Genomic DNA, 72089 nt, shown 5'->3' on the forward strand with positions numbered 1-72089 from the left:
CTTCTTACCTTTGCAGTGCCGGTTTTACAGTAATAACCGGAAGTAATCATTGAGCTCGGAATAAAGACAGAAGAAAGTAGTGCTCGATAAATGGAGGCCTTCTAGATTTCATAAGATGCATTGCCTATAGCTTGTGAACAATAATTGGGGTGAACGCTGACTGTGTCTATTTAATATTGGAGATTAGAAAGCTTGAGCACTGAAAACTGATATGGCTCAAAAATGAAAAATAAGTAATGTTCACATTAAATGGTTTTGAGGTGTTCCTGGTACAAATGATATCCATGTAGTAGTCCTACTGTCAGAGTAATAATATATGAGGTTATTGATCCTACAGTACTTCATGATGGTAGCAATGCACCCGGATCAAGCATGTCACAGGGGAAAAAGAAAAGAACCGGCGGTTGGTGACAATGGGAAGACCAACAGGAAGTGCCACCATGGAGGCATGGAGATAGTCAGATAGCTCGCTGCTTGGTTAAATCTTCAAGCGTACAGAAGGTTTCAAAGTTGAATTCTACCACATGTAGTTATTTTCACAAAGTTACAACTGGATAAAGAACGCTAAACGGCTTTATCACAATGTATTTAAGTTGTCTGGAGCTACTAAACGGTAATTAGTGACCTATGAACCTAGCTTGGGCCCGTAATTAAATAATTATATTCCATTTTAACACTTAAGCAGCCGGCCTTCATTTTACGTGGTGGTCAATCCATGAACGTACATCTACTCCACATGATATTATACCATCACGTAATCAATGAGATCATCATTACTAAACGTATGGTTCACTCTAACCAAAAATTGCCATCGAATAAAATATAAGTATAAAATAAAAAATAACACAGACAAATTTAGACAGCCTTATCTTTTGGGTTCGCCTCTACACATTGGTTGGTCCACATAAACAAGAGTAAGCTCTACTAGCTTCTTGCTAGCTGCAACTATGACTCTTTTGTCTTCTCAAATTGCTATAACTTTTAATTAATCCAACACCTGGCATGTTAGGTTAGAGCAACTCTAGTTGATTTTGCATATCTTCATCCATCTATAATAATTGCCAATATGGAGGCTAGAGGGACAAAACCTATACCAACAGAACATCGTAAGCTCATTTGCCTCCATAATTTTTGGAGGACGCTCCTCCAAAAGATGGGGTGTAGACTCCGTACTTGAAGAATATGGGGGCCTATTTTGCAGCACGCCCAATCCAATCAACGCGTGGGAGTGTAGTTTTAGCCACATCTTTCTCCAATATCCTCTTCAATTTCTCCTCAGTCCTCTGTGAGGTTTCTGTTGTGTTCGTGTTTTCCCCAGTTTATGGTATAAAGCCCCACACACCATTTCCCACCGGTAAGAAGCTACCACATTAATGGCATGTCGATCACGGCCCCACCATTTTCATCTCACCCTTCACGTTTCCCAACATGCACCACCCTCTGCCCATGCTAGAAATGCCCATTAGTGACATAGGTAAGGGCACACCAGCCAATCCCTTTCCCCCTCTCACCAGATCCGGTTCCAACACTCCTTTCCATCCGTCGCATCCCTTGTTCCTCCCTTTCCTGCAATGTTGTTGAGTTACAATGCCTTGTACTAGCTCAACCTCCTTGTAGGGGGAGAACAAGCTCCCGCAGGTGGCGCAGGGCGATAAGGCATCCTTGCCATGCGCATGTGGACTCTGTATCATTGCTGGCCACTCATACGAATGTGACACCAAGGACGATGATGTATCTCCGGAAGGTGGCCCCGTCCTTGACGGCATCCCTGTCCCCATTGATGAGACAAACGAGCTGCACCAATAATCATTGCGGCTCTCTCTGTCCACGATGAGGATGCCTGCTGCGGTAATTATATACAATAAGAAAAATGAAATGATGACAATGGTGCATGTGAGAGCAGACATACTCCCGCTATTCAAATATATAGGGCCTAATACGTTTTTCAAGGTTATCTTTGACCACTGGTTAGAGCAAAAATATAAAATGCATGTTACACAAAGCATACCGTCAAATTTATATGTGAAAGTAGGTTCTAATGATATAAACTTTATAGCATACATCTCGTATATTGATAATTTTATCAATATCAAAGGCAATCTAAAAAAGAACATATTTTTCGCTATATATTTGGATGGAGGGAGTATGTGTTCTTTTTTTTTTAAACACGTGAGTATGTATTCTGATGGGTGACAGCCGTGCGAGTCAATAATAGCCCAGGCTCCAAGTAAATAAGAAACAACTTGTTATTATTATGCCGCTAGTGACTCATCATTTTAGTAAATGATTTTCCTTTGCACACAGCATAACTAAAGCGCACGCTCTTCGGCATGCCGTGGTGAGGTTAGTGAGTACTCGCACGTGTTGTTGAATGGTCTCATATGTTCTAAGGAGTTGTTAGAGATAATCCCTTATGTCTTGGTCAGATGTCTCAATTCCCTTACAATCTTCTTGTGGGACTAGATTTTACACCTGAAGTGCCACCGTAAATAGGCCTTTGAAAATGTCGAGTAATTTATTTTTCTAAGTATATTCTTTTTTTGCGGGTGAAGTGGTCTATATATATTCTACATCTGTCCAAGCAACAAGCAGCCAACATATTGGTTATCTTATCACTGCACTTCCAAGCTGTTGGCCATGGAGATGGACGGCTGATTAACCTTGTATTTCATAGGCATATCCACGGTACTAGCCCTTTTGTTTCTCATATTCTCATATTCTTTTGTTTCTCATATCAACGGTCACTCCCGAATATTGGAAGCCTCCACCACCTCGTCGGTGACCTCCCACACCGCAGGATGATGAAGATGTCTGGCCAGCATGGGCCGCTGATGCACCTCCGACTAGGTGAGGTCCCAACGGTTATCGTCTCCAGCGCCGAGGCAGCAGCACTGGTGATGAAGACCAATGACCTCGATTTCGCAAGCCTGCCCTGCAGTCCGTTGCAGGATATCATCAGCTGTGGCAGTATGGGCATCATCTTCGGCCCCTATGGGGATCGCTGGCGCCAGATGCGCAAGATCTGCATTGTGGAGCTCCTCAGTTCCAAGCATGTGAGGCGTATGGAGGGCATCAAGGCCAACGAGGTAGGTAACCTCCTCTATTCCATGGCCACCGCCGGTACTACCATAAATGTAAGCGCGAAGACGGCAACACTCAGCAGCGATGTCGTGACGCGGGCAGTTTTTGGCGGCAAGTTCACACGGCGGGATGATTACCTTCACGAGCTAAGCAGCGTGAACGAGCTTATGGCTTCTGCCTCGTGGACCTTTTCCCGTCCTAGCGGCTGGTACGGTTGCTCAGCAATGGTGAGCGGCTTATGAGGAGGAGCTATGGCCATATCCAGCACATCATCACGGAGATCGTCGAGGGGTGCAAGGCTGCGCGAGCTGCCGGTGGCCATGCCCGCAGCACCAATGATGAGGACCTACTGCACGTACTACTCAGGCTGCAGGAAGAGGACTCTTTTGATAGCATTAGTCTTGACGGGTGCGCTCGTGGTTGGACTCGCGGAGCTGGCCGTTCGTGGCTGGATGGTTCGTGCGAAGACTCGGCCGGGTCGTTCATGCCGTGCCGCCGTAAGTGGAGCAGCTGGGTCAGCCAAGCCGTTGGGCGTGCATGTAGTGCGGAGTGCATGGGCGTGCATGTAGTCAATGGTTAGCTAATGCGTGTGGGCATGGCTTAGTGGCCAGTGTGGCGCATGAGCTGTGTATGTGCACTGTCTACTACTTAAGGTGCTGGCAGGTGGTAGAGCCAAAGGAGTCAGAGAGAGATGTAGCCTCTCGGAGTGTATATGTGCTCGCCCTGAGGTGGTGTGTGTGGCGGAGTTCGGGCTCGCCGGAAATACAAGGGGTTGTTCGTGCGGCCGGATGCGTTTGTGCGCCGGGAAACCTCGTGCCGTCTCTCTCTCTCTCTTGTTTCTTCCTTGTCTCCGGTGATCGCCGTGGTTCAGTGAGTAGGCTAGGGACCAACAATTGGTATCATGAGCTGGTTTATCTTGGGCGTCGTTCTCCTTACCGGAGGTGTGCCTGCGGTGGCGGAGTTCGCCGGCGGCTGTGCGATGCTACGGGCCGTGTGTTGGTCTATGGAGGTGCGCGGCGCGGCGAGAAGGCCGTGGTGGTCGTGGCAGCACAGTGAGGAGGCCGTGGAGGACCTGCGTGGTCGCGGCTTCAACGACACACAGTGGCATGGCGGCATGGAGGTACTGCGCTGCGGTTGAGGCCACAGCGGTGCAGGGCAATAAGCCGTGGCGGCGTGGCGGGTGCGACCGGTGCGTGTTATGGGTGCATACTGGACGCGTCGGGCATGTCGGGACCGCGTACGAGCGTGCGGTTGACGTTGGGAGGAGGCGTATGTCGCCATTATGCTCGAGTCTGTGCTCGAGTTCGGCTACATCCTTCCGGTGTTTGTCACTGGCGGCTGCCATGGCGGACGCGGAGGCGGCGCGCGGTGAGCGTCTGGTGCGGTTGGGCTCGTCGGGCGCGTCGGATGCGCGCGGGACGTGCAGGACGCACTGGTGCGGTCGGGCTCATGGGGCGCGTCGGGTGCGCGTGGAAAGTGCGGGGCGCAGAGGGACGCCAGGCGTGCGTCGCCAGCGGAGAAGGAGCTCGGCGTATTCCGCCGGAGGCGTGACGGAGCACGGTGCGGCTGGCGTTGGTGCGCCAGGTCGGGTCCACGGGCTGGCTCATGGCTGTGACGATGACAGCGACGGAAGCTGCATCAACTCTGACGACGGCAGGCACACGGCACGTCGCAGCAGGCGCGGAGGCGCATGATGATGTCGAGCGAAGGCGTTCAAGACACGGTCAACAGCAAGGCATGTCAAGATTAGGAAGGAAATTGATAGCATTAATCTTGACGGGTGCGCTCGTGGTTGGACTCGCGGAGCTGGCCGTTCGTGGCTGGATGGTTCGTGCGAAGACTCGGCCGGGTCGTTAATGCCGTGCCACCGTAAGTGGAGCAGCTGGGTCAGCCAAGCCGTTGGGCGTGCATGTAGTGCGGAGTGCGTGGGCGTGCATGTAGTCAGTGGTTAGCTATTGCGTGTGGGCATGGCTTAGTGGCCGGTGTGGCGCATGAGCTGTGTATGTGCACTATCTACTACTTAAGGTGCTGGCAGGTGGTAGAGCCAAAGGAGTCAGAGAGAGATGTAGCCTCTCGGAGTGTATATGTGCTCACCCTGGGGTGGTGTGTGTGGCGGAGTTCGGGCTCGCCGGAAATACAAGGGGTTGTTCGTGCGGCCGGAGGCGTTTGTGCGCCGGGAAACCTCGTGCCCTCTCTCTCTTGTTTGTTCCTTGTCTCCGGTGATCGCCGTGTTCAGTGAGTAGGCTAGGGACCAACAATTGGTATCATGAGCTGGTTTATCTTGGGCGTCGTTCTCCTTACCGGAGGTGTGCCTGCGGTGGCGGAGTTCGCCGGCGGCTGCGCGTTGCTACGGGCCGTGTGTCGGTCTATGGAGGTGCGCGGCGCGGCGAGGAGGCCGTGGTGGTCGTGGCAGCACAGTGAGGAGGCCGTGGAGGACCTGCGTGGTCGCGGCTTCAACGACACACAGTGGCATGGCGGCATGGAGGTACTGCGCTGCGGTTGAGGCCGCAGCGGTGCAGCGCAATAAGCCGTGGCGGCGAGGCGGGCGCGACCGGTGCGTGTTATGGGTGCATACTGGACGCGTCGGGCACGTCGAGACCGCGTACTAGCGTGCGGTTGACGTTGGGAGGAGGAGTATGTCGGCATTATGCTCGAGTCTATGCTCGAGTTCGACTACATCCTTCCGGCGTTTGTCACTGGCGGCTGCCATGGCGGACGCGGAGGCGACGGGCGGTCAGCGTCTAGTGCGGTTGGGCTCGTCGGGCGCGTCGGATCCGCGCGGGACATGCAGGACGCACTCGTGCGGTCGGGCTCGTCGGGCGCGTCGGGTGCGCGTGGAAAGTGCGGGGCGCAGAGGGACGCCAGGCGTGTGTCGCCAGCGGAGAAGGAGCTCGGCGTATGCCACCGGAGGCGTGACGGAGCACGGTGCGGCTGGCGTCGGTGCGCCAGGTCGGGTCCACGGGCTGGCTCATGGCTGTGACGACGACAACGACGCAAGATGCATCAACTCTGACGACGGCAGGCACACGACACGTTGCAGCGGGCGCGGAGGCACGTGATGATGTCGAGCGAAGGCGTTCAAGACACGATCAACAGCAAGGCACGTCAAGATTAGGAAGGAAATTGATAGCATTAATCTTGACGGGTGCGCTCGTGGTTGGACTCTCGGAGCTGGCCGTTCGTGGCTGGATGGTTCGTGCGAAGACTCGGCCGGGTCGTTCGTGCCGTGCCGCCGTAAGTGGAGCAGCTGGGTCAGCCAAGCCGTTGGACGTGCATATAGTGTGGAGTGCGTGGGCGTGCATGTAGTCAGTGGTTAGCTAATGCGTGTGGGCATGGCTTAGTGGCCGGTGTGGCGCATGAGCTGTGTATGTGCACTGTCTACTACTTAAGGTGCTGGCAGGTGGTAGAGCCAAAGGACTCAGAGAGAGATGTAGCCTCTCAGAGTGTATACGCCCTGGGGTGGCCTGTGTGGCGGAGTTCGAGCTCGCCAGAAATACAAGGGGTTGTTCGTGCGGTCGGAGGCGTTTGTGCGCCGGGAAACCTCGTGCCCTCTCTTTCTCTCTTGTTTGTTCCTTGTCTCCGGTGATCGCCGTGGTTCAGTGAGTAGGCTAGGGACAAACAATTGGTATCATGAGCTGGTTTATCTTGGGCGTCGTTCTCCTTACCGGAGGTGTGCCGGCGGTGGCGGAATTCGCTGGCGGCTGCGCGATGCTCCGGGCCGTGTGTCGGTCTATGGAGGTGCGCGGCGCGGCGAGGAGGCCGTGGTGGTTGTGGCAGCACAGTGAGGAGGCAGTGGAGGACCTGCGTGGTGGCAGCTTCAACGACACACAGTGGCATGGCGGCATGGAGGTATTGCGCTGCGGCTGAGGCCGCAGCGGTGCAGGGCAATAAGCCATGGCGGCGAGGCGGGCGCAACTGGTTCGTGTTATGGGTGCATACTGGACGCGTCGGGCACACCGGGACAGCGTACGAGCGTGCGGTTGACGTTGGGAGGAGGCGTATGTCGCCATTGTGCTCGAGTCTGTGCTCGAGTTCGGCTACATCCTTCCGGCGTTTGTCACTAGCGGCTGCCATGGCGGACGCGGAGGCGGCGCGCGGTGAGCGTCTGGTGCGGTTGGGCTCGTCGGGCGCGTCGGATGCGCGCAGGACATGCAGGACGCACTGGTGCGGTCGGGCTCGTCGGGCGCGTCCGGTGCATATGGGACGTGCGGGGCGCAGAGGGACGCCAGGCGTGTGTCGCCAGCGGAGAAGGAGCTCGGCGTATGCCGCCGGAGGCGTGACAGAGCATGGTGCAGCTGGCGTCGGTGTGCCAGGTCGGGTCCACGGGTGACTCATGGCTGTGACGACGACAACGACGCAAGCTGCATCAACTCTGACGATGGCAGGCACACGACACGTCGCAGCGGGCGCGGAAGCGCGTGATGATGTCGAGTGAAGGCGTTCAAGACACGGTCAACAGCAAGGCATGTCAAGATTGGGAAGGAAATTGATAGCATTAATCTTGACGGGTGCGCTCGTGGTTGGACTCGTGGAGCTGGCCGTTCGTGGCTGGATGGTTCGTGCGAAGACTCGGCCGGGTCGTTAATGCCGTGCCACCGTAAGTGGAGCAGCTGGGTCAGCCAAGCCGTTGGGCGTGCATGTAGTGCGGAGTGCGTGGGCGTGCATGTAGTCAGTGGTTAGCTATTGCGTGTGGGCATGGCTTAGTGGCCGGTGTGGCGCATGAGCTGTGTATGTGCACTATCTACTACTTAAGGTGCTGGCAGGTGGTAGAGCCAAAGGAGTCAGAGAGATGTAGCCTCTCGGAGTGTATATGTGCTCACCCTGAGGTGGTGTGTGTGGCGGAGTTCGGGCTCGCCGGAAATACAAGGGGTTGTTCGTGCGGCCGGAGGCGTTTGTGCGCCGGGAAACCTCGTGCCCTCTCTCTCTCTTGTTTGTTCCTTGTCTCCAGTGATCGCCGTGGTTCAGTGAGTAGGCTAGGGACCAACAATTGGTATCATGAGCTGGTTTATCTTGGGCGTCGTTCTCCTTACCGGAGGTGTGCCTGCGGTGGCGGAGTTCGCCGGCGGCTGCGCGATGCTACGGGCCGTGTGTCGGTCTATGGAATTGCGCGGCGCGGCGAGGAGGCCGTGGTGGTCGTGGCAGCACAGTGAGGAGGCCGTGGAGGACCTTCGTGGTCGCGGCTTCAACGACACACAGTGGCATGGCGGCATGGAGGTACTGCGCTGCGGTTGAGGCCACAGCGGTGCAGGGCAATAAGCCGTGGCGGCGAGGCGGGCGCGACCGGTGCGTGTTATGGGTGCATACTGGACGCGTCGGGCACATCGAGACCGCGTACGAGCGTGCGGTTGACGTTGGGAGGAGGCGTATGTCGCCATTATGCTCGAGTCTGTGCTCGAGTTCGGCTACATCCTTCCGGTGTTTGTCACTGGCGGCTGCCATGGCGGACGCTGAGGCGGCGCGCCGTGAGCGTCTGGTGCGGTTGGGCTTATCGGGCGCGTCGGATGCGCGCGGGACGTGCAGGACGCACTGGTGCGGTCGGGCTCATGGGGCGCGTCGGGTGCGCGTGGAAAGTGCGGGGCGCAGAGGGACGCCAGGTGTGCGTCGCCAGCGGAGAAGGAGCTCGGCGTATGCCGCCGGAGGCGTGACGGAGCACGGTGCGGCTGGCGTCGGTGCGGCTGGTCGGGTCCACGGGCTGGCTCATGGCTGTGACGACGACAACGACGCAAAATGCATCAACTCTGACGACGGGAGGCACACGGCACGTCGCAGCGGGCGCGGAGGCGCGTGATGATGTCGAGCGAAGGCGTTCAAGACACGGTCAACAGCAAGGCATGTCAAGATTAGGAAGGAAATTGATAGCATTAATCTTGACTGGTGCGCTCGTGGTTGGACTCGCGTAGCTGGCCATTCGTGGCTGAATGGTTCATGCGAAGACTCGGCCGGGTCGTTTGTGCCGTGCCGCCGTAAGTGGAGCAGCTGGGTCAGCCAAGCCGTTGGACGTGCATGTAGTGCGGAGTGCGTGGGCGTGCATGTAGTCAGTGGTTAGCTAATGCGTGTGGGCATGGCTTAGTGGCCGGTGTGGCGCATGAGCTGTGTATGTGCACTATCTACTACTTAAGGTGCTGGCAGGTGGTAGAGCCAAAGGAGTCAGAGAGAGATGTAGCCTCTCGGAGTGTATATGTGCTCACCCTGGGGTGGTGTGTGTGGCGGAGTTCGAGCTCGCCGGAAATACAAGGGGTTGTTCGTGCGGCCAGAGCTGTTTGTGCGCCGGGAAACCTCGTGCCCTCTCTCTCTCTCTTGTTTCTTCCTTGTCTCCGGTGATCGCCGTGGTTCATTGAGTAGGCTAGGCACCAACATCTTTGACCTTTCCTCTAACCAGAGAGATTATTGGAGTTGTCATTTTCGTGAGTATTTTTTTCTCAAGAATCTACAATAATTTTATTTGTTGGGGACTTTGTGAAATTTTGATGTTGACTTGAAATTTTTTTCAACACATGGGCGCAACTAATATAACGACATAAAAGATATAGAGTAGATGGACCATGTCAGCCCATGGAGCAATATACAATTTACGTACTATACATCATATGCACGATCAGATTCTAGGCACAGAGAATCCAAATATACCCCGAATAGATTTGTACTACTGGTAGTTATGTGAAATGATTTATGTTTGCATTTACAGATACACAATGTTTCATCTCCTAGGACATATTTTGTTTCAACTTAATATTTGTGTCTTTGCAATATAAATCATACATACCAATCATTGTTTAGAGGACATATTTGGAGCTGCCACTGAGACCACATGAACTGCGGTGGAGTGGGCTATGTCAGAGCTATTGAACAACTCTGAAGCAATGGTTAAAGCACAACAAGAAGTCCGGGAAGTGCTAGGCCAAGGTCGACATGTTATCAAAAGTACCGACCTTAGTGAGCTCCGATACATGTAGATGGTCATCAAGGAGGTGTTAAGGTTGCATCCTCCGGCTCCGCTGCTCGTCCCCAGAGAGACGAGAGAGGACTGTTAAATCATGGGCTATAACATGCCTAAAGGAACTAATATCTTCGTTAATGTCTTTGCAATTTCTCGGGATCCCAAATATTGGGACAACCCAGAAGAGTACAAGCCGGAGAGCTTTGAGAACAGCAACGTCGAATATTATGGGACACATTTTGAATTCACTCCTTTCGGGGCAATGCGAAGGCAGTGCCCTGGGATATTGTTTGCCATGTCGACCGTGGAGATTACCTTGGCAAACCTACTCTACCACTTGGAGAGTATATGTGCTCGCCCTGGGGTGGTGTGTGTGGCAGAGTTCGAGCTCGCCGGAAAGAGGTTGTTCGTGCGGCCGGAGGCGTTTGTGCACCGGGAAACCTCGTGCCTTCTCTCTCTTGTTTCTTCCTTGTCTCCGGTGATCGCCGTGGTTCAGTGAGTAGGCTAGGCACCAACAATTGGTATCATGAGCTGGTTTATCTTGGGCGTCGTTCTCCTTACCGGAGGTGTGCCGGCGGTGGCGGAGTTCGCCGGCTGCTGCGCGATGCTCCGGGCCGTGTGTCGGTCTATGGAGGAGCGCGGCACAGCGAGGAGGCCGTGGTGGTTGTGGCAGCACAGTGAGGAGGCCGTGGAGGACCTGTGTGGTGGCGGCTTCAACGACACACAGTGGCATGGCGGCATGGAGTTATTGGCTGTGACGACGACAACGACGCAATCTGCATCAACTCTGACGATGGCAGGCACACGGCACGTCGCAGCGGGCGCGGAGGCGCGTGATGATGTCGAGCGAAGGCGTTCAAGACACGGTCAACAACAAGGCATGTCAAGATTAGGAAGGAAATTGATAGCATTAATCTTGACGGGTGCGCTCGTGGTTGGACTTGCGGAGCTGGCCGTTCGTGGCTGGATGGTTCGTGCGAAGACTCTGCCGGGTCGTTCGTGCCGTGCCGCCGTAAGTGGAGCAGCTGGGTCAGCCAAGCCGTTGGGCATGCATGTAGTGCGGAGTGCGTGGTGGTATGTAGTCAGTGGTTAGCTAATGCGTGTGGGCATGGCTTAGTGGCCGGTGTGGCGCATGAGTTGTGTATGTACACTGTCTATTACTTAAGGTGCTGGCAGGTGGTAGAGCCAAAGGAGTCAGAGAGAGATGTTGCCTCTCGGAGTGTATATGTGCTCGCCCTGGGGTGGTGTGTGTGGCAGAGTTCGAGCTCGCCGGAAATACAAGGGGTTGTTCGTGCGGCCGGAGGCGTTTGTGCGCCGGGAAACCTCATGCCCTCTCTCTCTCTTGTTTCTTCATTGTCTCCGGTGATCGCCGTGGTTCAGTGAGTAGGCTAGGCACCAACATCTTTGACCTTTCCTCTAACCAGAGAGATTATTGGAGTTGTCATTTCCATGAGTATTTTTTTCTCAAGAATCTACAATAATTTTATTTGTTGGGGATTTTGTAAAATTTTGATGTTGACTTGAACAAATTTTCAACACATGGGCGCAACTAATATAACGACATAAAAGATATAGAGTAGATGGACCATGTCATCCCATGGAGCAATATACAATTTATGTACTACACATCATATGCATGATCAGGTTCTAGGCACAGAGAATCCAAATATACCCCGAATAGATTTGTACTACTGGTAGTTATGAGAAATGATTTATGTTTGCATTTACAGATACACAGTGTTTCATCTCCTAGGACATATTTTGTTTCAACTTAATATTTGTGTCTTTGCAATATAAATCATACATACCAATCGTTGTTTACAGGACATATTTGGAGCTGCCACTGAGACCACATGAACTGCGGTGGAGTGGGCTATGTCAGAGCTATTGAACAACTCTGAAGCAATTTTTAAAGCACAACAAGAAGTCCGGGAAGTGCTAGGCCAAGGTCGACATGTTATCAAAAGTACCGACCTTAGTGAGCTCCGATACATGTAGATGGTCATCAAGGAGGTGTTAAGGTTGCATCCTCCGGCTCCGCTGCTCGTCCACAGAGAGACGAGAGAGGACTGTGAAATCATGGGCTATAACATGCCTAAAGGAACTAATATCTTCGTTAATGTCTTTGCAATTTCTCGGGATCCCAAATATTGGGACAACCCTGAAGAGTTCAAGCCGGAGAGCTTTGAGAACAGCAACGTCAAATATTATGGGACACATTTTGAATTCACTCCTTTCGGGGCAAGGCGAAGGCAGTGCCCTGGGATATTGTTTGCCATGTCGACCGTGGAGATTGCCTTGGCAAACCTACTCTACCACTTTGACTGGGTGCTTCTTAGAGAGGAAGTGCAGAATCAGTGGACATGTCTGAGAAATTTGGGGTCAGTGTAAGGAGAAAATTTGACCTGCAGCTGATAGCCATTCCATATAAACGTTCCAAGGCTATTTCTATATAGACATGGCAATGCATGTGCATATAACGGCACCTTTACTGAACCATGATGTCTGTGTTGCCCTGTATCTCTATACAGTATTGTAATTAGGATAAGGCTCTCATTGGAAAAGTTGCACTATCAAACTGTTTTCAATATTTATTCCGAGTGACATTGGCAATGTAAAGAATTATCTCTGTAATATTTTCAAGTACCTCTATGCAAAAAGGTCTAAGTAAGTTTATCACTATATAGCAGACAATATACTTTCTTGCTCACCTTGATTCTTCCATTACCAGCTCCACTCAATGAGCGATGGCGTGACATGTGGGGTAGGGGTCAGGGGTGAGGCTGTGGGTGGATCTCTCTACAACATATCTAGGTGGCACACTCGTGCCTCTGCGAGTGGGCCATGCAGCCTCTCCACCTACTTCAAATGTGTCGTGCGGGTTCAGTGTACTACATCTGGGGCTCTTCAGTGCCACTGACGGCGATGACGCTGATCTTCTATTGGAGGTTTTCTTTTTTTTACCTATGTTTTTTGTTGGATGTCCTACGGATGGGGGATTTTCTTGGTTGTTTTTTGTGTATTTATTTCCGGTGAGGGTGTATGTCTTTTCCTTTTGCAAAGTGCCCCTGCCATGTAGCCTTTAGAGCGAGACATCACCATATTCATTTTCTTCTATCTTGTACTATATAAAGAAGGGCACACAAAATAAATGCTCTCTAATATTGTCGGGGAAAAATACCATCTCGAGACGGAGATAGAGTTTTGAACTTACTGCATAGTGCACATGGTTCTAACTTGTCCCACACCTCTAGTAAAAGGTGTAACAAAAAACTATGAAACTTTGATCTACACTTTCTTTCAGTTGGGCGGCCAGAGTGAGTAACATATTGGCGAGCAGTTAGCTAGCTTATTCGCCATTTTAAATCAAGCTCCAAACTAGCTTTAAGTTTGTAAGTACATGCATAATTAATAATCAGTCAAAGAGTATTTTGCAACACAGACAGGACGACACCCATCCATTACCAATCAGAAGCTCGTTTTCTGTTCTCAACCATAAAGTAGACCATGGAAATTTTTAAATACATTCCAGTCAATGATGCATTGCCGTGTGAGTTAGTAGAAAAACGTGTGTTTGCTCCTTGTCCGAGCTTCATTAATAGCCATCACTATATTATATGTTATAAGGCTGGTGATAATAGCCGCCCCTATGCAAGACAATAAGACATTTGTTCTGAGGGTTACCATCAAGAGTCACTATATGTTATAAGGCGGCTAATAGCCGCCGCTGTATTATATATTATAGACCATGTGTTCTAAGGGATGATACCAGGGGACCATCATGTTATATGCTATATATAGGCGGATAATAGCCGCCCCTATGTTATATGTTATAATGCGTCTAATAGCCGCCACTATCTTATAGTAGAACAGTTATTCTAAGTTATCAACCAGGGAGCAGATTCTTACTCGTGGTGGCTCCACTGATAGCATATGTCCCTAGCGTGGTCAATTTGCATATGTTGATCATTTCTTGTTTGGCTGGTTTTGAGTGAACTTTTACACTAGAATTCCTCCCTGGGTTTGTTGGGGGAGATTTGACGATGGCTACACTATATATAGGGGTGATCAGAAAGTTGTTTCCATGACATATGGGGTAGCAGCAATTTGGTAAACTCTTTGAAATATCAAGATTAAGTTGATATTTCACAAGTGTTACATTGTCCCGCAGATGTTTTTATGAAACAACAATGGATTGTATTATTGGATCATGGTACATTGCAACTCTTAAAGCTTTCGTGAGGCGATGTAAGAATGTGTTGAGGCATTTGAAGTACCGACCACTACATGAAAATCGGTTTTTGCCTAGCTTATTCGCCATTTTAAATCAAGCTCCAAACTAGCTTTAAGTTTGTAAGTACACGCATAATTAATAATCAGTCAAAGAGTATTTTGCAACACAAACAGGACGACACCCATCCATTACCAATCAGAAGCTCGTTTTCTGTTCTCAGCCATAAAGTAGACCATGGAAATTTTTAAATACATTCCAGTCAATGATGCATTGCCATGTGAGTTTGTAGAAAAACGTGTGTTTGCTCCTTGTCCGACCTTCATTAATTGGCCATCACCTTATTATATGTTATAAGGCTGGTGATAATAGCCGCCCCTATGCAATACAATATAAAACATTTGTTCTGAGGGTTACCATCAAGAGTCACTGTATGTTATAAGGCGGCTAATAGCCGCCGCTATATTATATATTATAGACCATGTGTTCTAGGGGTTGCTAACAGGGGGCCATCATGTTATATGCTATATAGAGGCGGCTAATAGCCACCCCTGTGTTATATGTTATAATACGTCTAATAACCGCCAATATCTTATAGTGGAACAATTATTCTAAGTTATCAACCAGGGAGCAGATTCTTACTCGTGGTGGCTCCACTGATAGCATATGTCCCTGGCGTGGTCAATTTGCATATGTTGATCATTTCTTGTTTGGCTGGTTTTGAGTGAATTTTACACTAGAATCCCTCCCTGGGTTTGTTGGGGGAGATTTGAGGATGGCTACACTATACACAAGGGTGATCAGGAAGTTGTTTCATATGGGGTAGCAGCAATTTGGTATGCTCTTTAAAATATCAAGATTAAGTTGATATTTCACAAGTGTTACATCGTCACGCAGATGTTTTTATGAAACAACAATAGATTGTATTATTGGATCATGGTACTTTGCAACTCTTGAAGCTTTCGTGAGGCGATGTAAGCATGTGTCGAGGCATTTGAAATACCGACCACTACATGAAAATCTATTTTTGCCTAGTGTGCAACTATTTGCCAATGTTTTTTAGGGGTACCCAACAAAGATGTTGAGTACGATACAAAAAACACATAGCAAATAAGAGACACAGGGTATAGCCCTATCTTTGTTGAGAGCCAACACTAGTAGAAAATAGGGCTTTGGTCCAAGCAGGGCAAGCCCATTAATCCCGGTTCACTCACGAACCGGGAACCATGGGGTCATTGGTCCCGTTTGTGAGGCCAGAGGGCCGGCCGGGCCTCGTGGGGCATTGGTCCCGGTTCATCTGGACCCTTTGGTCCCGGTTCCAGACACGAACCGGGACCAATGGGCCTCGCTCCTCGCCCACCATGAAAATAAACTCGACAAACGCACCACATTCGGCAACATTGGAATAAGGCACTCATAAATCATAAGGTGCTTACCAAACATGTAGCCACTTGTCCAACCTTGGTACACTTGAAAGAGCCGCTATGGCAAGGCCTGTTTGCCGAGTTCCATCGGTTAGTTATGATATTCTCTCGGAGATGTTCTTTGGTTATCTGTTTTTTTTGTTGGATATGATATTGTGTGAGATATGGTTTTGGGGTGTTTCTGGTAAGAATGATAACACGTAGTAGTCCTGCTGTTAGGGCAATAATATATGAGGTTATTGGTGGCGAAAAGAGGCTGATGGCTTCCCACTCATCCGGGTTCAAGGCAAGGTACTTGCATTTGGGTTTGTTGCACCAATTATGCTGTAGATGCATCCTTACAGTCTTTCTATAAAAAACATTACGATGCAACCGAATCAAGCATGTCATTGCCTTCAGTCCAGTTTTTCACGACCTTAATGTCTTTCCGTACCCACATTGCTATAGAATGGGAAGTACGATGAATATGTTGGTGAGGGTCCGTCCACCATCGATCAACTGTCTATGCTATCTAAGGCACAGACTTACCCCTATGTGCTAATAGTCGGCAAATTTAACCCCAATTGGTGTCAAAGACGAAGGAGGCCGTACCTAGATGCCAACATACTCATGTAAGACATTACATTCGTTCTCCGTTGTTTATTCCTCCGCTTAGTTTAGTACTTATTTTCCATTCGTTATTGTACTGTGTTTAATTCCCTCTTTTAGTCGTTTTCCCTATCAACTGACTTTAGTGAGCTATTTAGAAACACCGGTTTGGATGTGAGCGTAGTTGAGTATGTGACGATGTGGCTTCAGGATGTAGTGCCTTCCTTTTTGCTCCATGTGGGATCAACAAAGCTTGCATACTATGAAATTGTTACATCGCCATGTGCATTTGCAAGCCATTAGTAGGTTGAGGCTAGGGCGGTGCTGGAGAGGGTCTGTCGTGAAAACCTCACGGCAGATGTCCTAGTATGAGGACTTAGCCGTGAGGCCAACGCATCTTTGTGGTATCTTAAGAGGGGTTGATCGGGACGAGAGACGCAACACACAAGACAAGGATTTAGACAAGTTCGGGCCCCGGAAAACATCATCCGGTAATAGCCCTACATGTTGTTTGTGGCTAAGTCTCATTAATTATGCTCATGAGGGAGTCACAGCATAAGCCGGCTCCCCTTTAGTTGTGTCTATCCTTAGAGATTATTTTTCTTGTCCCTCTTGGGATGCCCTGCCTCTCCTTATATAAGTTGGAGGGGCGGGTTACCACTACTAGGGAAAACCTTATACACAGAACTTTAGCAGTAGCGTGAGTCAAAAAAGCACGCTGGTGCTAAGTAGCAGTAGCGTGCATGTGCAAACCGCGCTACAGATAAAGTTCTAGCAGTAGCGCGCCTTATTCTAAACACGCTACTACTAAAATTCCCACGGCTTAACCGATAGGCTACACATAGTAGTAGCGATCTATATCGAACCGCGCTACCGCTACTTTCTTTGTAGCAGCGCATTTTATTCCAAACTCGCTACTGCTAAAGAATATAAAATTAAATGGAAAGCAAATAGAAAGGTAATTAAAAATGAAAGAAATAGAAGAAGGTGAAAGGAAAAAATAAAATGTGAAGAAAAATAAATAAAAAAAGGGAAAAAAGAGAAAGGAGTAGCAGTAGCCCGTATCCCAGAACGTGCTGTAGCTAACGTAGCAGTAGCGCGCTTTCTGGAACGCGCTACTGCTACTTTTGACTTAACCACGGGGTTCGTCCTTCCTCACGGCCACTTCCCGCAAATCCAACTCCTCCGCTCTCGCCGCCGCCGTCGCCCGTCTGCCGACGTGCGCTCTCCGCACACCCTCTACACCGCCCCCGACCCCGGATTCAACGCCGCCCCCGCCCCCGACCTCAAAGCCGTCCCGGACGCCGCCACTACAAGAAATATGTCAACTTGTGACTACCACTATTGGTCACTGAAAGGTCACAAATTTCCATTTACGACCTTTTTGTGACCAAAAACAGAAGGTCAAAAGCTGGCGGTTGTAAACTGACTATAGCGACCTTTAACAAAAGGTCGTTGATCCCATGATCTTCTGTTTTGGTCGCTAGCTCTCTCCCCATGCCATGTCGGATCCGACGTGGCAATCTGACGTGGCAAAATTGCGATGAATTGAAAAGGTCACTGACAAGATTCAGCCCGGTCCGATTCGGTGTTTTACATGGGCCGAGCCCATTAATTCAGCCTATTTGTGTTTTTTTTCATCAATTTTTTGTTGGTTTCATGGGCCTGGCCCATTTTATTTTTTAGGACGTAGCCTTCTATAATTCATTTCTTTTTTGGGCCTCGGCCCTTTTACAATCCAGTCTATTTTGGGCCTCCACAACATGCATTTATAAGCTTGACATCACAAGGGCATATGGCTATTCCAGCTTACATCTCAGCATGTACGTATGTATCCAAACCATTTCATTTCTTTCAACACAAAGGATTCTTTCAACAGCCACAACAGTAGACAGTAGATACATTCAACAGAGACTGAATTAACATAGAAATGAAGCAACAAAGGGCAGACGCATGGGACTACAGCTACCATTTCTATTTCATGGGATTACAGCTACCATTTATATTTCTACACGCTTGCAAGAGAGGGAGGGACTACCAAGGAGCTAAACTAACAACGGCCAAGCTAAACTAACACCCTCCCCCTGCTGCTGCTTGGTGTGCCTGCTACTGCTTGGTTTGCTGCATCACTAGCCGCCTTGCACACAACAAGAATTTTAGCTTTACATAAGGTTTACAAGAACAGGACCCTGATACATGATCACAATGCATCACAGCTTTGCACTTGGCTTCATGGATTTTCACTTCAAATTTGTCCTGGCTCTCCTGTAAAAGAGTGAACACAAAGGCTACCAGCATTAGTGTACTGCTGCTGAGGCCAGAACCAAACAATTGCAATGGCAACACTAATGTAAACAACAAAGTAGATCTACCCACTCGTACGTTCCAGCCTCACCTTTCCCTTCCTGAATTTGGACACTATCATGCAATACTATAAAGGGCAAATAAAACAATAGACTTGCATAGTGAAATGTTTGCTTTTACTGATCTTATAGAATAATTTGTTTATGCCAGAAATGCATCAGTTTGTACAATACTAGAAAGGGCAAATAAAACAACAGACTTGCATACGGCAAATAACACACATTAACCTGCTGTTGTTCTACACTTCAACTACCACATTCAAGCTCATGTTAGGCACCACCAACACTAACCTACAGGTACCAGCATGGTATATTGGTACAAGTGCAGGTCATGCAATGAACATCACTGTAATACATTCACCGATCTGAATTGTGATGAAATGCATAGGTCCAACCGATGACTACACAGCAACAACTACTTCAGACATTTGCCAGAGAAATGTTCATCTTTTTTATTCTTAAAAGACGTAAAAAGAAATGACTACACAGCACCAACAACAATAGACTCTCACCCACCTAGAACTAGATCAACCAAGCATCAGTTTTTAAAAGCTCATTTTAAGATACTTCAACGACGAAAAAGCTTAGTAGCATCTCCTTGTAACACCATATGCTCAGTTGACAAACGATTCACATGCAACTCCTCTACATTATATCACACCAACACAGAGAGATGCATCTCTAGATGAGGAGAAAAAACACGTTGATGGCATGCTAGGCATCAGTTTTAAAAAAGCTCGATTTTAGATCATCAGAGACCGGAAAGGCCGCAGCAGTTTAAATGTTTAACATCCTCTGCCCAGCACGACATCATCATCGTCACAGAAATTCCCTAAACAGTCAGCTATCCATGCAGGAACATTAATTATCCTTAGAGCTAGAGGTGCATCTTGAAGGATGCATGTCAACAGCTAGCAAAGTGTAGCATATTGAAGCATGCTTGTCGTGTACCTTCCATTAGAGCAGCAGCCCGTAAGAAGCCCTTCATCGTCTGTCAACAATAGTGGATTCCCTGTAGTAGGCAACAACAAAGACAATGAGAGATTCAGGGCCTGCAGAGAAACAGAGTTCAGACCATAGCAAATAAGCATACAACTACAACAAAGCAGGGCATAATTCAGTTATAATCTGCATGACAATAACAGTAATACCAATTGTAGTAGTAAGTATACAGTTCTCTAAAATGAGTAGGTAACAAAGCCTCAAAGTATGCAGTGGACAAACTGGCAACCTATTAGTCCAGTATTTGATATACATGTCGCAGCAAATACATTATGCAAACAATAAAGACAAATTTGCAAGTGGGTTTTAGTAGCTGAAGCTTAGAAGTCAACCACTTAGTCCACTAACTAAACTAAGGACCAATTCAATTAGCAGCAGATATATAGCTACCAAACCATATTTTGCAAAGATGTCTCTCCCAGAAAACCATATCCCCTACTCTCGAGCATCCAACAAACAAAGAATAATTCTACAGAGGCAGTCATGCAGATAGATATTCCTTCACCTAAGGTTCAGGTAAGTGCAAGAAGCATGAAAGAAACATTTTCAGAGCATCATTACCCAGTCATACTCTCCGCGGACCCTTTCCACTCCATACTCCATGCCTCATACACTCCACACTCCAGCAACAGCACCTGCAGATTAACAGAAGAAGCATCCGAATGTGTCAGCAACAGCACCTGCACATTACTAGATGTCTGAATCGGGAAGAACATGTTTGAATGGAGAAGACGGAAACAGGACTCAAGCGAACAAGATAGAGGAAAGGAGAGGACCTTCCATGGCCCTCCTCTTGAATCGGCATCGGCATCGGCATCCCCAGCAGCTTCTCTCTCCATGGCCTCCTTCCTTCACCGTGCAAGGAGGGAGATGAGATGGGAGGGCAGCAGCTTCCGTCTCCATGGACTCCTTCCTTCACCACCAAGGGAGATGAGATGGGAGGACAGTGCCTGCACACGACTGAACGCACACACGCCTACATCAGATGAGATGCGGAGAGGAAAAAAACCAGAGATAGAAGAAGAAGAAGAGAATGAGAGGAGGGGTCTGACCTCCTACAGTCTCACCCTGGCCATCTAGGGTTCCTGGATCCGTCGAGGAGGGAGGGAGGGAGCGAGGCCTGCAGCTTGTCGAGCGACTCCTGTGCCTGGTCAGAGCAGCGGACGCCGACGAGCCACTGGTCTAGCTGGTGGTGGTGCTGCATCATGGCGGCGCCCTGGATCGGATTAGATCTGCCCCGTGAGGACGGATTTGAATCGGAATGCAAGGGCGGAGGGAGGCAGCGCAGGGGAGGAGGCCGTCCGCCACAGCGAGCCCCCGAGCCCCGCGAGCAGCGCCTCCAGCGCGATTACTAGCCGCTCCAGGAACCGCTCGCAGTCGATGGTGGCGGCCCGGTGGCTCAGCCAGATGCCGCCGCCGAGGACGACGAGGGAGAGGACGGTGGTGGCGACCATGTCCACGACGCCCTCCGTCTCGGGAAGTTGGATCTGAGAGTGGGGAGGGGAGGGATCTGGATCGGGAGCGCGATGGGGAGGGCCGAGCGGCGACCGTATGGGAGGAACGCCGGAGGAGTGGGGTGGGGGCGGCGGCGCGTCGAGATCCAGAGGGAGGGAGTGAGGTTGGGGGCGGCGGCGGGGGATCCAGAAGGAGGAGTGGTGTGCGGCCGCGGTGGATCCAGAAGGGAGAGATGGAGAGAAGGTGGAGAAGGTTGCGGTGGGGAAGTGGGGGCGTGGGGGGTTGTGTTAGGGCTAGGTGGGTGAGAGGGTTGGGGGCGAGGGCTACCGTTGGATCCACGAGCATCCAACGGTGCTTGATGCATGATCCGCGTGAGATGGCTATGGCCCAATCAGAACGCAGCATGTGTGTATAACGTTATGACCATTTAGTATTGGACGTTATGACCATTCAAAATTGGTCGTGGTCAAAAAAAATAAAGTGTAAAATCATGTCAGCATTTTAATTTTTATGTTTTGAGTGTCCAAAATGATTTTTTTTTGAAGAAGCTATCAAATATTTGCACGAGGTGCATCTTGGAACTCCAAACAATGTTGAGTTGGGGAGTTTTCACTTTCATTGCACAAAAGAGCCATTTTTCATTTTTCGAGTGCCCGAAATGAGTTTTTTTTGTGAAGAACCTACCAAATAATTATTGCAAAATTGGACCAAATTATTTTTCTAAAATACTAGGCCATATTTAATGCACAATTGACCAAATGGTTGGGTGTAAAAAGTTTTGATCCACCTCTGGTGAAAAAGACAAATTTCCGCCGATTCAGCTGGAAGCGGGTCAAATTTGAACTGCAGCTACCTCATAGTTTGCTCTTTATTTTTTCAAAAAATCATTTCTAGGTACATAAGTATCTATTTAATCAGAGAAACACCAAAAAAATATAAGATTCAACCACTAGCTAGGAACGGTCATTGCCGCCGTTTTGACCGCATTTTAAAACGGGCATAAAACATTCAAAAAAAAATCAAAAAATTGGAAAACCTTCGCATCGTGTCACTATATGTGACCAAGTTTCCAGGAAAAATAATAAACTTGTAATACGGTAATTATTTTTAGAAGGTGTTCTCAGAAATGAGCTATCATGTGTGAAGATTCATGTATTTCAACCCAAACGATCAATCCTATGGCCACATTCATGGCATAGTTTGTTCAAATGATCTCATATTGTGCACAAGAGTGCATCTTGGAATTCCAAACAATGTTGCCAAAGGGAGTTTTCATTTTCTTTGCATGGAAAATTCATTTTCCATTTTTCGAGTGCCCGAAATGAGGTTTTTTTGTGAAGGACCTACCATATATTTGTTGCAAAATTGTACCAAATCATTTTTATAAAATACTAGACCATATTTAATGCACAATTGACAAAATGGTTGGGTGCCAAAAGTTTTGATCCACCTCTGGTGAAAAAGACAAATTCCCGCCGATTCAGCTGGAAGCGGGTCAAATTTGAACTGCAGCTGCCTCATAGTTTGCTATTTATTTTTTCCAAAAATCATTTCTAGGTACATAAGTATCTATTTAATCAGAGAAACATCAAAAAATTTCCAAGATTCAACCACTAGCTAGGAACGGCAAGCCGCCGTTTTGACCGCATTTTGAAACGGGCATAAAAAATTCAAAAAAATCAAAAAATTGGAAAACCTTCGCATTGTGTCATTATATGTGACCAAGTTTCCAGGAAAAATAATAAACTTGTAATACGGTAATTATTTTAAAAAAGTGTTCTCAGAAATGAGCTATCAAGTGTGAAGATTCATGGCTTTCAAGCCACATGATCAATCTCATGGCCACATTCATGGCATAGTTTGTTCAAATGATCTCATATTATGCACAAGGGTGCATATTGGAATGGCAAACAATGTTGCCTAAGGAAGTTTTCATTTTCTTTGGACGAAAAAACCATTTTCCATTTTCTGAGTGCCTGAAATGAGTTTTTTTGTGAAGGACCTACCATATATTTGTTGCAAAATTGTACCAAATCATTTTTATAAAATATTAGGACATATTTAATGCACAATTGACAAAATGGTTGGGTGCCAAAAGTTTTGATCCACCTCTGGTGAAAAAGACAAATTCCCGCCGATTCAGTTGGAAGCGGGTCAAATTTGAACTGCAGCTGCCTCATAGTTTGCTATTTATTTTTTCCAAAAATCATTTCTAGGTAAATAAGTATCTATTTAATCAGAAATACATGGTTTGATGGCGAGACATCGAGGTTTGGACGGTGGCCGAGGGCCCCAACTCTAGAGCGCGTAAGCTCGCATGCCCGCCTCGTGGTCACCACGTGACCGTGGCGTTGCCATGTGTTCTGGGCGACCTAGGCATGTCTAGTGGGTTGGGCACTCCCCAGGTAGGTGCTAGGAAGAAAATCACAACATAAGATTCTCACGAGGAGACCGATCGATGCTCAAACATGAATAAGCAGCCAAGTGTTTGATTTGCGGTACGGGAAATGCACATGGCTAATGGGCGTGAGTTTTGGCTGAGGACGATCAGTTACTAAGAATACCGTCTTCACAAATTTTCACCTCAAAAGGAGGAGCCTAGGTGGTACTTGCTTTACAAAGTACCACACTGGACATAAATACGAATGTTGAAGCTGGGCTCAAAATAATGAATGGATTGAGTTGGCATTTGGTGGAGGATGGTTATTTGGGCATAGGAAATCACTGTAGAAAATGGATACCATTTGGACATGACAAAGTGGTACTTCCTTCACAAACTATTGTTCTGAACAGAATAGGAAAATGAATATTTTTGAACTAGGAAAGGAAGATTTTTACATATTTGACGAAGATATGCCCAAAGAATTTATGAGATTTTTTTGGGAATTTTGGGAATGACAGAAATATAGGTTGCTTCACAACCTAGGGCAAAAACTGCCACATGGACATGACACATAGGCAAAACTGATGAGATAGCGCCTAGTCATCGCAACCCGCCACAATTTACAAGGCTATGACCATCTATATTGGTCGTTAACAATTAGAAATAAGGCAGCAGACTAGCGCTGTTTGCTTTATGACCATTTCATGTAAGGAAATTATGACCTTTCTGACCAAAATGGTCGCAATGGTTTAGGGTTTGGAGCCCCCCAGATAGCTTTTGACCAATTGGTCTAAAATGGTCATAAATTTATGACCAATTCTTCGAGGGTCACTGACAGAAGGTCATAAGTTGACATATTTCTTGTAGTGCGCCCCCGACCCCGGCCTCGACGCCGCCCTCCGCCGCGCGCCCGAGCCGTAACCCTGACCTCGATGCCGCCTGCCCCTCCCTCGTCATAGGCACCCAAGGTGAGCACGCCTGCTCCTCCCTCTTTCCTACCTCTGCCTAGGGTTTCTTCATATTTTAGTTGCATCAAATTAGTAAGGGTTCATGTAAGGGTGGAAACTAATCGGATGCGGATGCGGCTCAAATTAGTTAGGGTTCATGTAAGGGTGGAAACGAATCAAATTTCTAATATGAATCATAAAACGAGTAAAATTTGACCACTTATTTCAAATTAGTTAGGGTTCATGTAAGGGTGGACGCATGAGATGATTTACTTTTGCTTATTGAATGCATGCTAATTTGAGTCCTATAAGATATTTTGAAATGTAAATCTTGTGTTGCTTAAATAGGAGATGTGCTTGCCCAAGTGGCTGGTCATGTTTGCAGGTTACACCTCCGAGTGGCCTATGTTTTGCCGGAGTGTTGATTCATTTCCGTTCTGGCAAATTTCAGGCGCTCGATATGTCCTATTTTAAAAAAGGTCATGCCGGATTTTTTCGTGAATTTTGGTATGACTTGTGCCAGAATATGTAGGAAATATCGAGTGCCCCGGATTTGTGTGTTGAGTATTCTGGTAGTTGTCTTCGATCGATTTTCAATTAATGTTTCAACTATGAACATAGGAAAGGTTTGACGATGAAAAGGATTTCGGTATTTGCAAATACTGCGAAGTCGAGCGCGGCCTGTGTGACGGAATCTTCCTAGATGATGATAGGCGCTTCAACATCAAGTTGGACGAGATCTTCGAAGTGGATACAGTAAGTCACAACGACAACTCTTTTTTGGTAATTAAGCATGACATCTGCTTCATTTGCTTCAACTTATAATTTTTTTTACTATTCTACTAGCGTATCCCCTGCCATGCAAGAGTTTTTGTATTGGATAAGATAGGTTTCGGTCGTACTATGGGGGTAAAGAAAGTTTACTTGAAGACCGAGCATGGTTATATTTTCCACGCAAAATTATACAACACAGACGACTAACCCTATTTTGGATGCAAAACATGGCGAGCACTATGCAGGACTTATGCATTTGAGCCTGATATGGTTATCACCTTTGATATTCGTCCAGAAGATGATATTGAAGGTAATACCGACATCTGGGTTGATGTGCAGACGCCTCCAGTTATACCATTATGTGAGTTTCTCAACCATATTTATGTATTTGATATTGTTTATTCAAAAATAGTTGACAACTAATTTCTATTGTCAGCTTATTTCTGTTCAAGCAAACATGTCCAGCGCTTGATAGACAGGACCTACTACTGTCCCGGGGCTGAATTAAACTGCGAGGAGCTAAGTCATTATGTTTCATGGCTTGCAGATCTTGATACTGTCAAGACAAATTTTCTTCCTGCACTTAGAAATGTTAGTACCGAAAATGTGCGACCAATAGTGTTCGTAATGAACTACGGTCACATATATTTTGGAAATATGGTAAGATTTTTACTATTTATCCTCAGTGCATCTTTTCCATACATTATTTTTAAGCTAAACTTTGCTAAGTATGTTACCATACGATGTTCTTCAACAGGGACTCCCGATGAATGTTGTGCTTCATGGGATCGAGACTAAAGGTACCATGAGTATTGTTAGCTTACGACCAAGATATCCTACAATGCACTATAGTGCATTCAGGATTAGTGACGAATTCTTAATAGTGAAAGACAGGACCAAATGTGTGATGAAGGAGCGCAGAGAAGTACTAGGGGGCAGCAATCATAAGTGCATCCCACGATTAGGAGACAGGTTCATCTGCATGCTCCAACTTGATGAAGGAGGAGAGCTACACATGTTTTATGTTATTTCACCTGAGAGAGAGCAGCAGGAGTGATTAGCTAGCTAGAAATGAGTTTGAAGATGATGATGTGCTACACTATGACTATGATGATTAAATAGCTAGTGTTGGTGGTAATGACTATGATGATTATTATTAGCTAGTGTTAATGGTGATTAGATAGCTACCACATCTAGTGTTGGTGGTGATTAGCTAGCTAAAATGAGTATGGAGAGTATTATGTGCTACACTATGAATATGGTGATTACACTACTAGGAAAACGGCTATATATGAAATGGACACTAATAGCGCACCACATGTATGGTGCGTCACTGCTATATACTAATGCCGCACCATATATAGGTATGCCATTAAAATCCAAATACTAATGGCGCACAACATACACGGTGCGCCACTAGTAACAATTTTTTTTCAAAACTAGTAATGGCACACCAGGGGATAGTGCGCCATTACTAGTTTAACTAGTAATGGCTCACCACACACTCAATGTGCCACTACTAACAAATATTTTTTTTTTCGAAGTTAGTAATGGCGCACCGTGGGTGTGGTGGGCCATTACTAGTTTTAACTAGTAATGGAAACCCCGTTAAACATTTTCAAAACCCTCAAAAACCTAACAGACAAAAAGATACGGGGCTTTATAGATCTGGAGGCAAATAAATTCAAACAATTTCAAACTTACTAGTGGCGCACCGTTTGCTAGGTGCGCCACTAGTAACAGAAAAAAAAAATTAGTTTCGAATTTTTTTTGGATTTTTCTTAAAATATGATATGTAATATGAACGGAAGTTTGAAATATTTTTTTTCAAAATTTCATCATACTCATGAACATGAACAAAGTCCTAAAAATCAACAAGGTTTAATAGGATTGATATGCTATATATATATATATCAACAAGTGCCGTTTAAATGTGCTGGTGCTGGGTTGGATTTAACTCTAAAGTTAAGCGTGCTTGGGCTGGAGTAGTGTGTGGATGGGTGACCTTTCGTGAAGTTTGACCACGGAGTGCGATTTGACTTGAGATTAAGCCATAATGACATGAGATTTTACCAAGTCAGATAGTAATGGCGCACCTCTAGGCGTACTAATGGCGCACTGGTATACTAATGGCGCACCAGTGGTGCGTCATTAGTAAAAGATTCTAATGGCGTGATGCTAGTAGCGCACCTGTAATGCAGCATTAATAGGCAAAACAGGTGCGCCACTAGCAGGCCTTTTCCTAGTAGTGTTAAATAAATACTGTTAGTGGTAATGACTAAGATGATGATTAAATAGCTTGTGCTGCCGGATTAGATTCAAGTGGAGGCAACATGTGGTGCACATCGAAAATACTACTAGTCCAAACTAGATCAAGTTTGGATTAGTAGTATACTTTTGACATGCACCACATATTGCTTCCACTTGAACCTAATCCACCTTTATTTGACACACTGTTATGGACATAATGATATAAACCTCATAATTGGTATTGTACCAAAATTTGTATAATGGCGTATAAATACATTAAAAATAAAAAAATAAAAAAAGAATACTAGTAGTGATAAATAGTAAACACGCTGCAATTAGCTAGATTAGCAGCAGCGTGGGATAGAAGAAGCGCTGGCGCTATGTGTCTTAGCAGTAGCACGTGTCACACGCGCTACTACTAAGTAATAGTTGTAGCGCCTTATTAGTAGCGCGGCAGCACACCCTACTAGTGGGCTTTAAACCCGCGCTACTACTAGGGTTTTCCCTAGTAGTGTCCAGGTGGAATCCTAATAGGATTAGGACTATTCTATAACAAGTGCAATCCTAGTCGGCCCTCTTAAGGGAAAACTCCTTATGTCTTTCTTCGTAAACCGGCCCACCATAGCACGAGCCGGCCTTCTAGGCCTTGGGCCTTCTCATCCGCCCACTGGGTCACTAGTGATTCACAATGTTCTGGCGGGTTTCCCGTAAACCGCCAAGTCCGGGCGGGTCGCCAGTGAGTCGCCAAGCTCTAACTGGGTGATACATCCGGCGGGTTACACCAAGCTCTAACTAGGAATGGAAAGATGGTTGTGGGAGAGGCGGCTCCACAAGAATGGCAGGCGGCCATCTGATGGGAAATCAAGAAGGCAAGACGAGGTGGGAGGGCATGACACACGATCAACTCCATTAATGGATAGTACGGTGGGTTTCTATGCCTAGGGACTGGTATGGGCGGCATCACCATTATGCAGAAGGAAAAAAAGATGGGGACTAGGGATGAACAAGTTGAAAGTTCAGTTGCGCCATAACGGTTGGATAGCCTGCAACTTCTCGAAAATTTGAAGGAAGCCTCCACAATTTAAATATGGATAATGCTACAACCAAATAATTTACAAGGTTTTTTTTGCTCATAGTTTGTCCAAACAAAAACCTACCAAAATATCAAAATTGTTTGGCCAAATAAGTTGAAAAATTCCTACTTTGTTCACTCAATTATCTAAAATTACTGGAACTTTAATATATTTTTTTGGTTAAATACTTAAATATAGAAAATGAATACGTAGATAGGCCAAATGGATCAATTTCTAAACAAGTAATTTTTTTCACCTTCGAGGAATTATATGAGATTAATGTCAACATTATATATACCCATAATATGATCCATGCCAACATATATTAATTTCCATACTTCTTTTGGATTTTTATTTAATTTTGAACTCAAGTTTGTAAAATGTGTCATTATTTTCATGTTGAACAACCATCCCTACAAACAATGCCATACTATTTCATCATCAAATAGAAGGACACTTAAGATATACAGGAATCCATATAATATAGACAATGCAAATTCTGTTCAAACTTTAATTTAATTTTTTCATCATGTGGTATTTTCATTTTGTGTACTATTGATGTTAACAAGGTATTCCCGCCGTCCTTTAAAAAGTGTACTTCCAACTTTGTTGGAGGGTCAAACTATCTCAAAGTTTGACTGAGTTTATGCAAAAATATATCAATGTTTGTGAAACCAAATAGGTATATGATGAAAATATATTTTATTATGAATCTAATGCTACTAATTTGATGATATAAATGTTGGTGTATTATTGTATAAATACGGTCAAACATAAAAATGTTTGACTTTCCAATAATGTTGGAAGTACACTCTTCAAAGGATGGAGGGAGTATATAGTTTGTCCCTGATGCACAAGGGGTTGGTTGCAAGCAGTAAATTTTCCATCGGTTGAAGAAGCTAAGATAATCAATCTGTAAATCACGGGACAGAAAACAATGATAAGTCCTTCACAAAACTAAGAAACTTTACTTGTGTCCTGGACAGGTCTAGACAGGATCAATATCATTATACTCAGAAATTATTATAGCTAAAAAAATGGTATTTCCATATATTATAGGCTATTAATAGTATTTTCTACAGCTATGTGTTTCACTTTTCACCTTTCTTTGTTCTTCGTTTTCCAGCAGTTGCTCTCGTAGGGCAACCAATTAATCCACGCTTCCTTCAACCTTAACATCAATTATATGCTTTGGACTGCAGTAGTACTTAGCATATGAAAAGAGGGTCAATCTTATCGTTCTGCAGTTGTTTGATGTGTGCTATTTATCGCCAATAATTGTGCTTATAAATAAAGCAACCACAAAGTCCTCGTCGTCCCAATCAAGCCAACTTATTATAACCTCCTCCCTGATGTCAGTCTCGGCCACATAATGACATACAGACAACACAACCAGTGACCCGGGGCAGGCCATTGCATATGATAGCTAGGGGGTGGACCCACCGAAAAAAATAGTACAGGTATAGCGTGCTGAGAATTTTTCTCAATCAATAAATCAGTGCATAATTTCTCACTAATAGCAAGTTATAGCGTGATATAGCGCGCTAAAAGTATATTCTAAGGCTGGTGTTAATTTTGTTATAGCGCCCTTTTTTTAAAGAAGATTTCACTACAATATCTTCCCTTCGTTCGTAATATAAGAGCCTTTTTGAACCCGCCGTTCAAAAGGCGGGTTCAAAAAGGCTCTTATATTATGGGACGGAGGGAGTAGAATATACTGCTACCCCTGCTTTGTATTACAAAGCAAACATCAAATACAACCAATGATTGGTGTTCGTTAGAATATACTGCTAGTAGGTGGAGTAAATGAAGATAATATTATAGACTACATATGAATATGATTGCCTAAACCTCAAGACCGTCAATGGCTAACAGTATACATATGTCGATGGAGGGGGAGGAAGAATAGAAGATGATATTATCACCTCTAGGCTTGCCATGCTGCCTGCCATGGAAGGGTGGCTACGCTTGTGCTTGGTAGCCCTATTTACCCTACTAGCGATTTTGCTCCTCAACCTGATCATTGGTGGAAAGTGCAGACCGGCTGCCAAGAAACAATTGCCTCCTGGGCCATGGACCCTCCCCATCATCGGCAGCCTCCACCACGTCGCCAGCGTCCTCCCCCACCGCACGATGATGGAGCTATCTCGCCGACACGGGCCGCTGATGCTTCTCAGGCTAGGCGAGGTCCCCACCGTGATCGTCTCCACCGCCGAGGCCGCCGCACTTGTTATGAAGATCAACGCCCTCGCGTTCGCGGGCCGACCGCAGAGCACGACGTTGGACATCTTCAGCTGCGGCGGCAAGGGGATCGCCTTAGCACCCTATGGTGACCACTGGCGCCAGATGCTCAAGGTCTCCATCGTGGAGCTTCTCAGTTCTAGGCAGGTGAAGCGCCTCGAGGGCATCAGGTCCGAGGAGGTGGGCAACCTCGTCCGTTCCATCGCCGCCGCCGCCTCGAGTGGTGCCACCATCAACCTAAGCGAGAAGATGACGGCGCTCAGCAACCACGTCGTCACGCGGGCGGTTTTCGGTGGCAAGTTCTCTCAGCAGGAGGAGTACCTCCGGGAGATGGCCAAGGTGTTTGTCATGATGGGCGGCTTCTATCTCGTCGACCTTTTCCCTTCGTCGCGGTTGGTGCGGTGGTTGAGCAATGGTGAGCGTGACATGAAGAATAGCTGTGGCCGCATGCACCACATCATCTGTGACATCATAAAGGAGCGCAAGACCACGCGAGCTGCCGGCGTCGGCCCCGACGACGGCGACGACGAGGACCTGCTGGACGTGCTGCTCAGGCTGCAGAAAGACGGCTCGCTGGAATTCCCTCTAACCACAGAGTGTATAAGTACCGTCTTGTTGGTGAGTACTATTTCTCATGATTTCAAGTAACTACTGAACTTTTTATCGTCCAACTGATAAAGTCAGTCAGTAGCTATTTGTATTTGTGGAACCATGAATGAATTAGGACATATCGCAGTACACATGTTGTTCTTCACAAAAGAAAATCAACATGATTAACTCATATATACATTTATTTAGTTGCATCTTTTAATCATTAATATGCGTGTAGATCCTTCGTACATAGTTTGATGTATGATCGTGCTTTTCACGACCGTCGTTTGCAGGACATATTTGCAGGTGGCACGGAAACAACAGGAAGCGTCTTGGCGTGGGCCATGTCGGAGCTTGTGCGACATCCAGAAATTATGGCTAAGGCACAACAAGAAGTACGGGAGGTTCTAGGTGTAGACAGAGCTGTCATTACTAACAGTGATCTCAATAAACTCCGCTACACAGAGATGGTCATCAAGGAGGCCCTTAGGTTGCATCCGCCCGCTCCTCTGATTCCACGCGCGGCTAGAGAGGATTGTACAGTAATGGGTTATGACATACCTAAGGGCACCAATGTTTACATTAATGTCCTCGCAATTTGTCAAGATCCTGAATACTGGAGCAGTCCTGCAGAGTTTAAGCCAGAGAGGTTTGAGAACAACACAGTGAATTACAATGGAACATACTTCGAATTCATTCCCTTCGGGGCTGGGCGACGGCAATGCCCCGGGACTCAGTTTGGCACATCGCTCGTGGAGATGGTGTTAACAAACATTCTGTATCACTTCGACTGGAAGCTTCTTGATGGGGCTAGCCTCACTTCATTTGACATGTCCGAGAAATTTGGGCTTACACTACATAGAAGGAATGACCTGAAACTCAGAGCTACTACACGTGTGTTATCCAAAGCTACGCCATTGGAGTGATGTACGAAGCTTGCATGTTCGCCTATTACCTGCACTTTCAGCACATGTCAATGGTGTCACTATTGCAGTGTATGCTTGTACCTTTATGCAATAGAATAAGATGAGCTCATTGCAAACATTATGTTATTGTATCAACAAGAACATTGTTGTGTTGTGTTACTATCCTTATCATTGTACTGTATCATGTAGAACATGGTTGTATTAGTTCTCTATATTTTATGAACTTTGGTTTAACACATCTACTATTTTTATTTAACTACTATGTGATTCGTTTGGAATGGATTTATTTTCATATGATTTGTAGTCTCCTCTATGCATTGCATTAGTCCCTGAGGGTTAATAGGATTGACATCTTACTATTGTCAGGAAAACAACAAGTGTAGACTTGGAAACGAGGGAGAATAGAACCCGGAAGTTAAGCGTGCTCAGGCTGGGGGAGTGGGAGGATGGGTGACCGCTCGGGAAGTTAGATAATTTGGAATGATGAGGGTGACTAGAGATTAGAGGATAAATTAAGCAGTGATGAGGGGTGCTGATTAGAGATTAGAGGTTAAAATAATTCAGAAATTTGAAAATAAAAAAATTGAAAAAAAATAAAAAAAAATTCAAAAAAAAATCATAAAGACTAAAGGTGGAGCTCCACGTGGCCGCGGCCTTTAGTCCCGGTTCTGGATTTAACCGGGAGGCATTAGACTAAAGGCCCTTACCAACCGGGACAATAGGCCCTTTTTCTACTAGTGTTGGTTGGTTCATGTTAATAAGAGAAAGTTGTTAGCTGCCACAACAATAACATAGTGGAGGCTTTATATTCATCTATTTTATTATGAGGGAACTAATTTAAGTTGTCTGTAGCTACCTACCTAGGTGGGGGCAAATTTGTGGGCTAATGGACTAAATTTAGCTCATATTGCTGCCGGCCATCATTTGAATTGCAGTCACCTAACTAATACAATTTTTCTAAAAAATAATAAAATAAATATTTAACATATGGTTTCACTCTTAATCAAGTTGGTATCATATACAACAGAAGACAACAACAAAAGATAAATTAGGAAAGGGTTCCAAGACTTGGTATGATACAGTAGCATTCCTGTTTTTCGCAGCTACCTCTACAAATTGTTGGTCCATATAAATACGAAGTCGTTGCTTGCTTGTTGCTAGCTGCAACATTGACATTTTTGTCTTCTCAAATTGCTACTGATATTAAGCCAGCGCCTTGGTATTGCTAGCTATTGCTGGGGCAAGTTGGATTGTTTTTTGTATATAAACCAGAATTGAACAGGTGGCATGTTCCTATCAATAGAATTTTTTTAAGTCAAGATAGCTAAATATGCATAGGAAGCTAATTTTCTTCACGCTCCATTGAAATGCACAGATATTAACTATGCTTGCCACCCTAACTTCCGTGGAAATGGTACATGAAGGGGAGTGGTGGCAGAGGAAAGGTACCGACACCGGTGAAGAGGACGACGGAACCGCGGAAGTCGGTGGCAGCGGCGGCCGCCCGCCCTCTCGGCACTTGGTGTTGTGGGCAGTGGCACAGGGGCGCGGGGGGGGGGGGGGGGGGGGGGGGGGTGAGCAGGGGCCTGCCCCCCCATAACGATCGTGCGATGCCATGGAATTAGTGATACAAGCGCACGTATTCAACACATATATACATACTCGCCCCCCCCCCCCCCCCTATCTCAACGCTAATTTTTAGAGAAAAGGAAAAAGGCCCAAGTGAAGCCCACTAGCGGGCCACTGGCTATTCTCCTGGTTTAGGCTTGCGTTCCAATCTGAATAACCTGTACGCCACCGTTGCGTGCCCTCACCCGCCTGGACGCCTCTACAATCCACGCCTCGCTGCTCCCGATCCAAATTATACTGCGACGGCAACGGCGCGACACAGGCTTCTTCAGTTGTCAATCTTCTGGATCCTCCGGATCCAGCCAACAAGAACTAGCCAAGAATCCAAGGTTCAACGCTTCGCTACATCACGCCATCTATTAATCTCAATTCTTATCTTGTATGATTGTTTAACTTATACATCAGAGTTTTGCTGTTTAATTGTATTGGTTGTGTGATTTATGATGCTATGATTCGATGAATAATTTACTATCTAGTACTTGTCCTTAGAAATATTGTGATCGTGATGGAAATTATTTTGGATGAGTTCCTATTTGTGATTGAAATTTTTCATGTGCCGAACTAATCCAATATAGCTAATTGAGAGTCTGTTAAGATTAGTTCATTTTTAAGCCGGTTGTTTCAAGTTCGAGCTACTGAAATTGTCTCAAGTTCGAGCTACTGAAATTTTCCCAAGTTCTCGGTATTGCATGATCATATATGTTGAAGAAAATTTAGAAGGTAAGTTCTTTTCCGATGAAGTTATTAATTTTTCATCCTATTGGCAATTGTAGCGGTAAATATAAACTCAAACAACAGTAACCATGTTTTGTAGCGTGTGGCGTCAATTACAATATGATAATAGTTCTTTTTTCGGTCTATAGAAAAAAGTTATGAACTTGACTTGGCCCCCACATACCAAAATCTTGGCTCCGCCCCTGGTGGGGGAGGGATGCCAGGCCTTGTCGCCGGCTATTTGCCATGGGTGTGGGCCTTGACCTGAAGGGGTTGGGACTTTTAGAGCAGAGAGCTGTAAATTTTTAATTACTTTATATTTTCTTAGAGAAATAGAGGGCACAGATGAGATTAAATCTGGGAAAAAAGTATGATTTTTATTTTGAAAGTATTCAAATGATAAGCCACTTGATTGGTATATCTATCAAAAGCTATGTGTGGAAATTTGAGAACAAAATATGTCGTCGTTTGATTCGTTAGTACTGTGGATTACGCAAAAAATTTGTATACTAGGTGATACACTAAGACGCTGGGCTAATTTTAATATGCGGACGTAACAGACTCAAAAGTGCAACCTGACAAGCTAGCAACAAAAAATTGCAATCAAAGAAAAAAAAGTGCAACCTGATGCTGGGCATTCAGGATTGTTGAGTGTACATTGTCCACTGCATATGTATAAGACTTGGGTCTGTATTTATACCGTTGTATCTCTCTCTCCACTGCATATTGGGAGACAATTAGAGGCCGGTCCATGCTGTACCTATATATGTGCACCATGGACACGATCAATGATTATCGATTCGTGCAATCTCATTCTTCCTAACTAACATGGTATCAGTTTAGCACACCGATCCCTTTCCTCGCTTCCGCCCTAGCCCGCCGCCGCCGCCCTACAGCCGCCGCCGCTGCTCCTCTTGCACTACCGCCACCGCTGTACGCCGCCGCCGCGACCCACTCCTTCTCGCAGCCGCCACCCTTGCCTGCCGCCGCTGCCTTCCCTTCCCCTCCTAGCCGCCGCGCCAGGGAACCCTAACCCTACCCCGCGCCGCCACTAGCAACCCCACCCGAGCCGCCGCCGCATTCCCTCTGCCGCCGCAGCTCCATGGCCTCTCCCTCCTCCAGCAACTCCAATCCGTTCGCCGGACCGGTGTCTGACGCCACTGCCGTTCGCGATCTCGACATCCACACCCGTGTCCCCATCAAGCTCGACCAATCCAACTCCTCGTACTATGCCTGGAAGACCTACTTCAACCTTGTCTTCTGCGAGTACCACCTCCTCGAGCACATCGACGGGTTATTGATGGCGACATCATGGCGGGCGATCCGGACTGGGCGGCCATTGAGGCCGCTCTCATCCGGTTGTTCTACCTCACCGTCTCGCCGGACATCTTCCACACGGTCGTCTCGGAGAACGACGGGGCGTGTGCCGTGTGGACCAAGATGAACACCCTCTTCACCGACAATAAACTCCAACATCTTGTGTTTTTGCAGCAGGAATTTTTTGGGTGCCATCAAGATGACTCCTCCATCGACGACTATTGCATGCGCCTAATGTGACTCGCTGACGAGCTCCACGATATTGGCACCAAGGTGTCCGACAACCTCATGCTGAGCACCCTCACCGCCGGCCTCAATGAGGATTTCGGCAACGCGGCTTCAAACCTCAACCTGCTGCCGAACCCGACGGATGAAGAAGGTCAAGGCTCGCGTCCACCACACCGCCTTCGCCTCCGGGACCTCTCGCGGGGTGCCTCCGCCGGCTCCGCCTCACCTGTGCCAGCCCGCGCCACCGGGGTATTTCCCCCTCCCGCCGGCCCCGCCCGCGCCACCCGCCCCCTCACAGCAGCCACAGTAGCAGGACGGCGGCCGCCGCAACCGGCGCCGTGGAGGCGTCCGCTCCGGAGCACCACACCAGCAGCAACAGCCAGGGTACAGGGGGGGTCCACGTCATCATCAGCCCTCCCTGCCCTAGTCCGTCGGCGCCAACCCATGGACTGGCGTGGTCCATGCGTACCACATGCCGGTGTCGCGGGCCCCGGGCATCCTTGGTCCGCACCTCACCGGCCCACAGGCGCACTTCGCCGCTGCCCCGTACCAGGCGAACGGAGGCGGCTACCCGGTGAGTGGAGGCGGCTATCCGCCGGCGCTCGCGCCTCTACCAGGCGGCTAACCGCAGCCGGGCGGCTACGTGCCGCCCCCTGCGCCGACCCAGCCGGAGGTTACTCCCTCCCACCGGCCCTGTGGGATCCTGGACTTCTCGTCACGCTACACTCAGGCGCCGTCTCCCTCCACCTACGGAGGTGGCGGTGATTGGTACATGGACATAGGGGCTACCGCCCATATGACGTCGCACCCCGGTAACCTTACTTCCTCCTTTCTGGTCACCACCTCGAACCGCATCACCTTTGGTGATGGTTGTTCCGTACCCATTACTCATGTCGGTCATAGTTTCTTTCCGTCTAATTCTATGCCTGTTAGCATGTCTAATGTGCTTGTCTCACCCAACCTAGTTAAAAATCTTGTCTCTGTTCATCGTCTTGCACGTGACAATCCTCTCACCGTTGAATTTGATGGTCTTGGTTTCTCTGTGAAGGACGCCCGTACATGGATGGTACTCCACTGATGTGACAACCAAGATGACTTGTACCAGGTGCACTCCGCCTCCACCGCCACCACCACCACCTCTCCGGTCGCCCGCTCCGCCATTGTCGACCTTTGGCATGCACGCTTGGATCACCCCAACTCCACCGTCCTTCATCAGTTCCTCAAGAGTTTTTCGTTTTCATGTAATAAATTCGACGAGCACACTTGTCATGCTTGCCGTCTCGGTAAACATGTTCATCGACCCTTTAGCGATTCAAACACTATTTCTACTTTTCCGTTTCAGTTATCTTGTTTTACTTGATGATTTCTCTCATTTTACGTGGACATTTCCACTCCGTCGCAAATCCGATGTCCTCGCCACACTCCCGGCCTTTTACTCCTACATCACCACCCGGTTTGGGCGCCCTATTATCGCCCTCTAGACTGACAACGGAAAAGAGTTTGACAACGCTGCCACTCGCCACCTTCTCGCGTCTCACGGCACCACTTTTCTTCTCATGTGCCCCTACACATCCCAGCAGAACGGCTGCGCCGAGCGGATCCTCCACACTCTTAACGATTGCGTCTGCATGTTGTTGTTCCACTCCAATGTGCCCCCTAGATTTTGGCCCGACGCTCTCGCCACCGCCACTCTCCTAGTTAACATTAGGCCATGTCGTCCCCGCTGGAACTACACTCCGCACCATCTTCTCTTCGGTTCCCCTCCATCCTACAATGGTCTCGGTATCTTCGGTTGTCTGTGTTACCCTAGCACCGCCTCCACTACACCTCACAAACTCGCCCCTTGCTCCGTAGTGTGTATCTTCCTAGGCTCTCCCCCTAACACCAAAGGTTACCGGTGCTACGATCCCGTCTACCACCATGTGTACACCTTCCGACACATGTACTTTGATGAGAGGGTATTTCCTTTTTACCAGGTACTGCCTTCTGCAGAGGATTCGGCGCCCTTTGATGGTGTTTCGAACGCAGCTCTGGTGCAGCCCCGGCATGGCTCCCTGCGGCCCCTCCCGGCGTGGCCTCGGCGTGCCCTCCTGCGGCGGGCCCCTCTGCCGTGGCACCGGGCCCCTCGGCCCCCGCTACGGGCCCCTCTGCCGCGGCCCCTGCTGCGGGCCCCTTGGGCTTGGTCCCAGCATGGCCCCCCGTGGCCTCGGGTGGCTCTTCGGCTCCCACCCCGACGGGTGCCGCGGCCTGCCCAGCCCCGGCCAGTCCCACCGCCCCGGCTAGCCCAGCTGCGATGCCGGGAGCGACGGACTCATCGCCACCCTCATCCTCTGCTCCTGCCGCCGCCAACCCGCCTCCCGCTGGCATGATGATGCAGTCTCGTGCCGGTATCCACCGGCCGAGCATGCGCTACACCGCTGATGAGTATGCGTGTGCGGTGTCGACATCGTCCTCTCCACCATCACCCATCCCCTCGTCTGCATGCGCCGCCCTCCATGATCCATATTTGCTCGCCGCGATGTGCGAGGAGTTCGATGTGTTGCAGCGCAACCGCACGTGGCATCTTGTTCCGCGACCCCCTCACGCCAATGTCATCAGTGGCAAATGGGTGTTTCATCACAAGACCAACCGTGACGGTTCTCTCGAGTGCTACAAGGCTTGTTGGGTGGTGCACGGCTTCCACCAGCGCGCTGGCATGGACTTCACCGACACCTTTGCCCCGGTTGTTAAACCGGGCACGATTCGCACGGTGCTTCTGCTGGCGGTCTCCTGTGCCTGGCCTGTGCATTAGTTGGATGTCTCCAACGCATTTCTGCATGGCCACCTCACGGAACGGGTCTTCTGTGAGCAGCCGAATGGCTTCGTCTACGCCGAGCATCCCGACCATGTGTGCTTGCTCTCTCGGTCTTTTTACAGACTGAAGCAGGCCCCCCGAGCGTGGTACTAACGTATGGCCGGGTTCTTGTAGGAGCTTGGGTTTCACACAACCCGCTCCGACACCTCTCTTTTCGTCTACCATCAGGGCACTGCTACTGCGTACCTGCTGCTCTATGTGGACGACATTATCCTGATGGCATCCTCGCCTAGGCTCCTTCAGCAGCTCACAGCTTGTCTTCGTGATGAGTTTGCCCTCAAGGATCTGGGAGCGCTGCACTGCTTCCTCGGCATTGAGGTCATTCGTCGGGCCGACGGGTTATTTCTGCATTAGCAGAAGTACGCTCATGAGCTTCTAGAGTGCGCGGGTATGCTTAATCGCAAGAGTGCTCCTACGCATGTTGACACCAAAGCGAAGGTTTCTACTTTGGAGGGTTCCCTTGCGCCGGATGCGGTGTTCTACCGCTCCATCATCGGTGCCCTGCTGTATCTCACCCTCACTCGGCCTGACTTGCAGTATGCAGTCCAGAAGGTGTGCCTCCACATGCACTCCCCGCGTGATTCCCACTGGACTCTGGTGAAGCGTATTCTTCGGTACATACGCGTCACTATGAGCCTGGGACTCACCCTGACGGCATCCTCCTCAATCGACATGCTCGCCTACTCTGACGCTGACTGGGCAGTCTGCCCGGACACACGTCGCTCTACGTCAGGCTATTGTGTCTACCTCGGGCCCACACGGATTTCGTGGTCGTCCAAGCGGCAGCCCATGGTCTCTCGCTTGAGTGTCGAGGTGGAGTATCGGGCAGTGGCTAACGCCGTTGCTGAGTGCTCTTGGCTTCGTCAGCTCCTCCAGGAGTTGCTATGTGTGGTCCCCAAGGCCACGATCGTCTACTGTGACAATGTCTCCGCTGTCTATCTCTCCGCCAACCGCGTCCACCATCGCTGTACGAAGCATATTGAGCTTGACATTCACTTCGTTCGCGAGCAAGTTGCTCTCGGGAAGGTTCGTGTTTTGCACGTTCCTACCACTCAGCAGTTTGCCGATGTCATGACTAAGGGACTACCGACCCTAGTCTTTGAGGAGTTTCGGTCCAGTCTCTGTGTCTCCTGCGACGCTTCGACTGCAGCGGGGTGTCGAGCGTACGTTGTCCACTGCATATGTATAGGACTTGGGTCTGTATTTATACCGTTGTATCTCTCTCGCTGTCCCCCGTATATTTGTACATCTTGGGAGACAAGTAGAGATCGGTCCACCCTGTATCTATATATGTGCACCATGCACACGATCAATGATTATCGATTCGTGCAATCTCATTCTTCCTAACTAACAACGATTATTAGTACAACACACAGACACGGCATTTGAAGGAAGAAAGCACCATAACAGGCGAGGGCATCAGGAGGCACACTTCCGCCGCCATCATCACCATCTCTGCGCTCCTAGTTAGATCGAGGGGTTCGTAAGCTCCTGCTGCTCCACCGTCCTTGAAAACCGTGATTAACCCGTCCAACTTGTTCCCCAGGAATACCCTTCACTTCACCCGTGTCCTGCATACGACGGGGAGGACAAGCCTCGTCTTCCGGTCCGGCGCCAGCCACCGGGCATGGCACACCGCTCGCCATAGGTGCGCCAGCAGGGCCTACAACGAGGAGATGGTGGTCATGGTCGTGTCGGCATTGCTTTAGCCTTGAGCTTCTTTATGCTCTCCGGGGAGAAATGGATCGAGCATTCCTGCACCGTCGGGCACTGAACCGCCTCGCCATGTCCTGCACCCTTGCAAAGGGCAGAGGGATCAGCACCGGGCAGCCTTCATCGAACCACATGTCGAATGGAGGCAATGGCGCCGCTGTGAATATGTTGCCGTCATCGCTTCGGCTCATCTCCGACCATGTGTTGAAGAGGTCACACAATGTGGTGCCGTCCCCGACTGCGTGGCTGAGCGGTCGACATGGCGAGGAAGGCGCCGTCGGCGAGCTCAGTGACCTGCACGGCCGGGAGCGGCCGGTTGGGGTCAAGGGCCGCGTCCGTGCTGAGCATCCCGTTGAGAAGGAATAAAGAGGAGATCACGCGCGGGATGACCCAGAGCGGGTCGGAGATGTCGGATACGTGGACCCCGGGCTCCATGGCATGGATGAACTCGACACTTTCATCCCCGCAGCGGAGGGAGATCGTCAGAGCTACAAAGCTAGTACTCACACCTACAAACTCGACAATGTTGAGTGCTCTCACTCTCCATATCTAAAACCGGTGTGGTCGCCGATCCATTCATATAACGTACCGAAACCTACAGCCGATGCAGCAAACCTAAAGCGTACACCACATGCATATGTTTTCGAAGCCGCCATCATCATCGAACCGCTGACCAATCTTAATGAAAGAGATCAGCATCATCCTTCCCAGTACGGAAATCCGTCGACGCCACCACAGCGCCCAACGACACCACCTCCCTACGCATAAACTGATGAGCATGTTGCAGTCGCCGCTGGTACACCGCACCACCATGCCGCGAAGTGCCACCCACCGACACAGCTTGAAGTCTCTGTAAGATATGATGTGCGCCTACCGAACAGACATGAAACAACGTAGCACCTATCATGCAGGCATGACTTGACATCTCCATTGAAACTCCGTGCAAGATGTAGCCGCTCCACCTCCTACCTCTGTCTGCCAGCGCTGCTCCACAAACAATGCTCCCAAGAGAGAAACAACACCGTAGTGCCGCCATCGTCCGATTTGGAAGACTAGATCCTATCATCAAGGTCACGGCGCAAAGCGCCGCCATCGTCCACCGTCGGCTTGATTTTCACCGGTAACTATGTCTCAGCCTGGACACGGTCCGGTCCGGTCCGGTCCCGGTCCGAGCCGGCGTTTGGACCGGCCGCCGGCGGTCCGGACCGGACCGGACCGAGCTTCCCAGCGGTCTGTATTTTCAGGACCGGACCGAAGTGATGCCAGCTCGGTCAAGCTTTTCCGGCTCGTTGGGACCGAGCCAACTTGTCCTTTCAGCTTCTGTTTAGTGCCTATTTAGCTGCAGGTCTGGTCTTAGTTACACATAAAGAGCGCCATGTTCACCACGGAGAGTAGCAGCAGCAACACGTAGTAGTAGTCGAGGTGCGAGTCATTCAGGTTGTCACCGATCCAGCTCTTGCCGGCGCTCGCCCTGGTAGCCCGGTCGACAAATGTCACAAGCAGGCTGTTGAGGAAGTTTCCGACGCCGAGCCCGCTCGTGTAGAAGGTGGTTCCCATGCTCTGCATCCCCTCCGGCGACTGCCCGAGCTGCCCGCGAGGCGGCGCAGCACGTCGGGGTCGCCGAGCTGCATGAGGCTACTGGCGATATCGGCGCAAAAATGGAATCGCGAGTGGACGGTGATCGCTGGAGACACGACCGGAGGGGAGGGAGACAAACACAGAAGTTGTTCCGGCGCTCGAACACCATGGACGGTGAACTGGCATGGTCGAGAACTCGCGAACGGCTTCAGTGCACGCACGGCAGCGAAGGCAAGTGGAAAAAAGAGGCTATGGGGCACAGGGAGGAGAGGAAGGAAGGTGAGGGGAAGCTCCTGGACATGATGGTTCACTCAGGGGACGCCGGTGGCGACGACGACGAAGCACGGCGGCGGCGGTGAATGCGCTTTCTCGGTCCGCCGAGCGGTCCCGGTCAAAGACCGGACCGGACCGAGTGCTGAGCGGGCCTAATTTCCTGGACCGGACCGGCCAATTTTGCTAGCGGGCTGGGACCGAGCGGTCCGGTCCTCCTCGGGCCACGAGCGGGCCAAAAAGCCCGCTCGCTGCGTCCACCCTGAACTATGTCTCCCCAACTCGCAGCCGGGACTAGATGACGGATCTCGAGATCCAACCACTCAGCCTTAGGCCAACCACCTCTGACACGGGAGATGACCACCACCGCCAAGCCTAGGGTCGCTGCCCAGGGCGCCCGCCTGATGCAGAACAAGAGTAGGAGCATCACCACGATCTGAAGTCAAACCGGAGGTTGAGCGGTTGTAGAATGGAGGCCGCTGCCACACCCTAGCCGTCGTTATCAGCCATCATTGCGGAGGAGACAAAGATGGGATCCGCTGCATCGATCCTGATCCTCTGGTGTGCAAGGAGAAGGCCACCCCCGCCGAGCCGATGGGGCTTTGCCCTAGCGTCGTCTCCGGCGGCTGCGAAGAGGAGAGCGGCGGCGGCGCACAGGAGCGGTATAGTCCTGTGGTGTGATGGATGCAGAATAGGTAGTTATATACTCCCTCTATTCCCAAATATTTGTCTTTCTAAACATTTCAAATGGACTATAACATGTATGTATACATATTTTTAGAATGTGGATTCACTCATTTTTCTTTCTATGTAGTCATTTGTTGAAATCTGTAGAAAGAAAAATATTTGGGAACTGAGGGAGTAATAGGTAACTCTGACCGACACATCCACATACATTTGAGGTGCCGGATTAAGTAATGTGCTGTGGCTGTAGATTCCTCCCAAAGGAGCCTGGGCCATGCAGCTCGTACGTGAGGACAAGATGGAGCAGTGAACGGGTAAGAGACGTACAGAAGGGCTGTCACCCAGCAGGGCTTTCGGTCTCTCACGCATTCCACAAGTGGAAACTAGGGACGAAGACGACTGACACCCAGCAGGCTTTCGCTCTCTCACGCGTCCCACGAGGGGAATCTTGGGAGGCAGACAATTAACACCCGCGAGGCTTTCGCTCTCTCACGTGTTCCACGATGTTCGTGTAGTCCAAAATACGCTAGACCTTTTAATTTAATATTCATGATAGGCTTAATTTTTCACAGACCCACGACCAAACAATTCGTTCGACTTCTATTTATAGGCCACGCATGCATTCAGGAGCTTCCAAAAGTAAAATTAAGCTCTCTAGCTAGCTAGCTCTCATGGCGTCTTCGTCTCATGCTGCTGCCACCCCGGAGACGAAGGAGCAGCTAGGCTTTGAGCCCTCGTCATGGGGTGACTTTTTCATCGCATACGAGCCACCCCCACCCAAGGTAATATAAAAATATATGTAGTTGGGTTTAGAACTTCTCATAAGCACGCACTACGCACGCAATCTTCTTTCTTCGCTTACAATTCTTTTCCATTCATTAGTCAATGGATGCTTACATATATATACATATATATGAATGGCAGAGGTCGGAGGAATGGATGATAGCGCGAGCCGAAAAACTGAAGGGGGACGTCAGCCTGTTATTTAAGACTTGCAACGGCACGACGACGCGAATGTTCTTGGTGGATACACTCCAACATCTTGGAATAGATCACCACTTTGACGAGCAGATCCATGACTTGTTAAACGAACTCCTGGAGAGTGACTTTAGTAGCTCATCCAGCCTCCATGAGGTCGCTCTTCGATTCTGTTTACTTAGAGAGAATGGGCATTGGGTATCTCCAGGTATCTAACTACCTGCTCCATCTTTCACAAATCTAGAAAATGTCAAAAATAAATAAATAATGCCCGCAAATTATAGAGGATGCCTAATTATTTAGTGGCTAGTTAGTTGAGTTATCAATCTTGGACTAATGCTCTTTTCATATTGAAGGACGTGACATTTTGGACACTTATAGAGTTCCAAATTTAACCATTAACTTCTATACAAAGAGTTATTGGAAAAACAATAGAGTTGTTATATTATCAAACATGAATTTACACTTATTATTTTCATGCATTCAATTAAATATTTAACCAAATACTGGTGTCTTATGTTTTTGAAAGTTCAACAAAGCTCTATCCTGATGGTCAAGTTTCTGTGGACTGGATTGTGCGTTCCTGAAACAATGCCACAGATTAAGTCGACTGGCTATACCACTGAAAAAAGTTGACAGCATGTGCTCTAGATTGTACTAATTAATAAATGTTAATTTACTGATCTCGCAGATGTTTTCGACAAATACAAGGGTGAAGATGGGAGCTTTAGAAAGGATATAACTAATGATCCAAAAGGAATACTATGTTTATACAATGCAACTCATCTTCTCATTCATGGTGAGCCAAAACTGGAAGAAGCCATGTGTTTTGCAAGGCAACATCTTGTATCGGTTAATGGTAGTCTGCAAGCCCCCCTAGCTAAGCAAGTCAAACGCGCCATTCATAGAGCACTTCCAAGGGCGTGTAGGAGGGTGGAAGCGCTACAATATATTTCAGAGTATGAAGAAGAGGAAGGGCATAACCAAATTTTGTTGGAGCTAGCAAAATTAGATTTTAACCTTCTACAACATGTCCACTTGAAGGAGCTCAAAGATATTACAGAGTAGGTTATTTTCTCTCTATTTATTTCCACTAAGAAAATAAGACGAAAACTTTACACCTTTCTAGCTTCCTAATTATCCATTTCAATATATGTGTCCATTCAGGAAATCAAATGTGTAGTTTATAATTTTATGTTTTTTTACATCTACCCCTATGTAAATTACTAAAAAGAGTTTCGGTGGTAGTATGCACACAATCATCTATCATTAGCTCTTTTGTCAGACTAATTTAGTGTTTCTTTCCTTTGTGGACAGGCTGGGATGAGCACACATATAATGACACATAGGATGTAATGTTGTATCATGCAAATGCATCTGAACATAATTTTCTCCATATGTCTCATGGATTATTCAATACAGCTACCTTTTTCTATTTAACAACATACAGTATCCATGTAATTTTTCAAAATACTCCACTAAATACAATTCACAGGTGGTGGAAACATTTTTCGGGATTCATCGATCTAAGCTTTATTCGCGACCGTTTGGTGGAAAGCTACACTTGGGCCTATGTGTTGTACTATGAGAAAGGCTTTGAGCTCCAGCGAAGTATCACCACCAAGATGATTGTACTAATTACCACTTTAGATGACACGTATGATATCCGTGCCACCATAGAGGAATGTCGAAAGCTACATGAAGCCATACAAAGGTTTGAATAGCTTTTCCTTTGAAACTTCCATCGATCCATCAACGATTGCAGAGTTCCAAAGCATCTCCTTCTTTTTTTTTCATCTAAAAAAACACTACTAGCTATGCATCCAATAACATTTTTACCTAAATTGAGCTAAAAGAAAATATAAGTATTAGCCACCCAGCGGACATCGTCATGTTGTAAGAATACTGTGAAAGTCATTGTTGTACCATAACACATGTAGTTGTTCGGTTTCCCACAATCATTGTCGCTCGCACTTACTATAATTTCGACAATGCTCAAATCGTTAATGTATAAACTTACACATGCTTGTCACTATCCACTTCTTGTTTTGAGTGAGAATTAATATACAACTAGTGGAACACCTAATGTGTCATTTCTAACCTCTCTTGTGGAATGACCGTATAGATGGGATAAGACAGGCGTTTCTCTTCTACCCGAGTACCTAAAGAAGTTATATATCGAGCTGTTGAGGACCTTCGAAAATATTGAGGTTGAAATGCCAGTCAATGTGAATTATGATACTGCCTACCTCAAGAAAGCGGTAACTACATATATGTTTTCTGCCTTATATCTCTACTTCTATATAAGACTCGGTTGGTGACGATGGTGTGTCTGCCATCCATCATTTCTAACCATTAGATAAGCATCTGACGACCATGAGGTAAGTTTTGGCCCTTTTAATTTGCAACAATATCCCACTTCTCTACTCCAATTCACAGAAAACCCCTTATTATCTTGAAACCAACCACATCCCTCCCTCACCTCATCAAAACATCCCGAGGAATATATTTTGAGTGAAACACAATATATTTTTAGTGATATATGTATATGAAAACAAGAGTGGTTTCTTTCAAGTTTGTAGACATGTATTATTCTACTTTGGATCCGTTGCGACGCACGGACACATTGCCAGTTACTAAATAACTATCAGATGGCTTATGTTATTTGTATCTTCAACAATAGGGGAATAGACTATATATCATGGTTGATTACTTTTATGTGGTTGATCCTTTTGTTTGCTACTGTTTTGTATCGGCATCATAATAAACTAGATGATAGCCCGCACTTTGTTGTGATACCTTGTTAAAAAATATAATTGATGCTAGAAAAAAACATATGAAGCATGTGACAAAATGATATATAAAAGGAGGAACAATATTTGGATTGAAGTTAGCGGTATGACACTTTTTTAACAAAAACGTGAAGCATGAACTACATATATTTTATCCAAGCATCCAACACCTATATTAGCCATGACTATACAAAAATTGATGCAAAAAAAATTAACTTATACTAACTTGCATGAATTGCTGAGGTGGCATGATTGCATGGATAGATTAATGCAATACATATAATTATGATTACATGCATGACTTACTGATGGTTGCATGGAGGGGGTAATCAGGTAGTGTGCTATAACTATTTAGACATGATGGGACAGTACATAACTTTTTTTTTGCTTGTTGGGTGCAGATTCAAAATCATGTGACTGGTTATCTCCAAGAAGCGGAATGGTGTCACACGAAGCATAAGCCAAGCTTTAAAAATCAGGTGAATGTGACTAGCTTAACTATAGGTGCGCCAACCGTTTGCTTGAGTATGATGGCTAGCATGGATGATACCATAATGAAAAGAGCACTTGAGTGGGTAGCCGGTGTCCCTAATGTCGTCATAGGAGCAGGAAAGATTGTGCGTTTCATGAACGACATTGCAGCATATGAGGTATGTAGTATTTTGATAAACATTTATGCATACACATATCATATACTGCATTTGAAAATGTAACTAATTAAGAGTCACATGTACAACGAAATCAAAGTTTCACTCGCATTTAAACAAATAAAATTCAGTAATATTAGAGAAAAAGTCATACTACCATATTGTTGTACAAAATTGTATTTTCGTTATGACAATTTTGTGTCCATGCAGTTATTTTTATCGGTTCAATTATCAGTCAAATTTACTTAATATGTGTTGTGGATGGCATGTAATTCTGTATAGAAGAACTTAAATAGCTCTTCTACTACCAATTGGAATGCCTACTCTAAACATTCTTTATATATATATATATAGAACCGAAAGTGCAAGGGGGATGCGGCAAGCTCCGTGGAGTGTTACATCCATGAGTATGGCGTCACAGGCGAGGTTGCCATCGCAAGGATATATGAACTGATTGAAGATGAATGGAGAACTCTAAACAAAGCTCGCTTTGAAAACCATGCATTGCTCCCCGCGCTGAAGCGTATTATCGGCTTGGCCCTTAGCACATCATTGTTCTATGATAACAGGAACGATGTGTACACAGACAGCAAGCATCTTCACAAAACTATTAAGAGCCTCTTCGTAAAGCCTGTTTTGTCTGGCTAGCTAGCCACAACAGATGAATAATAAATTTTCTTATATATTTTGGGTGTATTTTATACTTCATACATATATAAGTTTAATCGAAAGAAAACTTTCAACATATGAGCATTATATTTTTTGGATATTGGATTTTGTTTCTCTAGAAAAATTGTAGCCAATTAAAAATTATCTATGTAATCCATTTTTTGCTCAATGTTTCTAACCACATATAGCATGTGGTAGCTCGGCACTAGACTTGGCGCACAACAACTTTAACTAGTAGAACACCCGTGCATTGCTACGGGCTACAATGTATATACTTTAGGGCTCATCTCTGGATTGAACTCTTAATCTAGTCTGTTACATCTATTGCCTTTTTAAAATGCACACTTTGTTATTTTTGTTGTTGGTATATCATGAATAAAAATTTGAGCTACAAAATAAAATTAACTAATTAGACATGCATGACCTTGTTATCAAGAATGATTGCTTTCATACTTTGTGGAACTGTGTATTGACACACATGTCCATTTTTCTAAAGGAACAATATTAATATTAACCAAAATCTGAGAGTTTGTACAATTCATGAATGTATGCGGGTAACATGTAATTGCGAAAAAAAAGGTCTATAGGAAGTCAATTACTAATGAGATGACATAACTGGTATGTTGATTTCTTTCGGATAGAATGCAAGATCTGTGAATGCAAATCAATAATACACGCCCACTCTCCTCTTGTGAATGTCTTCTCCGATAGGCCCTACAACCTTGATAATTGGCGCATGTTGGAATCAATAGACATCATCTTTCGCAACTATGTGGCAGCCTTGCTTACGACAAACCTACAAAGTATGGAATTAGTCAATGAAAACATCATGCAACTGAATCTTGATAATCACAAAATACATTAGTACTTTGTAGAAGAGGTTAAGTAACTACAGATTAAAACATATCAAGCTTGACTTATGCTTTTGAACTAATAATCACTTTACCATCCTCCATAACCTATACTGATATGGTATACTTGGACAATAACATACTTATTTTCTAAATTGCATAACTGAAAAGAAATCATGAACCATAGGCAAAAGAATGATGGACCAAGTATTATAGGTTAGGTAGAGCATGTGACCTTCATTAGCATGCATGCTAGTACTAATCAAAAATTGTGTGTGACTTACGACATATTATAGGAGCGCTCCTATGGGTGCTGACTGATGGCCGCCATCTTATCATGAGATCATAGTTTCTCTTGAGTTTTTCATTTCCATTTCCATTTTCTTTCTTTCCCCTGTACAATTGGCGTGATTTTTCCCTTTCTCTATCAATGAAAACACATCTCTCCTATGTACTTTCTATGCTGCACTCATGTGTGCATTTTTAAACTTGATAAATAAACTTAAATCCTAAGGTGGAATAAATGATATATCATACAAGGATAGAAACACGTACAGCCTCAGCTTAGCTACCTAAATATATTACTTTTCTAGCTAATCATACCAAGTGATGTAACTTCGGAACATCTATATAAAGCTACATGTGATATGTAAACATCTCAACAGACCCAGACAAAAAATGAGTGGAAAAAATGCAGTAATATCTATTTTTCCGGACCTTCTGACATCACTAGCCTCATTGTTTAGAAATGGTGTTCCTTCCAACCACGATCAATAGAAAATGGATCATACTATTACACAATAAATAGTTCTAATACATAACTGAGCAATTGTTCTATTTTATATTGATATTTCAGTTATCAGTAGCTTTTGGTGGAACATGTTGCAGACCACATCAATCCATTACAATGTTAATTGGGATAGGAAGATGGAGGTAGCTAGTGATCTTCTAGAAGATGTGTGTGATGGTACTTGCTGAGGGACGTCGTTGAAGTAGTCGTCCGTGGTGGCAACTTTCCAAGCGTTGACAGATAACCTCATCCAAGCTTTGCGCTCACTGGGTGGAGGTTGCTGGGTTGATCCATTTGTGCTTGTCTGACTGTTCCATGCAACACTCGCCCCATGATTGAAATGATGCATGGTTAGGAAGATGATGGTATAAGGGACGTCGATCGGGTGAAGACTCTCCCACAACTGCCTCTTGGTCAGATCGACCATGAGGCGCGTTCCTTGGGCCCCTCCTCTGATGATGCACGACGGTGACCGAATCGATCCCGAGGCATGTCGTTGTTTTAGATAATGCCAGCCCGGTGGTGTGGTAGGCAACGGATCATCGCGAGGGGGGGGGGAGGGGGGTCACGAGGAGGTCGGTCTTTTTTGTTTTTTTATTGTGTGAGGCAAGGGAGGCGGGTTTTCTTGTGCGTGTGGGATGGTGGGGACGGATGCTTTCGTATGAGGGATCAAGGAGTGTGGGGTGGACGTACCACATGCGGTCTCCAACTTGCCTTAAGAGGAGACACGGTAGAAAAAACTTAATTAATTGCATGCGTAATTATTTGTCTGAACATTTAATTTCCCTTGATTTTCAAATCGGTTCGATGCTTGGTTTCTATTTTCTTTCCTTTTCTTTTAGTGTGAGGCAAGGGAGGTGGATTTTTTTGTGCATGCGTGGAGGTGGGAGTGGATGGGTTTCTGTTGGGATGACCAAGGGATGGGGAGTTGGACATACCGCGTACAATCTCCATCTCTCCTTTTAAGGCTGGTTGTAATGGGGAGTATCATATACTAGTATCATACATATGACACTAGTGTATGATACTACCTCCCTAATGCATAGTATCATACTCCTTCCGTTCCTAAATATAAGGTGTATTAGTTTTTTAAAAAGTCAACTGTTGTCTATGTTTGACCAACTTTACAGCAAAACATATAAAGATTTATAACACTAAATATATAAAATGTAAAAATATAGTCCATGATGAATCTAGTGATAATGATTTGGTATTCTAGATACTGATATTTTTGTCTATAAACTTGGTCAGACTTAGAGAAGTTTGACTTTTTGGAAAAATAGTACACCTTATATTGAGGAACGGAGGGAGTATTTTAGTATCATGTAATACTCTATTTATTGCCATGAATGACACAAAGTAGCATAGCATTTATTATGATACGGTATCATGATATGATACTCCACCCTCTATTTCTTCATTTAATGCCATGACACCTCATCAAAATTGCCTAGTTGGCATGCATAATACTACCTATGATACTACCATTACGGGCAGCCTAATAGTTAAGATACAGTTGAAATATTACCTACTATTAATTATCTGTGTCCCTAATTAAGTGTGTGACTAAATCATTAATTGAATCAATGGCTCGATTTTATAGTTGATTTTGTTGGAATTTGCTAGTGGGTCATTGGCCCAAATCCCAAGTAAAATTCTGAAATTCTCTTGGCCCATCCGTGCATACATGTGACCTGAGTCTACACCACGCACGCCCACTGGGTGCGTTCGTGCATGCACACGCCAGCCTAACTCACGCACGCACGCACACACCCCTTGAGCCGCGGACCCGGCGCGGTCCAGTCTGCGCCCGACGTGCCTGGCGTGCACACGTAGCCACCATGCTCTGGCCGTGGCTCTTATTGCCAACACTCACGCCCTGAGACACGACTCAGAGGACTCCGTCGTCCGTCATCTGCGCCCGCTCCGCCGCCGGCTCCCCTCCGCAGCTGAGGGCAGTCCCTCTTGAAGTGTCTGCGCTCGCCGCACTTGTAGCAGCGGCCGCGCCTGTTGCCGCCGTTCTCCGACGCCATGCTCCGCATGTCGTTATCATCCCACGTGCCATCGTGTCAAAGATCTTGCGCTGCCCACTGCGCCACCGTCATGAGCAGCTGCTCACCAATTGTTGTTGCTGCCCGAAACCCTAGCCTGCCCTAGCTCGTGCTCTCTCTCGTATCTCACTTCTCACTGCAACGGACTGAGGAGGAGAAGAAGGCAGATGAAGTGGACACAGGGATTGCTGGCGCACGAACGCCCCGCTACACAGACGGCTTTTCTTTCCTCAAGCACGAACTCGATGCCCTAGACCACACTGTTACAATGATCGACCTGACGCTTATGTAGTCGGGCCTGCGCTGGGAATGACCCACATGCTCCCACCCCTGCTAGCTCCCCGATTGGCCCGCTCCGCTCAGGGCCACCTCGCACACGCACGCGCGCAGCTCGCGGCGAGCACGCAGCGATCACGCCCACCCGGTGCGGTCCGGTCTGCGCTTGGCGCGCACATGCAGCAACCACGCTCTGGCTGTTGCTCTTATTGCCAACACTCACCCCCTGAGACACGGCTCAGAGGAGTCTGCCGCCTTCGACGCTGGCGTCCGCCAGCAATGCCCGCTCCGCCGCCGGCTCCCTCCGCAGCTGAGGGCAGTCCCTCTTGAAGTGTATGCGCTCTCCGCACTTATAGCAGCAGCGCGCCTGCTGCCGCCGTTCCCCGATGCCATGCTCTGCATGTCGCCGTCGTCCCGCGCGCCACCATGTCGCCGATCCCATGCTGCCTACTGCACCGCTGTCATGAGCAGCTGCTCACCCCCGCACTCGCCGCTGTCTTGTCCACGACGCCGAACCCGCTCGTCGAATGCGTGCAGTTTCCCGAGCGCCTAGTCAAACGTCATCTCGTCAAGGTCGCAGAATTGCTCGATGCCGGTGACGACAGGGAAGAGATGATCGGGCACCGTATCCATAAGCTTCTTCATGATCTCCGTGTCGCCCAGCATCTCGCCGCGGTTCGTGAACTGCGCCGTCATCCCAGCCAGCCTCCCGGCGTACGCGTGCAGCGCCTCACCGTCTGTGATCTTCAGGCGATCCTACTCTCCGCGCAGCGTTGCCCGCATTGCCGCCCGCACCCGCTCCGCGCCGATGAAGCTCACTTTCAGAGAGTCCCATACCTTGATGACGGCGAGCTTCGCCTCCACCTGTAGCAACACGTCGTCCGGCAGCCCTGACAGGATCATATGTCACATAGTCTTGCACAGCTTAGCGTTCACCGCCGCGTCGCCCACCGACGCCAGCCTCCCACAGCGTGTGGGCATCGAGGATCACCTGCGCCTTGATCGCCCACACCGTGTATTTATTCGGCGAGAGCATCGGCATCGCCATCGACACCGATCCGCCCGCGCCTGCGCCGTGTGGCACGATTGCCATAGCCACCGGCGGGCTCTCGAACCTGAAGCTCTGATGCCAATTGTTGTTTCTGCCCGAAACCCTAGCCTGCCCTAGCTCGTCCTCTCTCTCTCTCTCTCTCTCTCTCTCTCTCTCTCTCTCTCGCAGCCATTCCCTGTTACGGAGTCCTTGCGAATAGGCATATGATAACTAGTTCCCAATGCCCGCTTTGTACATCCGACTGTGAGAGCATTAGGCACGCTTTGTTTCTGTGCCCGAGAGTGCAAGAAATATGGTGAATTCTAGGTCTGGGACCCTTGATCAATGAGGTATGTTCATCTGAAAGGGAAGGAGGGTCTGTGCTGGCGGATGTGCTACTGTCCAGGAATCAATTTCAGTCGTTGGTGGCTGATGTTAACCGCAATGATCTACTAGCCATAGGTGTCTGGTATGTGTGGTGGGAGTGTCGCCAGTTCACTCATGGCGAGCTCCTTTTTGAGCCAACGAGATCAGCACAAGCAATTTTAGCTTTGGCAAAAAACTTCACACGGGCACAATCCAAAAATACGAGAATCAAAAGACATGGATGGAACAAGCCGCCGGATGGTCTAGTTAAACTCAATGTTGATGCTACGTTTGATCAAGACAGAGGTATTGGGAGTACGGGTGCAATTTTACGTGATGACACAGGTTTTTTCTTGGCTGCATCTTGTGTTGATATTCCGTTCGTGGAAGATGCCGGGACAGCAGAAGCTCGGGGTCTTAGGGATTGGTTTCTTCTGGCTAATGATATGGGCTGCAACAAAATCTACGTGGAGGCGGATTGTATGGAGGTAATTGAGATCATGCAGAACGGCGGAAATTCACTCGGCCCAGCGGCGGCAATCTATGAAGAATGCTCTTTTTTAGCTCGCAATTTTATTTTAGTATGTCTTCATCACTGTCCTAGGGAGGCCAATATGGCGGCGGATGTATTGTCTAGGAACTCGGAGACTTCTCGAACAATTGTCTGGAAGTCGGAGCCTCCGGGGTTTCTAGTAGACGTTTTATCAAACGATGTATCTTTATTCTCACATGAAATATAAACCGCCATGATGGCATTCCTTCCAAAAAAAACATGCAACTAATATCCTGCCTAATATGCCATTGATGTCTTACCTAATATAGACGTGCAATCAGTATCTTGCTTAAAATCAACAATATGTTAATCTAAATGTGGATATTGGCACCAAATTAAGATATCTCATAAACTTTCTCGCATAAAAGACATTACCTGAGGATTGTTTAGATATGCATTGGGATTGCTATATCTAAATATCTATTTAATTGATGCCCTCCCATACATTTTCTTAATATTAAATAGATATCCGGGTAAACTTAGTAAGCATTGATTTTTTTAGTATCTATTTAATGTCATTAAATAATATTGGTGCCTTTTATATAGGCCATCTATTTGGGGACGGTGAGCGAGGAGTAGTAGCAACGATGGCCATGGGCAAGCGCTTCAACTTAGCGGCGCCACTGCTGCTCACCTTAACCTTCTTGTTCTGCAGCTGCTCCATGATCTCTTCTTCTTCCCAAGCGTCGCCCGCTGGCTTCCTCCAATGCGTCACCAAGGCTAACATCTCGGTGTTCGAGCAGGGCGAGGATTTGTTCAACACGCAGCTCCACAAATACATGAGGAACCCAAAGTTCCTGGCAAACACCACCGAGAGGCCGCTCTATGTCGTGATGCCGGTGAATGCTCACCACGTGCAGGTCGCCGTGCGCTGCGGCAGCCTAAACGGGGTGCCCATCCGCGTGCGCAGCGGCGGGCACAACTATGAGGGCCTGTCGTACCGGTCCGTGCACACCGAGGGCTTCACCATGCTCGACATGTTGGAGCTACGCGCCGTGGTCGTCGACAACCAGACATCGACAGCGTGGGTGGAGTCCGGCGCGACGCTCGGCGAGCTCTACTATGCCATATCGAAGGCGAGTAGCCTTCTGGGATTCCCGGCCGGCGTGTGCCCGACCGTCGGCGTCGGAGGCCATTTTAGCGGCGGTGGCTTCGGCAAGATGATGCGCAAGCACGGGCTGGCCATTGATAACATTATCGATGCTGAGTTGGTGGACGTCAATGGCACGCTCCTGAACAAGACCACCATGGGGGACGACGTCTTCTGGGCCATCAGAGGCGGCGGCGGAGGGAGCTTCGGCGTCGTGCTGAAGTGGCAGGTGAGGCTCGTGACCGTCCCGGCGACGGTATCGGTGTTCAAGGTCTCGGCGTCCAACAGCCAGGGAGCCGCCGTGCACGCGGTCACCAAGTGGCAGAAGGTGGCGCCGGCCCTGCCGGACGAACTGTACATCAGGGCGCTTGTCCAGAACGACATGGCCGTCTTTCGAGCAGTGTTCCTCGGCACATGCGACACGCTCCTGTCTCTGGTGATGAGCCAGAAAGAGAGACTGAATTTGAGGCGCTCCGACTGCAAGGAGATGAGCTGGATCGAGTCCATGGCCTAGGTAAACAACTGCACTGTGGAGGACCTCCCGAAGCGGACCACCTCCAAGATCGACTCCAGCCATGGCTTCAAGGCGACCACGGACTACGTCCGGCGGCCCATTCGGCGGGAGGTGTGGGCCAAGATCTTCAACAAGCAGGTTGGGCAGCCAAATGCGCAGATCGTCCTGGTCCCCTATGGCGGGCGGATGAGCAACGTGAAGGAGGACGCGACGCCGTTCCCGCACCGCGCCGGGGTGTTGTATAGCATGCAATTGTACAACTACTGGCTGCCCGTGGATTCGGGAGACGACTCGGCAAACGTGCAGAGCAAGTGGGTGAGGGACATGTACGCCTTCATGTCACCGTACGTGAGCTCTAATTCCATGTCAAGGGGAGCCTACTTCAACTGCAGGGACCTGGATCTGGGTCCCAACTGGGGGCCGAAATACTTCAAGGGTAACTACCAGAGGCTCACCAAGGCCAAGGCTGAGATCGACCCCCACAATTACTTCCGCAATGAGCAAAGTATCTCCCTGCCAAAAGGAGCATCTTAATTGTTCCCCTATTTCCTCCTCTTTTTGAATTAGCGGCAAAATATTTCGGTTAAAGCATCCTAATTAATTGTTGTGGACTGCAAGCCTTCGTTTTACTACTCCCTCCGTTCCTAAATATAAAACCTTTTGGGGATTCCATCATAGACTACATACGGAGCAAAATGAGTGAATCTTTAAAAGGTCTTATATTTAGGAACGGAGGAAATACCTCTGTAAAGAAATATAAAAGTGTTTAGATCACTACAGTAGTGATCTAAATGCTCTTATTTCTTTAAGGAGGGAGTATTATATATTGACATGTACGCATTCTATCTTGAAATCACCTTTTTTTAATAATGAAAATGGTTCAAACTGTTATTTAATAAAATAAAATAAATGTTTGTAATACTAAAATGTTTCTCATATCGCTTTTTGAAATGATTGAAAAGGCTGAAATCACTTGATTGAAATCATGATATTTTTGAAAGAACTGCAACATGTTTGAAGTAATTGAAATCACATTTTGGAACAATCAAAACTTATACAAAATAATTGAAACCACTTTTTAAATAATGAACATTGTTGATTTTTAAAGACAATTTAAGATGTCACTTTTTTTTAAAATGATGTGCAATGATCAAGCATAGCAGATATCAAAAAAAGGACAAGCAATGAAAATATCATTCTTGATATCTTACGATCATGCAAAGCAATATGGCAATAATACTCAAGTCATGTATATGATGCTGGAAGTTGCATGACAATATATCTCAGAAATGACTATGGAAATGCCATGATAGGTAGGTATAGTGGCTGTTTTGAGAAAGATATATGGAGGGTTTTTGCAGCGGCGAAGTTTGTGCGGCACTGGAGAGGCTAGCAATGGCGGAAAGGTGAGTGTGCGTATAATCCATGAACTCACATTAGTCATAAAGAACTCATATACTTATTGTGAAATATTTATTGGCCCTCGAAGCAAAGTAGTACTAGCATACCCTAGGGGGAGGTTGGTAGGAGTTAACCATCGCACACCCCCGATTCAAACAGCACAAAAGGATTTCAATCAAGGATAAAATATGCTCCGACCTCACCGCTAATGGCAGCGGCCACCACTTTACATGCGTGAAGGTTTACTTGCGTAAAGACATACTTCCCTTAACACCATTATTAATACTCAACTTTAATTCTTTTACTAGCATGCCCCCATATTACCACCTCAATATCGCAAAAGTATTGCAAGGAGTCAAACATATCATATCCAGTGATCTATAAGTTTTGTGTATGATTTTATGACTAACCATGTGAATGACCAATTCCTATTGAATCTCTAAATAGATATAAGTTTAATTCTTTCTACAAAAGACTTTCCCAAGCTGTAACAAAATAACGGTTTTCCAATGTAGAGAAACAGGCATCCAAACTTCAAATGATATAAGTGAAGCACATGAAGCAATCTTAAAGCCAAACTCAAAAGATATAAGTGAAGTGCAAAGAGCATTCGATAAATCAACCAAGGACTATCTCGTACCAGCATGGAGCATTATTAAAAGCAAAATAAAAGCACACGACGCTCCAAGAATTTACACATATCATGTGAGCAAAACAAAAACCGAGACATACCGATAGATGCCTTCCGGGGCATCCCCAAGCTTAGTCGCTTGACTGTCCTTGAATATTAACTTGGGTGCCTTGGGCATCCCCAAGCTTGAGCTCTTGGCTCCTCTTATTCTTCTCATATTGATACCTCCTCGATCTTCGAACACTTCATCCACAGAAAACTCAAACAAACTTTTTATTAGAGGGGTTAGTACATATAACATTGAATCCCATCATGTCCTACTATAACATTATTTTGCAATTATGATCAAGAATTACCCACTGCCATCACAATTCTGTGGCTCCCAAGTCAGTGGGGCTCAACAAGATTTCAAACATACACAAACAAAGAAACTATAACAGCAATCTTTGGAAACAAGACCGTCGATAAAGATGCAAATGGTACATATACTTCTGTAACTCAAAAAATTCTGAAACATTAGGAAAAAAAACTTGCATGGCGGTACTGTGTAAAAATTTCAGAAACTTTTGATGTTCCAGTAAAAAGGAAAATTCACGCACTACAGCCGACATTTTTGTTTTCGCACCGCACACACCAAACAAGCAATCTAATCATCCTAAAGGCAAATCTTGGCACATTATTTTTATAATACAATGAATTTGTACAAGGGTATAATATCTTTTGTTAAAAGTTTTCTGTAATTCAAGATTCACAAAGTTTCCATGGGCTTGAACAAAGTTCAAGGAGCTCCCCCACTTCAACGGTGCTCGTCTTTCTTACTTTCAATTTTCTTTTTGTAAAGTTTTAGGTTCCCCTCTATATTTTTTTTCTGTTTTTAAACTTTTTAAAAGCACTCAACAGAAATAAATGACTCTCTAAAACTTATGGGTGGTCTCCCGAGCAGCGCTTTCTTTAAAGCCATTAAGCTAGGCATAAAGTGCTCAAGTAATTGATCCACTCGGATCCCAAGGTATATCAAAGCCTATTTTAATTCAAAATGATTTTTAATTCAGTAGTGAGCACAGAGTAACATATACCACATAACAACAGAGGCTAACCCTCTTCCTATGCATCACATGTCATAAAAGAACAATTCATGCACACAAAGTAAACGCCAATGCATAGTATACTCAGTTTCTTGCAATTTTATCGTATTGGAAACATAGAGAGGCGGAGATGTAGTTCCTCTCTCATAATAATTGCAAGTAGGAACTGAAAGTGCATGCATATTATATTCGTCAAAATCATCATATGTAGTGGTAAAACGCAACCCATCAATATAATACTTAATAAGTGCAAACTTCTCCGATATAGTGTAGTTGGGAGAATTGAAAAAGGTAATAGGACTATCATGTGTGGGTGCAATAGGAAAAATTCCATTGGTAACATAAGGAACTATAGCAAGTTCATCTCCATAAGCATCATTCATATTGGCATCATGGCCACAATCATAGCAAACATCATCAAAAAGGGATCATAGCAATCATCATAGCATTCATCCTTCGGTAAGCATGAAGAGAAATTAAACAATGTATGCGTTTAAGGGTTACTCTCATCAGAAGGTGGGCGCAGGTAGCTAATCCGCTCTTCCTCCATTTGTTCTTCACTCTCCTCCTCATCTTTTTCATCTAATGAGCTCACAGTGTCATCAATTTTTTCTTCCATAGATTCCTACAAAATATTAGTCCCTTCTTGGACAGCGGAGCCTTTCTCAATAGATGCATCAATATCGACATTGTATTTATAATTCTCCTAGCAATATTTAAGTATAGAAAGATTTTTAGATCTGTAAACAACATTGTCCCAATTTTCATACTCTCCAAACAAAAATTCTATTTCACATGCACCGTTAAAAGCCACATATTCTTCTATTCGTTCCACATCATAATAATCATATATACCACTAGCATAGGAAGCCAAGGTTTCATTATTATTAAATTCACATGAAATAGGAAGGTGTGGAGCCTTCATCTTAGAGAAACAAGTATAATCATATCTCACGCATAAATCCCAAGCATACAAATGTAACATTTCAATTTGATCCCATAAGTGTTTCCCTTTTTGAGTCAAACGATAGTCCCTAAAGTGTTGATCCAACGTGACTCCCATGATCACGTTGAATGGGGTTTTCTCAGGATTATCAAATTAGTCTTTAAAGTTTTTCACATAACCAGCATCGTGGGTTTTAGGAGGTTCCCCATCTCCATGAATACCAAGTACACCTAATTTTTTTGGTATTTCGTGTTCCATATCCATATCTAAAGATAGAGAACAGTTTAGAACAGGAAATAAAAACTACTTACTGATAAAGCAAACAACATGACACGAGAATATTCATCCCACGATATTGCTCCCCGGCAATGGTGCCAGAAAAAGGTCTTGATAACTCACAATTATAGGGGATCGTTCGTAGCCTATTTGATAAGTAACAGTTTCGATCCCAAGGAGGATCTAAAGGTAGAATTTATATTCTCTCAAGTTCTATCGACCACCGATACACCTCTACGAACGCTTAACGCTCGCTTTACCTAGAACAAGTATGAAACTATTTTGTAGGTGTGATAGGATAGTTTGCAAAAATAAAACTAGGATTACTTAGCAAGAATAAAACTAAGAGTAAGTTGCAAGATAACAAAGTTAGTTGTTTAGTAGAGAGCTTTTTGTAACACAATAGAAGGATTTTGTCCCTAGGCAATCGATAACTAGACCGGTAATCGTTATTGCAATTTTATATGAGGGAGAGGCATGAGCTAACGTACTTTCTCTACTTGGATCATATGGACTTACTATTGGAACTCTAGTAAGCATCTGCAACTACTAAAGATCATTAAGGTAAAACCCAACCATAGCATTATGTAACAAGTCCTCTTTTATTACCATAACCAACAACCCCCTTACTCAGGTATAAGCTTCTGTCACTAGCCGCCCACTATAAGCGAAGCATGAATGTATTGCAACACCCTATAACGGGAATCCCTCACGCTTACGCGATACGGAGGGCATCATAGGACAGCACCAAAATAAAAAATGCAACTCAAACCAATCACGATCATCAATTAACCCATATGACAAAATGAATCTACTCAAAGACCGTAGGATAGCCACACATCATTGGATAATAATATATAGCATTGAGCACGATGGTGAAGTAGAGATTACAGCGGGGAGAAGAGGTGTTAGATCGCCGTATAGAGGGGTGAAAATTGGTGTTGACGGTAGCGAGGTTGTTGGTGCAGATCGTTGTCATGATCCTTGCCCCGGCGGCACTCCGGCGCCACTAGGAGAGAGGGGAAGAGAGCCCCCTCCTCCTTCTTCCTTGACCTCACCCTTTATGGGATGAGGGTTTCCCCTCAGTACATGGCATCCATGGTGGCGGAAGGGCGAGAGCCCCTCCGAGATTGGATCTGTCTCTTTGTTTCTCTTCTATTTCACGTCCCCGTTTCTTAAATATACGGAGGTCCGTAACTCCGATTGGGCTGAAATTTTAACACGAATTTTTTGGATATAAGATTCCTTGCTGCTGAAGGACACCTCCAACTGACCTACGGGGTGACCACAAGCTTGCCAGACACGCTCTGGGTAAGGGGGCGCGCCCCTTATGCTTGTGGGCCCCTCGGGCATCGTCTCATGTTGATTCCACTTCCCATAGATCACATATATTCTGAAAATAATTCTCTGTAAAATTTTATCGCATTTGGACTTTGTTTGATATGGATATTCTGCAAAACAAAAAAACATGCAATAAACAGGAACTGACACCGGGCACTGGATCAATATGTTAGTTCGAAAAAATAATAAAAATGTTGCCAAAAGTATATAAAAGTTGTAGAATATTGGCATGAAACAATAAAAAATTACAGATATGATAGAGACGTATTAAAGCCATGCCGGATAGTTGACACTTTATGTGTGCCACCCCGTAGAGAGGTCGTACGTTCAATCTTAGTTCGAGAGTGCCTCCCGAAGGGTTGTCGGAGTGACCGTTCGAGATTCTGAGAGTGCCTCCCGAAGGGTTGTCCGAGGTAATGTCTGAGGTTCTGTCCATGAGCCTCCCGAAGGGCTGTCCGAGGTAATGCCCGAGGTTCTGTCCATGAGCCTCCCGAAGGTCTGTCCGAGGGATCGCCCGAGGGAGTACATCCTCGTGGTTGGGAGGTTGTGAAGTCCTAGCTGTTGGGATCTACACTGACGATCTTCGCCAACTCTACTTCCTCTTTGCTATGAGTTGGTAGCAATCAGATCAAAACCTTGTATGCATCTTCATAGTGGTCCTAAGCTGGTGTGATGGTTGGAAAGTTTTAGTTTTATGTCGTGTTCCCCTACAGGGGCATCATGAGCCGTGCTATGCATAGATGCAGGTTTCGATCTAGAATACATAGAGATGTATTGATATTGCATAACATAATTTTATAGTAGATGAGATCTATTGCTGAAAATTATTTGTGCAGGTAGCAGATGAAATCTATTACCTGATGTTCTTGTTGCTTCCCTAGAATTTGCATATTTCTGATCTTGATAATAGCATGGCGGAGTTTCAAAGTTCTGGCAATCTACGATCCTAATTGATCTAAGAAGTGCTAACATTTCGTTGAATTCCATCATAGTTAGAGAAAGATGTAATTTCGCGGACTAAAGGGAAATGCAGGTATGATCTGCACGGGGGTCATGCGTATGACAAAGTTCAGCATTGGGTTTGAGATTTTATTATCTCGTGCTTCATACACCCTGCAAAGTTAAAAAAGCGACTTGAATAATCATACTTGATGATAAACGTTGGTAGCAGTGGTTTACGTCAAAACCTTAGACGCCACATCAAAATAAGTTTTTGCATAAGCCGATTAGAGGCGTCTAACTTGGTTTTGCAGGATGGCATATGATGTGGTATAGCAGTTCTCATATTAATTTGATTCTGTATGAAAAGACTATGTGATGTAAGTTAATTAACATGACATGCATGTGATGATTCGACATGATGGCTGGAGCCATATGATTATCACTTTAATGACCTACATGTCAACCTTATGTAATGCACTTATTTTATTTGGAATAGAGATAGCAATATTCTCTGGTGCATCGACAAGGTGGTGGCAATCTTCGTGAAGGTGAACGCCGATGCAAATGCTGAATACCAAGAAATTAAACACTTCTCCGTCAGAAAGGGCTATACGATATCATTCTATTATGAATTGCCTGAGATGTTTATCCCTTATAATGCACCGTTTTGATTGCGCGGTAGTCACTTTTTATTAGGGTGATCTCTCACTTAAAATATCAAGTAGTTAGTGTTCTCCCAAGTGTAACACCGTCATGACACCTATCTATTCGGGGTATCACATGATATCCATGGGTACAAATGATTAGAGAAGTGTGAGGCTGGTTAGTTGAGACATCGCAGTGAGACCACGTGGTTGTCTTGACGTTCTGGAGGATTTCCTGAGCTCGGAACACGCCCATCGAAAGATGAACAAGAGTCACATTGAGATGTGGTTGGCAAGTTGGCCTACCGGTTGCGATTTTCTTCATCACTGGTGATTTATATCAATGGCGGACAATTGATATGTGGGTCTTGTATCACTCAAAATCAATTATCAGAGATATTTATTTGACCGGGAGTGCACTATAGAATTAAATTGTTTAATTCCCAATGCAATTAATTATGAATATTGTCTAAGTCAAATTTGCATAATAGTTATAGAATAATGGCTAGTGTTTCCACCTTTCCTAGTAAAATTGAATAACTATTAAATATCTAGTTAAAACTTTGCGATTGGTATCGTAATATGAGGATTGTCCTCGGGAGTGCCGAGAAGGACATTGTCATATCGCATGCTTTTGGTATTCTCCCGCTAATGCTATGGATGATGTGGCCCTTGTCCTTCGATCCAAAACGAGCAAGTGCAATATGTTTGCTTCCATGAGACCCGAACTTCATAAGTTTGGGATAGTTATGTGATATTCATGGAACTGAAATTGGTTTCAGATACAAACAAAGGCTAAAATGAATGAGATATCCAAAGCAATGTTTGTTTCCAAAGTATTAGTAAAGTCTTTACTATGCATTAAACTGATAAGAGAGGGATCTAGAAGAACACATGTCATGTGATGAAGGTGAAAAAAACAACAACTTAAATAGAAAGGAAATGTCCAAAGGGTGTCAGTAAGACTTACATAACTAAGAAATCCAGGGCTGACGCCACTACTAAAGTTGGGTGCTTCTTCTGAGAGTAGGAGAAATATTGGTTTAAAAATGTTAGAAGTATAAAGGGAAAAACAGAGAAGACTGGAATGTCCAGCTTATGTATGAATGTCATACGAGTTATAGATGTATGGAAGGCTGGTCAAAGATATAATTCACGGGAATTATGATTAAACATGTTAATCACTGATTCTTGGATATTGTGATTAAAAGTTGATCACATATTGTAAAATCCTAGCTACGGGGATCTGCATCGACGATCTTCACCAACTCTACTTCCGCTAATTAAGCTATGAGTTGGTAACGATCAGATCATAACCTTGTATGCATCTTCATAGTGGTCCTGGGCTGATGCGTAGGTTGATTTTTTTTCTGCCGTCCTCCCCTTCAAGTGTTCCTTTGTTTTCAAAGGTCAGTGCATCTGATTCTCCCTCGGATACGCAACGTGCCACCGCGCAGGGTTTTGCTAGTCAGCATAACCCTCAAAATTGCTGAGTAGTCTTCTGGTCTTCACTTTTTTTATACAAACTCATTTTAATCACATATATAGAATGCAACACTGATACATCCCATATCAGCCTAACTCAGATTCTAAAATGTCTTGTATACATTCTATGACAGACAATTAATCTTTTCCACACAAAATTTTTCGCAGAATGTAAGATTAAATAGCAGTACATAGTCACTTGCTTGGAGTACGCGGTGTGGGTATACTCTCTCTCTCTTCTCCCTTTGTACATTGTATGAGAGCATATATTTTACATAACTTCTAGGACAGAGAACTCAATTGTACAAAATGCATTTATTCTTATATACGCTGCACATGTTGCCGACACACAGGGCATGAACCATGCGTAAGGAGCCATATGTCCATGCAAGACTGGTGAAAAGCATGGGAGCAATTCGGCAAACTCCTAGCTGTCTCACCAGTTATTATATCCTACAAGATCAAGAAGAATACTATTAGTATTTCCGAGGTTGAGATAAACAAAAATAGTTTTATTGTTTTTCTTCAAAATTAAAACATGAAAAACTCACAAAGTAAACACCAACCACATTGCATTCAGTAGCAGGTAAAATTTGGTATGTAACTTGCTAACTGCAATTGCTTCTAAAGAAGGTACGAACATGGTGGTTCTTGCACCTCTCCGCATTCATTATCCAACCATGATGTTGCGGTTTAATGTTTAGGTGTACGCTGGCTAGCTATCACTTGTAACAAAAATGTAGAAGTACACCGTTTCTGATGCATGAGACAACATCAATTTCACAATATTTTTTATTGGAAATATGCCCTAGAGGCAATAATAAAAGGATTATTATTATATTTCCTTGTTCATGATAATTGTCTTTTATTCATGCTATAATTGTATTATCCGGAAATCGTAATACACGTGTGAATACATAGACCACAATATGTCCTTAGTGAGCCTCTAGTTGACTAGCTCGTTGATCAATAGATAGTCATGGTTTCCTGACTATGGACATTGGATGTCATTGATAACGGGATCACATCATTAGGAGAATGATGTGATGGACAAGACCCAATCCTAAGCATAGCACAAGATCGTGTAGTTCGTTTGCTAGAGCTTTTTCCAATGTCAAGTATCTTTTCCTTAGACCATGAGATCATGTAACTCCCGGATACCGTAGGAGTGCGTTGGGTGTACCAAACGTCACAACGTAACTGGGTGACTATAAAGGTGCACTACAGGTACCTCCGAAAGTGTCTGTTGGGTTGACACGGATCGAGACTGGGATTTGTCACTCCGTATGACGGAGAGGTATCTCTGGACCCACTCGGTAATGCATCATCATAATGAGCTAAAAGTGACCAAGTGTCTGGTCACGGGATCATGCATTACGGTACGAGTAAAGTGACTTGCCGGTAACGAGATTGAACGAGGTATTGGGATACCGACGATCGAATCTCGGGCAAGTAACGTACCGATTGACAAAGGGAATTGCATACGGGGTTGTTTGAATCCTCGACATCGTGGTTCATCCGATGAGATCATCGAGGAGCATGTGGGAGCCAACATGGGTATCCAGATCCTGCTGTTGGTTATTGACCGGAGAGCCGTCTCGGTCATGTCTACGTGTCTCCCGAACCCGTAGGGTCTACACACTTAAGGTTCGGTGACGCTAGGGTTGTATGAATATGAGTATGCAGCAAACCAAAAGTTGTTCGGAGTCCCGGATGAGATCTCGGACGTCAGGAGGAGTGCCGGAATGTCCGGAGGTAAAGAATTATATATAGGAAGTGGAGTTTCGGCCATCGGGAGAGTTTCGGGGGTCACCGGTATTGTACCGGGACCACCGGAAGGGTCCCGGGGGTCCACCGGGTGGGGCCACCTATCCCGGAAGGCCCCGTGGGCTGAAGTGGGGAGGGAACCAGCCCCTGGTGGGCTGGTGCGCCCCCTTGGGTCCCCCCTGCGCCTAGGGTTGGAAACCCTAGGGGTGGGGGGCGCCCCACTTGCCTTGGGGGGCAAGCCTCCCCCCTTGGCCGCCGCCCCCCCTTGGGAGATCTCATCTCCAGGGCCGGCGCCCCCCCAGGGGGCCTATATAAAGGGGGGGAGGTAGGGCAGCCGCACCCTGAAGCCTTGGCGCCTCCCTCTCCCCTGCTACACCTCTCCCGCTCGCATAAGCTCGGCGAAGCTCTGCCGAAACCGTGCTGCATCCACCACCACGCCATCGTGTTGCTGGATCTTCATCAACCTCTCCCTCCTCCTTGCTGGATCAATGCGCGGGAGACGTCATCCGCTCCGTACGTGTGTTGAACGCGGAGGTGTTGTCCGGTCGGCACTTGGTCATCGGTGATTTGGATCACGACGAGTACGACTCCCTCAACCCCGTTCACTTGAACGCTTCCGCACGCGATCTACAAAGGTATGTAGATGCACTCCTATCACTTGTTGCTAGATGAACTCATAGATGGATCTTGGTGAAAGTAGGAAAAAAATTTATTTTATGCAACGTTCCCCAACAGTGGCATCATGAGCTAGGTCTATGCGTAGTTCTCTATTGCACGAGTAGAACACAATTAGTTGTGGGCGTAGATGTTGTCAACTTTCTTGCCGCTACTAATCTTATTTTGCTTCAGCGGTATTGTGGGATGAAGTGGCCCGGACCGACCTTACACGTACGCTTACGTGAGATGGGTTCCACCGACTGACATGCACTAGTTGCATAAGGTGGCTAGCGGGTGTCTGTCTCTCCCACTTTAGTTGGAGCGGATTCGACGAAAAGGGTCCTTATGAAGGGTAAATAGAAGTTGATAAATCACGTTGTGGCTTTTTCTTAGGTAAGAAAACGTTCTTGCTAGAACCCTATTGCAGCCACGTAAAAGATGCAACAACAATTAGAGGACGTCTAACTTGTTTTTGCAGCAATTGCCTTGTCATGTGATATGGCCAAAAGTTGTGATGTATGATGAATGATATATTGTGATGTATGAGATCATGTTCTTGTAATAGGAATCACGACTTGCATGTCGATGAGTATGACAACCGGCAGGAGCCATAGGAGTTGTCTTAATTATTGTATGACCTGCGTGTCATTGATTCAACGCCATGTAATTACTTTGCTTTATTGCTAAACCGTTAGCTATAGTAGTAGAAGTAATAGTTGGCGAGCAACTTCATGGAGACACAATGATGGAGATCATGATGATGGAGATCATGGTGTCATGCGGTGACAAGATGATCATCGAGCCCCGAAGATGGAGATCAAAGGAGCTATATGATATTGGCCATATCATGTCACTACTATATAATTGCATGTGATGTTTATTATGTTTATGCATCTTTTTTACTTAGAACGACGGTACTAAATAAGATGAACCCTCATAATAATTTCAAGAAAGTGTTCCCCCTAACTGTGCACCGTTGCTAAAGTTCGTCGTTTCGAAGCACCACGTGATGATCGGGTGTGATAGATTCCTACGTTCACATACAACGGGTGTAAGACAGATTTACACATGCAAAACACTTAGCCTAACTTGACGAGCCTTGGAACACAAGAGACCGAAAGGTCGAACATGAGTCGTATGAAAGATACGATCAACATGGAGATGTTCACCGATGATGACTAGTCCGTCTCACATGATGATCGGACACGGCCTAGTCGACTCGGATCATGTAACACTTAGATGACTAGAGGGATGTCAAATCTGAGTGGGAGTTCATTAAATAATTTGATTAGATGAACTTAATTATCATGAACATTAGTCTAAAATCTTTGCAAAATGTCTTGTAGATCAAATGGCCGACGCTCATGTCACCATGAACTTCAACGCGTTCCTAGAGAAAACCAAGCTGAAAGATGATGGCAGCTGTGACGCCCGGATAATCAAGCTACAGTAACATCTGCTACTGACGCCATGTCACCTCCATTACTGTCGCTAATCTCGCGATAGTTCAAAACGATTCGAATTCAAATTTGAATTTTTGGCAAACAAACAAAGTTTTCAAACTTTAAAACAAAAATGTTCGGACCGTGCCAAAAATGGCATAGGTAATTATAGTAAAGAAAACACAAATTTATAAAATACTTAAATGCCCTAGTTGAATTAAAACAGTAAAAGAAAATAAATAAAAGAAAAGAGATAAAACAGAAAAACAAAAGACAAAAAAAATAGAAGAGAACCCCCCCCGGGCACCACCAGGCCCCGGCCGGCCACCACCAGGCCCCGGCCGGCCCACCCCACACCCCACTCCTTTAACCCCCCCAATCACCCAGTCCACCAACCGCCACCGACACTCTTCCCCCCTCCGATAATATCTCACCCCTCCCCTCTCTCCCCCGATTGGATCGGGATCGAGAGGAGGAGGTCACCGACGCCCGAAACGCCCCCCCTCCCGCCGCCAGGACGCCAGCGCCTCGCCGGACTCCTCCCGCTCCGCCGCTCGTCCCCGTCGTCCCCCCGATCATCCCCGAGCACACTGCCCCGTTCCCTACCGGCCCCGTGAGCATCCCCGCGCCCCTCCCTCTCCTACTCACTCTCGCTCATCGCACCCACCGGCGCCCTCCCGCTCGCAGGCCGCGACCCCGTGCGCGTCTGCGCGCCTGCCCTCTATCGCGTCACGCTCCACCGCCGTCTCCTGCGGCCGCGGCCCCGGCCGGACGCGCCCGGGACCGATGCCCGGCGTCCACCCCGGCGCCCATGCCCGCACCCGTGACCCCCTCTCCGGCTCCGGTCACTGCCACCTGTGCCGAAGCCCCGCGCCCGCCGCCCTGTCGCCCGCTCGCCCTTCGGCCTCGTGCCGCCCGGCCCCGCTCTCCGGCATCGATGCCGCCGTCGCTCGGGTCCACCCCGGCGGTGCCCAGTGCCACTGCGCCCATTCCTGGCCGGCGCCGTGCCCCGCCGTGGCCGGCCGTGCCAATGCCCGCGGCCCGCCTTTGCCTCGGGCCTTTGCTCGCCGGCGTGCCCGTTCGGGCGACGCCGCGCCCCGTCGGGCCCCCACGGCCACGGCCTTGCCCCGGCCCTCCTTGGGCGAACGCCAGTCAGGCGCCGCAACGCCCGACCCGCCCCGTAGCGCCCGTAACCCGCTACGGCCCCTGTGCCAATGACAGTGGGGGCCCACGCCCCAGAACGTTTTAATTAAAATAAAAAAAATTAAAAAATAATAAAAATAAATAAATAGATAGATAATAATTAAATTAATTAATTAATTAACGAATTAATTAAGTTAATTAATCACAATTAGATTACACTAATTAGCTGTTAGTTAATTAATCAAACAATGACAGTGGGGCCCACCCCCTAATTAATTATGATTAGTTTAATTAATCTGTTAATTAAAATGTGTCACTGACCAGTGGGACCCACTGGACAGGTTGACCAGTCAACTCTGTTGACTGCTGACGTCAGCATGACATCATGCTGATGTCATTATTTCATGTTTGAATTAACTACATAAAAAATCAGAAAATGATTAAATCTTTAGAAAATCATATCTTTCAATCCGTAACTCGGATGAAAATACTTTCTACATGAAAGTTGCTCAGAACGACGAGACGTTTCCGGATAAGCAACCCGTTCGTCCGCCACACCCCCCTAACCTATCGAACTCGCAACTTTCCCCCTCAGACTCCTCTGCCCAAAAACGCGAAACACCGGGAATACTTTCCCGGATGATTTCCCCATTCGTCGGTATCACCTACTACCGCGATTGGGCACCCCTAGCATAGTTACTTGTCATGTCATGCATCGATATGCATCTGTTTGCATGGTATTCATTGTTTCTTCCCCCTCTTCTCTCTGGTAGACTACGAGACCGACGCTGCTGCTGCCCAGTTCGACTACGGAGTTGACGACCCCTCTCTCTTGCCAGAGCAACTAGGCAAGCCCCCCCCCCCTTGATCACCAGATATCGCCTAGTCTCCTCTATACTGCTTGCATTGGAGTAGTGTAGCATGTTACTTCTTTTCGTTATTCCTATCCTGATGCATAGCCTGTCTTTGCTACTTCTGTTGATACATTTACCTGCATTCCTACTTGCCTAGTATAGGATGTTAGTTTTCCATCAGTGGCCCTACATTCTTGTCCCTCTGCTGTGCTATACTATCGGGCGTGATCACTTGGGAGGTGATCACAGGTATATACTATATACTTATACATGATACATGTGGTGACTAAAGACGGGTCGGCTCGTAGGAGTGCCCGCGAGTGGATCTTTGAGGCGGAGCGACAGGGCAGGTTGAGACCGCCTAGGAGAGAGGTGGGCCTGGCCCTGTTCGGCGTCCGCGGATACTTAACACGCTTAACGAGATCTTGGTATTTGATCTGAGTTGGGTCGTTGACCTTCTACGCACTAACCGCCACGAGGGACAAGATATGGGCAACCGGCGTCGTGGTATCAGGCGAAGCATTTCGTGACGTCAGCGACTAAGCGGCGCGCGCCGGATTGGAACGTAAGCCTGCTCTTGTATTAAGGGGGCTAGTTCTGCTTTCGGCCGCCCTCGCAACGTGCGGGTGTGCTAAGGGCGATGGGCCCAGACCCCTGTGCGCTTAGGTTTAGACCGGCGTGCTGACCTGTCTGTTCTGCCTACGTGGGGCTGCGACGTGTTGATCTTCCGCGGCCGGGCATGACCCAGGAAAGTGTGTCCGGCCAAATGGGATCGAGCGTGTCGGGTAATGTGGTGCATCCCTGCAGGGAAGTTAATCTATTCGAATAGCCGTGATCTTCGGTAACAGGACGACTTGGAGTTGTACCTTGACCTTATGACAACAAGAACCGGATACTTAATAAAACACACCCTTCGAAGTGACAGATACAACCCGGTGGTCGCTCTCTCTCAGGGTTACGAGGAGGGGATCGCCGGGTAGGATTATGCTATGCGATGCTACTTGGAGGACTTCAGCCTACTCTCTTCTACATGTTGCAAGACGGAGGCTGCCAGAAGCGTAGTCTTCGACAGGATTAGGTATCCCCCTCTTATTCTGGCATTCTGCAGTTCAGTCCACTGATATGTCCCTTTACACATATACCCATGCATATGTAGTGTAGCTCCTTGCTTGCGAGTACTTTGGATGAGTACTCACGGTTGCCTTGTTCCCCCTTTTCCCCCTTTCTTTACACGGTTGCTGCGACCAGACGATGGAGCCCTGGAGCCAGACGCCACCGTCGATGACAACTACTACACTGGAGGTGCCTACTACTACGTGCAGCCCGCTGGCGACGACCAGGAGTAGTTAGGAGGATCCCAGGCAGGAGGCCTGCGCCTCTTTCGATCTGTATCCCAGTTTGTGCTAGCCTTCTTAAGGCAAACTTGTTTAACTTATGTCTGTACTCAGATATTGTTGCTTCCGCTGACTCGTCTATGATCGAGCACTTGTATTCAAGCCCTCGAGGCCCCTGGCTTGTATTATGATGCTTGTATGACTTATTTATGTTTTATAGTTCTGTTGTGATATCTTCCCGTGAGTCCTTGATCTTGATTGTACACATTTGCGTGCATGAT

The 72089-nt window shown here is 46.8% G+C and overlaps 2 protein-coding genes and 3 pseudogenes across 2 annotated transcripts; 4 read left to right on the forward strand and 1 right to left on the reverse strand.

Annotated features, from left to right (window-relative positions):
* The first annotated feature begins 2897 nt into the window (after positions 1 to 2897).
* LOC123043045 (desmethyl-deoxy-podophyllotoxin synthase-like) lies at positions 2898 to 12661 on the forward strand (annotated as a pseudogene).
* Positions 12662 to 30398: 17737 nt separating this feature from the next.
* Positions 30399 to 32513, forward strand: LOC123039838 (zealexin A1 synthase). Its single transcript, XM_044462842.1, has 2 exons — positions 30399 to 31367; positions 31634 to 32513. Exons 1-2 carry the CDS (start codon positions 30447 to 30449, stop codon positions 32264 to 32266), a joined length of 1554 nt encoding a protein of 517 aa, XP_044318777.1. The 5' UTR covers positions 30399 to 30446; the 3' UTR covers positions 32267 to 32513.
* Positions 32514 to 40563: 8050 nt separating this feature from the next.
* LOC123047651 (uncharacterized acetyltransferase At3g50280-like) lies at positions 40564 to 42287 on the reverse strand (annotated as a pseudogene).
* Positions 42288 to 43835: 1548 nt separating this feature from the next.
* LOC123043046 (tau-cadinol synthase) lies at positions 43836 to 48417 on the forward strand. The gene is made up of 7 exons (XM_044465394.1): positions 43836 to 44035; positions 44178 to 44439; positions 44923 to 45295; positions 45727 to 45945; positions 46357 to 46492; positions 47425 to 47673; positions 48025 to 48417. Exons 1-7 carry the CDS (start codon positions 43925 to 43927, stop codon positions 48316 to 48318), a joined length of 1644 nt encoding a protein of 547 aa, XP_044321329.1. The 5' UTR covers positions 43836 to 43924; the 3' UTR covers positions 48319 to 48417.
* A 6432-nt stretch (positions 48418 to 54849) lies between these two features.
* LOC123047652 (berberine bridge enzyme-like Cyn d 4) lies at positions 54850 to 56394 on the forward strand (annotated as a pseudogene).
* Positions 56395 to 72089: the final 15695 nt, after the last annotated feature.

The sequence above is a fragment of the Triticum aestivum genome, chromosome 2B (genome assembly GCF_018294505.1).
Source record: "Triticum aestivum cultivar Chinese Spring chromosome 2B, IWGSC CS RefSeq v2.1, whole genome shotgun sequence".
NCBI classification, from domain to species: domain Eukaryota; kingdom Viridiplantae; phylum Streptophyta; class Magnoliopsida; order Poales; family Poaceae; genus Triticum; species Triticum aestivum.

Excerpts from the sequence above, each read along its gene's own strand:
- LOC123043046 (XM_044465394.1), top strand. The coding sequence starts at position 43,925 with ATGGCGTCTTCGTCTCATGCTGCTGCCACCCCGGAGACGAAGGAGCAG. Across the intron at positions 45,296-45,726 it reads GAGCTCAAAGATATTACAGA|GTGGTGGAAACATTTTTCGG; the intron begins GTAGGTTATTTT and ends TACAATTCACAG. Across the intron at positions 46,493-47,424 it reads CTGCCTACCTCAAGAAAGCG|ATTCAAAATCATGTGACTGG; the intron begins GTAACTACATAT and ends TGTTGGGTGCAG.
- LOC123039838 (XM_044462842.1), top strand. The coding sequence starts at position 30,447 with ATGCTGCCTGCCATGGAAGGGTGGCTACGCTTGTGCTTGGTAGCCCTA. Across the intron at positions 31,368-31,633 it reads GTATAAGTACCGTCTTGTTG|GACATATTTGCAGGTGGCAC; the intron begins GTGAGTACTATT and ends CGTCGTTTGCAG.